General features: G+C 51.7%; 6 protein-coding genes across 21 annotated transcripts in view; 2 read left to right on the top strand and 4 right to left on the bottom strand.

Moving 5' to 3' along the window:
- tmem200ca (transmembrane protein 200C, genome duplicate a) overlaps positions 1–1,962 on the bottom strand; it is a 4,578-nt gene extending 2,616 nt beyond the window's left edge. The window contains exons 1-4 of the mRNA XM_086150630.1: positions 1,760–1,962; positions 843–1,036; positions 571–769; positions 1–345 (exon numbers count right to left, since the gene is read on the bottom strand). The exon at positions 1–345 is cut by the window's left edge and continues 332 nt beyond it. Coding sequence (XP_086006756.1) covers positions 1–345; positions 571–769; positions 843–949 — 651 coding nt within the window. The 5' untranslated portion in view covers positions 950–1,036; positions 1,760–1,962. The remainder of the gene's footprint in view (positions 346–570; positions 770–842; positions 1,037–1,759) is intronic.
- Positions 1,963–3,082: 1,120 nt separating this feature from the next.
- l3mbtl4 (L3MBTL histone methyl-lysine binding protein 4) lies at positions 3,083–9,614 on the bottom strand. 2 transcript variants are annotated; one of them, XM_086150626.1, is made up of 18 exons: positions 9,563–9,614; positions 8,659–8,710; positions 8,350–8,435; positions 8,162–8,266; positions 7,620–7,755; positions 7,385–7,476; positions 7,170–7,312; positions 7,012–7,088; positions 6,833–6,918; positions 6,633–6,743; positions 6,433–6,547; positions 6,149–6,248; positions 5,919–6,047; positions 5,760–5,831; positions 5,502–5,575; positions 4,774–4,940; positions 4,623–4,685; positions 3,083–4,544 (listed from the first exon to the last, which is right to left on the bottom strand). In XM_086150626.1, the coding sequence occupies exons 2-18, from the start codon at positions 8,684–8,686 to the stop codon at positions 4,161–4,163; spliced, it is 1,968 nt and encodes a 655-aa protein (XP_086006752.1). In that variant the 5' UTR covers positions 8,687–8,710; positions 9,563–9,614; the 3' UTR covers positions 3,083–4,160. The 2 variants fall into 2 exon arrangements, with proteins under 2 accessions (XP_086006752.1, XP_086006750.1); XM_086150624.1 differs by having other exon boundaries at positions 7,170–7,476.
- arhgap28 (Rho GTPase activating protein 28) lies at positions 7,298–16,108 on the top strand. Its single transcript, XM_086150627.1, has 18 exons — positions 7,298–7,441; positions 8,167–8,281; positions 10,162–10,356; positions 11,195–11,361; positions 11,437–11,669; positions 12,660–12,765; positions 12,896–13,158; positions 13,232–13,394; positions 13,504–13,595; positions 13,686–13,763; positions 14,230–14,383; positions 14,478–14,560; positions 14,714–14,929; positions 15,004–15,129; positions 15,212–15,339; positions 15,415–15,455; positions 15,540–15,724; positions 15,904–16,108. The coding sequence occupies exons 4-17, from the start codon at positions 11,196–11,198 to the stop codon at positions 15,620–15,622; spliced, it is 1,932 nt and encodes a 643-aa protein (XP_086006753.1). The 5' UTR covers positions 7,298–7,441; positions 8,167–8,281; positions 10,162–10,356; position 11,195; the 3' UTR covers positions 15,623–15,724; positions 15,904–16,108.
- A 113-nt stretch (positions 16,109–16,221) lies between these two features.
- zbtb14 (zinc finger and BTB domain containing 14) lies at positions 16,222–22,936 on the bottom strand. Its single transcript, XM_086150628.1, has 10 exons — positions 22,780–22,936; positions 20,934–21,220; positions 20,238–20,408; positions 19,994–20,089; positions 19,094–19,237; positions 18,744–18,988; positions 18,576–18,661; positions 18,359–18,498; positions 18,185–18,280; positions 16,222–17,114 (listed from the first exon to the last, which is right to left on the bottom strand). The coding sequence occupies exons 2-10, from the start codon at positions 21,120–21,122 to the stop codon at positions 16,974–16,976; spliced, it is 1,308 nt and encodes a 435-aa protein (XP_086006754.1). The 5' UTR covers positions 21,123–21,220; positions 22,780–22,936; the 3' UTR covers positions 16,222–16,973.
- Positions 22,937–25,873: 2,937 nt separating this feature from the next.
- On the top strand, positions 25,874–42,367 carry epb41l3a (erythrocyte membrane protein band 4.1-like 3a). Of its 15 annotated transcripts, XM_086150608.1 has the most exons (28): positions 25,874–26,273; positions 27,504–27,598; positions 27,665–27,844; positions 27,928–28,032; positions 28,114–28,156; positions 28,303–28,378; positions 28,460–28,581; positions 29,154–29,250; positions 29,373–29,460; positions 32,897–32,941; positions 33,151–33,303; positions 33,394–33,491; positions 34,682–34,857; positions 35,055–35,138; positions 36,177–36,281; positions 36,363–36,490; positions 36,565–36,618; positions 36,698–36,718; positions 36,811–36,993; positions 37,627–37,647; positions 37,883–38,203; positions 39,027–39,122; positions 39,482–39,559; positions 40,327–40,371; positions 40,568–40,666; positions 40,770–40,850; positions 40,995–41,117; positions 41,699–42,367. In XM_086150608.1, exons 2-27 carry the CDS (start codon positions 27,509–27,511, stop codon positions 41,103–41,105), a joined length of 2,700 nt encoding a protein of 899 aa, XP_086006734.1. In that variant the 5' UTR covers positions 25,874–26,273; positions 27,504–27,508; the 3' UTR covers positions 41,106–41,117; positions 41,699–42,367. The 15 variants fall into 15 exon arrangements, with proteins under 15 accessions (XP_086006734.1, XP_086006735.1, XP_086006740.1 ...); XM_086150609.1 differs by lacking the exon at positions 37,627–37,647; XM_086150614.1 differs by lacking the exon at positions 40,995–41,117.
- A 163-nt stretch (positions 42,368–42,530) lies between these two features.
- Positions 42,531–65,905, bottom strand: lama1 (laminin, alpha 1). The gene is made up of 63 exons (XM_086151616.1): positions 65,839–65,905; positions 63,264–63,434; positions 62,293–62,405; positions 60,799–60,850; positions 60,376–60,566; positions 58,785–58,964; positions 58,586–58,675; positions 58,372–58,489; positions 57,936–58,114; positions 57,755–57,848; positions 57,525–57,670; positions 57,286–57,426; positions 56,979–57,122; positions 55,935–56,036; positions 55,646–55,860; positions 55,456–55,567; positions 55,259–55,369; positions 54,959–55,086; positions 54,804–54,890; positions 54,526–54,737; positions 54,236–54,342; positions 53,972–54,152; positions 53,752–53,888; positions 53,441–53,674; positions 53,172–53,315; positions 52,909–53,088; positions 52,627–52,812; positions 52,413–52,540; positions 52,183–52,312; positions 51,968–52,108; positions 51,625–51,743; positions 51,232–51,321; positions 50,907–51,097; positions 50,683–50,825; positions 50,470–50,568; positions 50,283–50,394; positions 50,044–50,200; positions 49,744–49,954; positions 49,300–49,655; positions 49,091–49,229; positions 48,910–49,012; positions 48,711–48,827; positions 48,458–48,640; positions 48,235–48,389; positions 48,008–48,151; positions 47,802–47,935; positions 47,576–47,723; positions 46,120–46,244; positions 45,883–46,033; positions 45,658–45,802; positions 45,440–45,581; positions 45,251–45,365; positions 45,029–45,181; positions 44,802–44,953; positions 44,527–44,721; positions 44,278–44,449; positions 44,095–44,201; positions 43,784–43,973; positions 43,556–43,705; positions 43,293–43,446; positions 43,075–43,208; positions 42,760–42,973; positions 42,531–42,685 (listed from the first exon to the last, which is right to left on the bottom strand). Exons 1-63 carry the CDS (start codon positions 65,903–65,905, stop codon positions 42,531–42,533), a joined length of 9,276 nt encoding a protein of 3,091 aa, XP_086007742.1.
- Positions 65,906–67,050: the final 1,145 nt, after the last annotated feature.

The following is a 67,050-nucleotide window of genomic DNA, read 5'->3' as shown; positions in this document are numbered from 1 at the left end:
CTCTCCCTCACCTCTTCCTAGGTCACTTCGGTCATTTCCTGTGTCTCCTTCGCCTCCTCCCCTGTTGCTTTGGTCACTTCCTTTGCCTCCTTTGTCCCCTCCTCTGTCTCCTTGGTCACTTCCTGTGTCTTTTTCGTCTCCTCCCCTCTCACCTCGGTCACTTCCTGTGTCTCCTTCGCCTCCTCCCCCGTTGCTTTGGTCACTTCCTGTGTCTCCTTCGCCTCCTCCCCAGTTGCTTTGGTCACTTCCTTTCCCTCCTTTGTCCCCTCCTCTGTCTCCTTGGTTACTTCCTTTGTCTCCCTCCCTCTTTCCTCCTCCTCTCCCTCGGTCGTCTTCGTCTGGTCGCTGGGAAAAGTTAAAACGGAAATTCAAACTTTGTCCGTCATCAGGAACCATTCAATAGGCTTATAAGGATTATGCAGATTAGACGAGCAGTAATCCGCAATTTAACACGGGGATGAAGAACACGCCCTCACACACACACACACACACACACACACACACACACACACGGGGACATGGACAAAATTAAATCAAAAAAATGAGCCAAGAACGCAGAATAATCCGCACCTTAGCTCCGGCGGGCGAGGACACGGATGCCAGCGCGGCGCCCTCCTGTGGCCGGGAGCTCGGGAACAGACCGTCCCGGGGCCAGTAGCCCAGCGCTGCCATGACGACGCCCACCAAAAGGACCAGGACGCCGAGCGCCGCCACCAGTCCCGACAGCGAGCACAGCTTCAGCTTCCCCTTCACCACCACCGCCTCGTTCCTGGCGGATGGGGTCGGGAGGTCAGCGAGGTCGATGACATCATCAGGTGTCGTCGTGTGCGCACGTGCGTTACCTCTTCCTCTTGCTGCGCCTCTTGCGTGGGTGCGCTTTGTGCGGTTTGGCGTGCAGCGAGTCCTGGCGACGCGCGTTGAACCGCAGGAGGCCGCCTGTTGCGATCATCGCCGCCGCTGATCAGATGGCGGCCCGGCGGGCCAGACCCCGCTTCAGGCGCCGCCGCCGCCGCCACTTAACTCTGACAACGACTTCCTGTGTGAGACGGAAAAGCGGAAAAGACCATTTCTTGCCCTGAACTGCTTTTCGAACGGGATTATTTGAAATTCAGATGAAGCGCTCTGAAAATAAGACATGGTCATGTTACCTGCTCCTGAGATGGTCACATGACCTTCTCTCGAGAAGGTCATGTGACCATCTCAGGTGTATAATAGCCACGGCCCCAAACTTTGTTAAAACTGCATGTTTCCCCATGCTGCATGCTGATCAGAAGTGTGTGTGTGTGTGTGTGTGTGTGTGTGTGTGTGTGTGTGTGTGTGTGTGTCAGTGTGTCAGTGTGCTGCACTCTGCGCCTCCAAAGCGCAGCATCAGCAACTGGATCACAACAACAAGGCGTGAAAACCGATGGATCGATACCCACAGACACACAGATCAATACTCGGCTGCTCCGTAAATACCGTGTCAATCGGGATCAATGCCGAATCGATCATGATCAATTCAATCGAAAAACGATAACAACAGTGATCGGTGCTGATCAATTATGCAGATATATTGACAACAACGCGCTGATCAGTAGTGATCGATCCGGCGCAGTGGTGTTCATACTGCATCATTTCATAACACCTTCAGTCAAAGGATCGATACCGGCTGTCCTTCCGATCAGTCAAGATCTGCTGATCGTGACAGGGGATCGATCCATCGATAGATCGGTAAGACGCGCACACGCACATGCACACAGATACAAGAACGTGGTCTCACGTCGCTGCGGCTGCTTCATGTTGCTGCTCGCTTCTTCATCCCGATGCTTCACGCTACGATTTCGGCATCGTCGCTCCTCCTCCTCTTCATCTCCTCTTCATCCTCCTCTTCATCTCCTCTTCATCCTCCTCTTCATCCTCCTCTTCATCCTCCTCCTCTTCTCGCCCCTCCACTCCTCCCTCGATCCTCCTTTCCTCCCTCCTTCTAGCCCCCTCCCCGAACTTCAACCGGAGTCCTATCTTAAAAAAACAAACATCATTGCAATGCATTGAAAGTCATTCATGCAAAAAAGTTTTTACATGAATGACTTTTTTTAATGCAATTGCACGTTTGTTTTTTTTTCTCTTACAAACAATAATAAGGGTCTGGAGCCTTAAAGACCTCAAATACTATGTTTTAAACTTTTTCTGCCATAATGACAAATCAAGTGAAAACGTATTTTGAATAGGAAGTATAAATCTATTATATTTGATATCATATTTTTTTTCTTTTGATTTATTTTCAATGTACTCCAAAATGCTGAGTCATAGTTCGCTGGGCATCGGGTCACGTGACATTCGGAGGCGGCGAGGTAGTGACGTCACAGAGGGCTTCGTTTATTTTCTCTGGACTAAGGATTTTTCGATTCAGGCTGTCCAGTTTCCCCCATTATAATGCGAATATAAAATGTAATTCATTTGCCCATCCTAAAATTCATCCGATAGTGGTCTGACTGTCGCCACTCGGCCAACGTCGCCGACATCCTAGCTTTGGCTTTAGCTTAGCATTAGCACCTAGCGTTGGCAAACATGGCTTCAAATTCAGACGCCGGGGACTAAACCAGACCGGCATAGGAGAGTTTGGCTCAATAATACCAAAGCTTTCTGTTTAAAGAGAAGGAGGTTGTTTTAATTACCCATCCCACGGTAGTCTGAGTCATCACTCCATCAGTGTTGCTGACATGCCAGCTTTGGTTTATAGCTTAGCATTAGCACTCAGCGTTAGCAAACATAACTCAAAGTTCAGGCGTCAGGGAGCAAACCGGACCTCCATGGGAGAATTTGGCTCAATAATACCAAAGCTCTTTGTTTAAAGGGGGTTTCACCTTAAAGTTTTTCGTTTGTTGTACAGAGTTCTTTGATAGTTTAACTTGTCTGTTGCTAATTTACAAGTATAAAGTTTTCAAAGCATGGTAACAATGCTTTTACCGAACCAATTAGTGATTTAAGTGCTTCGGTATTCTTTTTAAAAATATACCTTTAAATGAAACAACCGCCCTTTAAGGTTGCTGTAAACATGCCTTGACAGGATCAGTTACATTTCTAAAAACACTGGCTGCTCAATAAGGTCAGAAACTTTATTGACAGAGTATAAATATAGGTACATTGTTTACAGTCATGAGTCGTTACCGTGGAGACCTGAGGGAACTCTTGTTTCTGTTGTTTTCTTTTTATAAACTCTTAGGTAAAGCCCCGTCCCACGTGACAACAGTTGCGGAGCAGATGGAGAAATACAAATATATATCTAATCGTAAAGAAATAGAATCTCGTAATAAAAGTTTTAAATAGAAACTGGGACGGGCCCCTCACGCACTGACTGATCACGTGCTAGCTGGCGATGGGAAGTTACGAACCCTGCCAGGATAAGTTAAAAGGAAAAAAAAAAGAAATAGTCTTTACAGCAGAGACAGCAGGTCAGGAGGATGTGATGTCACAGCGGTCTGTGAGAGCGAAGAGGGGGCGGAGCCACAGTGTGACATCATCACCCGGTAAGAGACGGGGTGTGTGTGTGTGTGTGTGTGTTTGTGAGCCCTTTATGTAACAACAAATGGCCAAGGGAACGGTGAAAGTAACTAAATATTGAAGGGAAACAGAAAAGTTGTCGGAGGTGGCTATGTAACACCGTTGAAATGAATGATTGTAGAACCTAACAACAAACAACAAAACAGGTGATGAAGACCTAACTTGTCAGCAGCCCCGGCTCCGTGTCAGTATGATCATTTTTTAGGGCTTACTTTTGGTTAGCATGTTTAGCAGATTAGCATGCTCATCAGAATGAAAGAAAGAGAGCAGCGATAAGAACATATTATTACCATGTGATGTTTTGCAGCTTGTAATGATTGGATGGATCGGCTTTTTGTGGCCGTTTCTCGTACTGGAATGTTACGCAAATATTCGTTTCTTTGGTTCTCTCATCTGATTGTTTATCAAACCTGAGTCTGTTTCAGAAAAGGGTTTTAGGGAAAAAAAAGCACCTGAGATAACTGTTGCAACATCTTTTCTCTTTTTTTTTTTTTTTTTTTGAAGTTTGGATCGACGGCTGGAGTGAAGGTGAAGATTCTGCCGTGAAGAACAGGGCGACGGACTTATTTTTTGTACAGAGTTGGGAGTCTATAAATAGGTTGTTGTGATTTGGTCAGAGGTCAGCGTGATTGACTGCCGTCCTCTGCTTGTGATTGGCTTCCGTCATCCGTCTTAGATTGGCACTCTTTGTCGGCCTGTGATTGGGTCTGGTCCTTTGCAGCCGTCTCTGGGCATTCCTCAGTGTGAGGCTGGCTTCCCTCCTCGCCGTTTGGCGATTGGCTCCCATCCTGAGTGCGCGTTTGGTCTTCCTCCTGAGTGTGCGACTGGCTCCCGTCCTCGCCGTGTGATTGGCTCCCTTCATTGGCGTGCGCCTGGGCTTTGTCATCGGCGTGTTTGAACATCAGAATGGAGTTGTAAATCTTGAGGGCGGGACCCAGCTTGATCGACATGATCCTGACAATGTCCCGTTGGGTGAGCAGCAAGAAAGCCCGCCCATCGATTTCCTGCAAAGAAAGCGGAAGTTATTCATACACGTCGGTTATGGAATTGGAGATGTCCAAAGCTGGTGAATGCGGTCTCACCTCATCCTTAAAGCGTTTGGCCTGCTGCTCGCAGCCAGGAAGAGACTCAATGAACTCTGACACCTGGAGAGACACGGACAGATGTGTGAGACAGGCAGGCAGATGGACAAGACAGGCAGATGAGGGCGGGAGAAGACGAAGACAGGCAGACCTGTTGCACGCTCCAGTGTTGCACGGTGTCTGCGTGAACTCCGGTGACCCCCGGCAGCAGCTTGCGGTGTTGCTCCCAGCAGAGCGTCAGGTCCCGGCCCGGCTGTGCAGACATGGCCGACAGGAAGATGGACTGGTGGAGAGCGGCCTGGAGGCTGGACTCGGCACCTGCGTGACGGGCAGAAAGGTGAGCTCCTCGCTCTCTCATACCGCCGCCCTGCTTCCCCACAATCGCGGGTTGTTGGGGGGGGGGGCGACACCTCAGCCGCTGCAATCGAAAGAGCCGATTCATCGGCCTGCTGTTTCCATGGGAACACAGCGAGGATGGTGAGGCAGCTGAGTGTGTCTGTGTCAACTTCAAACAAAAGGAACAGGTCAGGATGGTTGCTATGGTTACCCACGGATTAAGTTTATTGGTTTCAACCAACAGCTGAGTCCTCGGGTGAGTTCAAACGCAGTAGAAGAAAAAAAAAACCTGCATCATTCTCCATGGTTGCCATGGTTACACAACATCCATAATTTAACAACACATAACTGTTGAGCAGTGATATAACTGATTCAAAATACCAGGCAACTATTCTGGAATACTCGGATTATATTTTAGAGTATTTAGAAACTCTTCCATGATACCGAGTACCTGGATACTATATTATTATTTCAAGATACAAGGTCATTAATTGAGATACTTGGGCTTTACTTCAGCCCTTGCAGTGCTACTGCTTCTAGTACCTGGTGTGAGCTCCTGGAGGTTAACCTCCTCTTCTTCCTGTTTCAGACAGAGGAGTTTGGCTGGCTGGGACAGTCTGGGGGAAACAACAAGGAAATGAGTGACCATTCATATCAACCGATGCACTAGCCACGGTAGCTAACATGAGCTAGAAGTGTGCAGGTCCAGCATAATCTGAGATGTTTTGCCTGTGTGTGTGTGTGTGTGTGTGTGTGTGTGTGGGACAGGATGATCGAGTGATTGATTAACTGCCGGGTCACCTGTCTGTCAGTCTTCTCTTGCCCAGAGGAAGTAGCACGGCGTCGTCTTTGGATTCCGTCTTCACTTCTCTACTAATGGACACAAACACGCAACTCAGTTCGTGTGCTGTTGTTGCCGTTCCTCCATGACAAAGTGGCTCAGTAAACAAACCAGCTGACCTGTCGGGCGGCTTGACATCCTGATGCATGCTGATGGGCACCAGGGTGACGACCCGCTCTCCTCCCAGCCGGTCCGGGAGAACCACCTCTTTACGCACGTTGATATCCGAGTACGGGCAACCAAAGGCACTGGGGGACGGGAAAAACAAGATACATGACAGGGCGTTTAAAAGAAAAAACAACGACTCAGCGTTTGGATGATATTTCATAGTGAGTAGTAGGAGCAGTACCTGTGGTGTCCTGTGTATTTGGGTCCTTTGATATGTCCAACTCCTCTGCAGCCTGGAGTTGGACACACACCCTGAGAGGGGGAGGGCAGGGGGTTGAAATCTGCCACACACACACACAGACAGACAGACACACACGTCAACCCTGTTAATGTTGATTTTGTACATTCATCTTTGAATGACCTGTCTCTCTTCTCTTTCTCCGTCTCCCTCTCTTTCTCTGATTATCGGTCTCTCTGTCCCTACGACCTGTCTCCCTGTGTGTCTCTCTGACCTGTCTGTCTGACCTGGGGGGGGTTCCAGTGTGTGTCCTGTCCGCTGACACCAGCTGACCGGGTGAAGGTCGCAAAGGTCGCTGTCGCACCAGACATCAAACTGCTGTGACCAGCCGTCATAGTGGACCTGTGCACCAACACACACACAAACCTGGTGTCTTTAGCATGCACCCGCATCAGTCAGACAAGACAGACAGACAGACAGGAAGTACCTTTACTCTGTGGTCTTCTGTTGCTGTTACTGTGGCGACACGAATCAGCACCGGGTTCCTTCTGTCGACCGCCTCCAGTTTTTGGTTAACCCGGAAATTGTGCGGAGCTCTCTGATTGGACAGAATATCCTGGTTGGCCGAGCCGCCCGTCATTCTCTGACTCCCCCTCTTACTCATCTACCCCCCCCCCCACCCCTTACCAGCTTGAAGGCCGAGCTGGGAGCGGGAGTGGATCCAGTTTCCTCCAAATATTCAGTCCACACAAAATTCTCAGGGTTCGGATGACCTGGAGAAGAAAAGGCAGGAATGAAGTGATTCAGAGTAACGCAAAATTAAAACCATGATAAGACTGCATGTGTGTGCGTGTGGCAGTGTGCACCTTGAGGAGCCGTCAGAGGCCGCCCGTGTTCCTCGCACCATCCGACGGGGTGGATGTACGGACTGCTGCCGTTGCACCTGATCGATCAGCCGGTGGGTCAGTACATGGAGACACGAGGCGTCTACGTTTGTCTCATCTGTCTCTCTTGACTGTCTCACCAGTAGTCGTACGTGTCGTCCCAGTTGTCGAAGTGAACCAGGAAGCGGTCCTCGACCACATCGGCCACCGAGGCGACACACACCAGCCCCGGGTTCTTCCTGTCGACGGCCTCCAGCTTCATCCCCACACGGAACGCACAGACCTGAGAACCAGAGTCGGGACGGTGAGGGTCGGACCGACGGACAGACAGGGGGAACGACAGACTGGTACTGACAGCAGAGCGACAGGGGAACAGCGTCGGCGGCGCCGCCTGAGAGCCGGTGGACTGAAGGTACTTTGTCCAATCGAAATCGGTCTCACTGTTACCTGAGGGGACAAAGGAGATGGGCGGTGAGGCCTGCGGACATGTGGGGGGCAGTCAATTTAGATCTACGTCATCTATATCAGGGAGGTTGTGGCATCTGCCCCGTTATGTCTTAATGAGGTAACCACCGGGGGGCGGGGCTAACCTTTGGGTGGGTGGAGCTTGTGGTTGTTGTCGCTACACCAGCCGGCGGGTCGGAGGTCGGAGGAGTCGGCGTTCACCCAGAAGTCGTAGCTCTCCGAGTAGCCGTCAATGTGCAGACGCAGACGGAACCCAATCACCTGGCGGGGGGGGAGGGGGGGTGGACAGGGCTATCACCGTGGAGACAGACAAGACGGTTGACCCTTCACCTGTCAATCGCAAGCCATTCATCATCTCATTCACACCGGTAGACAATTTACAGTCTCCAATGAACCTTGTTTCTGGAGGAACTGGAGTGAACCCAGGCAAGAACAGGAGATCATGGAGACTTTATTCAGAGAGAACCAAGTCCATCACAGGAATCGAACCTTCTTCCTGAGAGGCTGACTGCTGCACTGACATGTTAATACTAGTCTAATATCTGGTTCAGCTCAACTGTAGGATTGTCCTGCAGTTTGGTCAGAGTGTGTAACCCCTAGTTCTGATCACCTCATCCATTCAAAGCACACTCAGGCACGGGGTTGTATGTGTGTGTGTGTGTGTTACCTCAGCAACAGTCAGCACACAGAACATGGAGGGATGCAGCGGGTCGACTCCCTCCAGCTTCATCCCTACTTTGAAGCCATTCCTCCGACTGGGAAAAGACTGGGACTGGAAGACAGACAAGTGAGAGAAAAGGGAGACCCGTCATCTTTCTGACTGTGTGTGTGTGTGTGTGTGTGTGTGTGTCTTACCTGTGTGAAAACTGAGGTTGGTGCAGCTTCTGCATTCTGCTGGTTAAGATAATGCTGCCATGACCAGGAGCGTCTCCTCACACTCACTGAACACACACACACGCTTATATTACTTTCCATGAAAACAGTTTGATGATCAGTTATTGATGAGCAATGAACCCTTGTCAGAGTGAGACACCATACTTTGTACAAAGAGGGACATGAAAGCAATTTTTACTTTCTATACAAGACACTGATTTAAACATGGATGACAAGTGTGTGTGTGTGTGTGTGTGTGTGTGTGTGTGTGTGTGTGTGTGTGTGTGCAACCTTGAGTGCTGCTGACTTTGCTCTTCATCTTCTGTCTTCTTTGGTTTATTCTCTGATGGAGGACAGTTGCATTGACAGTGAGTCAATGTGACAAAAGGCCATCATAACAACAGGTGCGGATCAATATCGTCACAACACAAAGTAACCCTAACAATAACCACACTGTGTGTGACTATTCAGACAGTGACATGGACTAGCTGGTTAAGATGGTCACCAATGCGTTATGTAATAAACAGGAAAATGGTGACATAAGAAGTGACACAAACCAGAACTGCAGCTTACATCTGTTTTCAAGAGTAGATGTATTTGTTGTTGTCTACAACAAAAAAAAACACTGATCGATTATTTTCGTTAACCCTCTTGTTATCGAGTATCAAATGTTTTTCAGTTGATCCAGAATCCCCCCAGTCACGTGTCTCCAGCCTCATCCTGATAGAGCACGTCCGTTTCCTGTTCACATCCCCGGATGTCCGATCGATCGTATCGATCGGCAAACCCGACAGATGCGGAACCGCTCTCCGACGCGAGCGCGGCCGAACCTTTCAAATCGCCAATCGATAGTTTGGGATCGATAACCGTCCGAGAGATAACTCCCGTCGCGAAGTTCGCCCCGCGCACGCGCCCGACGCACCGCTTTGCAGGCCTTGCTAACCGATGCTGGCTACCGGAAGTGCGGGCGCCGCTTCCGGTCGAATTTGACAGTTTCGCTCCCCGGATCCATGTTAAAATCAGGAAACACAAACACGACGGACAGCCGCGGGCCCGAGGCGCGTCCCGGGGTCCCCGCTGGGCCTCCCGGCGGCGGGCGCGGCTGCTGCTACGGCGGCGGCAGCAAGAGAGGGGGAGGGAGCCCGGGGACCGGCCGGCGCGGCCCGCCGGAACCGGGACTTAGGACGGGACTTACCGGGTTTGACGGTCCGAGACTCCTGACAGCAACACAACACGGAAACGCTGGGCTCTGACGTCAACGCGCATGCGCCGTGAGGATGGGGGCGCGCGCGCGCGGACGAGCCAGTGAGCGAGCGGCGAGATGCGCGTCCCAACAGTAATATTCATTTATGTTTTTTTTTTAATTTAATTCAAAATACTTACATTTCAACAGTAAAACCAGAAACACAAACCTCGAGTTTTATTTTTCTTTACTGAAGGTCCAGAAAAAAAATGTATCTGATAAATCGAAACCAATAAATCACTTTTAATCCCAATACCTGAAATGCCCCTCTATAATTCCTTTTTTTCGGCTGTATTTCAATGCCCAGTCATATTTTTATGTTTTTGATAATGTAATATGTATTACTGCTACTTTTAAAAGGCCTTGTATCCGATTCGTGTAAATTAACTGCAACCAGAAAAATGGGAACCGTTGATCATCTTCGCTCCGAATCATCAATGTGGTTTGTTCCCTGATTATTTTTAAAACTACTTACTACATTTACTACACCCTTTATCTAATCAGAAACACTGGAGTTTTTGTTGATGATGAAGATGAGATGCGTTAAACAGGGCAAAGCAAGATGGAAGATAATGATGAGGATGATGAAGGAGAAGGAGACGCAGAGATGAAAAGTTCCACTCCTCAGTCCAGCTGAGCTGAGCAGAATCTGGAGCTGTTTACCAGGAAGTCTGCGCTGTGGAGGTCCTCCCTCCCCTCCTCGTCCTCTTAGTCATTTGCAGGATCGGCAGTCGATGAAGCAGCAGGTCAGTTTATTTCGCTTGTCACTGTCTGTATTGCCATTTATAACCTGGTTATAGTGTAGTATAATATATAGATAAACATGAATATGTGTAATAAAAGTAATAATGTACATAACAACTTTTTGGGGGCAAATATTAAACTGAATCGCTCAACGTAATATTGAAATTATTTCTTTCAAATATTTTTCTTTTAAGATATTACCCAAACTTGCAGTTTGCTAACATCTCGGGAATGTTTATGCGAATGGCTTCGACTGACAGCTCAAAGATAATATATTATTGTTATAACATTATTGTCATATTCAGATGTGTTCGTTTCATGACTCGACGTGCCCTGTCCTTGGCATTATCATGATTAAATTGGAACCCAGACCAAGTCCTGGTCCAGAGCCGGACCGGCCAGTCAGATCAGGGTCTCCGATGTCTCCAGAACCGGATGGTTTCCTGCTCCTCATTGGACATCTCAGGTTTCCTTCTGAGGGGCTGGAGGGAAGCCGACCTGCTGCCGGGATCCATTTCCTCTTAATGGACTTGTAGCGGCAGCTAGCGTTAGCCTGCGGCCCCCACTTTGTCCTCCCCTGGGCACTAAAATCATTAAACACACACACACGCAGATCAATTCGGAAGACATCTGTCCATGCTTACCATCAAAATGTATCTAATCGGGCCACGTGACAGGAAGCGTTCCCCTTCGTCATCCTCGTCTCCTTTTAAATCACCTGGCGCCGGCGCCACGTTTAGCGGGTCTGAAGCGGGCGGAGTCAGGATGCCGTCGTCAACCCGCCCGCGGAAGTTTCGGCGGTAAAGTTTCAAAACACGTGAACTAATTTTCCCTCCACAGGATGTTGTCGCCAGGTGACACCCGCTATAGCTGTGCCTCCACTCAGACCGTGACCCCTAACCCCCGCCGCGTCGCCATGGAAACGTACTGGCGGGAGGTGCAGAGCATTCAGGAGGAAAAAGAAGGCGAGGAGGAGGAGGAGGAAGAGGAGAGGAAGAGCATGGACGGTAAGGTGGAGGTCCGCGGCGGAGGCGGGGAGGAGGTCTCATCTAGCTCTCTCTGACCTCCGTGCTGACCTGCAGAGGTGGAGGTGGAGGAGGCCTGGCTGACGGAGGCGGGGCTCTCCTCCCTGGTGACGGAACCCTCGTCGTCCGACGCCCCCCCGCCGGACGAGACGCCGCCGGCCGAGGCGCTGCTGTCCACGCTGACGCGACAGCAGGCCGCCACCGTGAGGAGGAGGCTGAACACCTACACTGAGACGCTGAGGAAGAGGAACAGGCAGCCAATCAGAGACGTTCGGGACATTTTTACTGCGGTGGGAAAAGGGCACGCACAATACGCGTACAAAAATAGACATGAACACGACCAAAAATAGACACGCACGCACAATACAAACATATAAAAAATAGAAGCACATTACGCTTTAAAATAGAAATATCCAATGCATTTACACACAAAACACACATGCAATATACTCACATTGCATGTGAATAAACATACAAAAATACACATCAAATGCACACTCTACACAAATACACTAAAATATACAGATGAAACACAATCACATTCACAATGTACATGAAATATGCTCACAATAAAAAATACACCAAAACGTATTGACACTACTTCGGAAATACATGCAAAAATATTCAAATGCAGTACAATCGCACAAAATACACCTGTAACACATGTGCGCACCCAATAAACACAAAAACATACAAACAAAAATAAGACGTACAATAAAAAGACACATAAAATGTACACATGTGATACATTCACATACACAAATATTCATTCAATTCCAACACACAAAATACACACACACTCAATACAAATACATATACAGTAGAAAGACTAAAATATACAGAAGCAATCCAATCACAGACCACACACACACAAAACACATATTAAATATGCACACAATACCAATACAAAAAATATGCAAATACCTACACACTCGCAACACATACTCACAATTCAAAAATGCATAAATTCATACACAAACACATGTATCCTTTACAGAGGCAGCCAATTAACTTCATTGATTACAAAGTGAGTCCCCCCCCACACACACGAAAGACATCCAAAACACAAACACAATACAGATAAAAATAGACACAAACACAATATGAATACACTCAAAATTACACTTACAATGAAGGTCTTGAGGTCTTTTCAACCAAAAGAAACCAGACCAACATCTTTGCAAATTCAAGGCTTTTATTGTGAAAGAGAAGTCAATCATGTGATGACTCAGTCTGTCTTTGTCTCTTAAACACACACACACACTGGGAACGCAACGCAGGGTGATGACTCTGAGGACAGGAGCCCAGCGAGTCCTCCTCCCAGCTCCGAGCCGCCGTGTCGATACCACACCACAACTAAAACCATCCGCCGCAACACACCCTCAGGTAATCATTAAATCATTTTATGGCAGTTTTTAAAAAATAATTTCTTTTAGCTAGTTTCATTTCCAAAGTAGTGAAACTATAGAGGACCGAGGTCAGAGCCCTGGGGAACCTCACTGACCGTGTTTTGCAGCCCGGCCGACGCTTCACACCTTCCAGCTGAACAACCAGCTGCCCCTCGACCCCTCCCGCCCCCCGACTCACACACACTCTCCGACACACACGCACCCCGTGGCGCGCGCACAACCGGAGACGCGCGTCGTCTCACCCGCGCAGAGGCCAGCGGATTGGCTGCTGCGCGACTGTCCGTATTCGGAGGGAGTGGCCGAACACAAGCAGGGCGGCGACTGCTGGGACTGTCTGCAGGCCTGTGGAGACGACGGCAACGACCTGCCAGTGGGTGCAGTAAAGTCTTAGCTATTTGTGTTTGATGCACATTAATCTGACATAAATACGTGTGTGTGTGTAGTTTGTCCCCGTCTCACCCTCTCAGGGTCTCTCTTCACCGGACGATCTGTCGTCCGATGACCTCAAACGTCTCGGTTTCATCTGTCACATCGAGCTCGCCACCTTCTTGTTGGCGTTCGGCGTCCAGACCAAGCGTACACATCCGCCGCGCCGTAGGAGCCCGGGTGAAATCCTATTATATTTCTAAATCTACCCAAGTTGGGGCTGGAATTTTACCTTAACAAATATGTGCATTTGTGTGTGTGTGTGTGTGTGTGTGTGTGTGCGTGCCAGACAGCGGTGTGTTTGGGGTCCCCCTCACCACACTGTTGGAGAATGACAGGAAGATGTATCCTGGGACCAGAGTTCCACTGGTCTTCCAGAAGGTAAAGCTATTAGAATATTTAGCTTTAGCCCACTGGCGTTTCTGTGAAAACCTTTAACATAGTTATGTGTGTGTGTGTGTGTATGTGTAGTTGTTGTGCTTCTTGAAGCAAGGTGGCCTCCAGACTGAAGGCATCCTCAGAGTTCCGGGGTCAGCTGCTAGGCTCAAGGTCAGCAAAGGTCACCATCGGGTTGATATCACCATGGCGATGCAACTGTCCGATGCTGGGCGCCAATGGCGAGGATAATTATCCTGCACAGGGGGGAGCCAATCACAACTGAGATTGACTTAGAGGCAGGGCTAAAACTGGACACGTCACCTGTCAATCACAGACAACCAACACTTCACCTCTCATTCACATCCTATGGAGAATTTAGTCTTAATTGAATAAGAACAACTTTATTTATCCCGAAGGAAATTGTTGACCGTGCTACATGCTAAAATGCTAAGATAGAACCTGGAGAGAATCCAAGCAGGAGAACACGTAGAACCCAGGGTGACCCAGAGGACTTACTTATTCAATGATCTGCAAACATCTAGGAAGTCTTGCAGAGCTGCAGTAGGCCTACCTGAGACATTGCCGTGCACCACAGCGCCCCCTGCTGGCCGCAGACTGAACTACAGCGTGTCCACAGGTTCTCCGCAAGGAGCTGGACAAGAACGCGTCGGGGTTCGACTGGACGACGCTGAGACAGGTGGACGCCGCCGGTCTGCTGAAGCTCTTCATCCGGGAGCTTCCAACGCCGCTGCTGACACACACGCACCTCACCACTTACCACGCTGTGCTGGGTACGTATACACACACACACACACACACACACACGCGCACGTACACTCGCTCTGCACGTCGGTGTGTTCGGAGCTGACGTCCGTTTACCTTCAGGCGTGTCGTCGACGGCCCATCAGGTCCAGGCTCTGCAGCTGCTCACCATGTTACTGCCCGAGTCCAACAGAGACACGCTGAGAGTAAATACACACACACACACACACTGCTAGACTTCATTGTATCATCACCGTGTGGCCCAGAACTCTGGAGAACCTGTTGTCGCCATGACAGATGCCATTCTGCGGTTGCAGATCTGCTCCCATGGTAACAGATAACTGTTTCCACGGCTACAGGCCCTGCTGGTTTTCCTGCGCGAGGTCGTCTCTCATCAGGACCAGAACAAGATGTCCCTCTGGAATGTCTCTATGGTGATGGCGCCCAACCTGTTTGCGTGTCACCGTGGCGGCGGCAGGCGCCCGGTCGCCGGGCAACATGAGGAGATGGCGGAGGCGGTGGGCGGGGCCCGGTTGGTGCGACTGATGATCGCGCACCAGGACCTGCTTTGGACGGTGAGGCCGTTAACCACGTGCATACGGCCATCGGGTGTGTTTCTGTGACGCCGCCTCGCCTCCTCCTTCGCCAGGTGCCCGTCTTCCTGCTCTCCCAGGTGAGACAAATGAACCAGGTGTCCAGGGGGAAGCAGCAGGGTCCCATCAGGCTGAGGAGGCGCCTGCTGTGGAGGAGGAACGACAGGAACGACAGGAACCAGGTGAGACCCTGCAGGGCGGCGCCACTGTCACCCTTGTGTGCCATGGGATATCCATGGTGTGTGTGTGTGTGTGTGTGTGCAGATCACAGAGCTGTGCGAGGGCTTGATCAGGGTGCACGCCCCCCGACACACCAAGGTTTCCATGGCGATACAGCTGGACGGACACACAACGGCCAGAGACGTCACGTCGCATTTTGAGTGCGACAACAGGTGCACATTTGCATTTTGCGTGGAACACACAAACACAAACACACACGCTGACTGAGTCATGTGATCTTCTCGCAGCCAACCAGTCGAGCACCTGTATGAAGTTGGAGGAAACATCTGTGAGTGAGACACCTCGGCGGCGTTCGCCCTTCTGTGTGACCCACTTCCTGTGTGACCGTCTGCCTGCCTGTACCGTCCCCCAGGTGAGCGCCGCCTCCACCCGGACTGCCTCCTGCTGGACGTGTACCGCGTCAACCCTCGCTGCGATTGGCTCATCAAACACTGATGGCCGCTCCCCGCCGCCGGCCCGGAGGACGACAACGGGGTGTTTCTCTGAGAGCCACCTCTGGTGCGGCGGCCGTGGGGAAAAAAGGGGCGGAGACTACAGGTACCTTCAGTACCTGGGGTTGTTTTACCGTTTCAGTATTCCCAGAACAGTTTTCTTCAATTTTTTTTCTTCAGGAATGCCATTTGTATTCTAGCCGTTTCAATGTCTACTGTCACCTAGCAACAGGCTGGTGTTGTCATGGTAACAGGGACAGTGTTTTTTTTTTCCTCCTCTCCCAGATCCATTGACTAAACTTTTGTGGCTTCACCGAGGTGAGAGGCAGAGAGAAAAATGGCCGCCTCTCGTGTTTAATCACTGTGGGGACGTCAGAAAAATCGATCAGGTATTGATGAGCGCGGTGGAGACGCGATTTACAGCCGCGGGAGATCCTGGGGAGAACTGAGAACATTGACGGCAGCAGGAAATAAACTGTTTCTCTCTTGACCTTCTCTCTTTCGATATGTGATGTCATCGCTTTAGCCCCGCCCCCTCACCTGCATGTTTTCTCTGCTTTTCTTTCAACAATATACACACTATATATTTATGCAAATTGCAAGTTCTTTCATGTAGATTTTAATAAGTATTTAATACATAAAATTAAAAATATGTGTATCTGCCTTAAAAAATATCAAGCTCTGCACAGTTTGGGGCAGCGTGCCGCCCGGAGCGGTCACCAGTTCATTCGCCTGTTTCCAGCGTCCCGTTTTCCCTCTCGGATTTGACGCGAATCCGAATGGAGTTCCGCGGCGTAGCGGGATAAAGAGGCTCAATCCCCCCCGCCGCGCTTGTTGTCCCGGTTCCTTCCTCCCGAGTCTTGGGGCTCGTCCGACACGGACGGAGAGGGTCGAGCCCGACACTGGGATTTTATGTACACGCCTTTTCCAACGGCGGCCTCGGTTCCTTTCGGACTGAGACATAAACGCTAAACCAACTCGGGTCGGTCTCGTGGTCGCTCGGATGACTGCCGAGTTCATTCGGAGCAGGTCCACAGATATGTAGGGTTCGGCTCCAGACCGCGACCCTGTAAACTTGATTGACAGTTCAAGGCGGCGAGGCGTCGGAGTCCTTCGGGTCGCGTCAGACGTTTGGATCGGCGTCTCACTTCACCACGGCACCGCCGGCGCTCATCCAGTCACAGTGAAAACACGTTCCAACACGGTGCGGTTTTGTGGATGCCGCCCGAGTGTTACGCCGCCGCCGGAGGAAGTCCGTAAGCCGCGCGGGCCGGACACTTCCCCGGCGGCCGCCGTGGGCCAGACGTGACGACGCAGGTCTGGGGTGTGTCGGGGCGGCCGCCGCTCCCCGGATGCTACGAGCAGCCGATGTCCTCCAGGTGTTGCTCCTCGGCAGCCATGGCCGCCGCCTGCAGGGTCTCCGTGTCGCTTTGCAAGGGATTCAGCTGCTTCCTCTCGCTGTGCATGTTGTTCTCGTGGCGCTTTAGGTCGGACGCCTGCACGCACGCACACACATACACACACACACATACCGTTGTCATCATACTGTAGTACCCACTGACAGGAAGTCCTTGGTTTTCAACATACTCGGCCGATGGTGTTTCATGGTTACGTCACCACCACCCCTAAATTTACTAAAAAGTTTCGTTCCATCATTCGGACATACGGCCTTTGCTACCTTAAAACAAATTTCACGTGGGAACTAGTTGACAAGCAAGTTGGACAAACACGTTGTCACGTGGCGCAAAACAAAGAAGGCGGCTTTGTTTACACTCGCCGCTTGTACTTTCGTTTTCATTTCACTTGCAATGAAAATTGCATTACGTCACGAATACCAACCAAAGTCCACAGCGATTAAGACCTGCAGTATCAGAAGTCGTGCTTAGCAGTGCAGCGGAGCCTTGACTTGTTAGTTTGAGTTCCGTGACCGAGCACATAATTCAATTTGCTCATTGAATTTCCCCAATAAAATGAACTGAATCGCTATGACTCAGCTCCAAAAAACAACTTTATGAATAACGAGAAAAAAACAAAACAAAACATAATAAAAGAGAAATTAAAAGAGAAGGTTTTATTATGTGTATTTCCCTCGAAAATCGGATAAAGATGCCAGCGGTGGAGGTTGGGGGAGTTTTTCTTTCGGTGCTCTATTGTGTAGCTTAACTTACCACCCACCTCACGCTAAAGGTAACCGGCACACTTTGCTACACTTTATGGCTAAACATTTAACAACGGAGTGAATGCCGGTCCTCTTTTTAAACCAATCAAACCGTCCCCGACCGGCTTTGAATGACTCTTCCGATGCCTCGAACATTGACTTTCCTCCCGTCTGCTGCACCAAATCCCTTTGAATATTCTCACAGAGGATGCTCACCATCACTGTATCTCACCGACAATAACTTCTCCGTCTCTTCACGGCCAAAATTGTCAAATCACTCATCCCGCTCGCTCCTAACTTAGATCTCAGCTTGTGCTACAAAGTGCGGCTTGTATCTCAGACACAAGTCAATGCTTGTAAGTCAAGATTCCACTGTACTACTATAAGTGGAGTGAGGCCTGCAAGTACCTTGGCGAAGGCCTTGGTGCAGGACGGACAGACGAAGGGCTTCTCTCCTCTGTGCCTCCTTTCGTGATCCTTCAGGTGGGACTTGTGTTTGAAGGCCTGGCAGACGGACAGACAGACAAATGAGATGTGAACAGGCGGCGGCGCTCAGTCGGACGGACAGGTGAGGGGCGTCACCTTGTCGCACATCTGGCAGGCGAAGGGCCTCTCGTTGCTGTGGACCCTCTCGTGTTTCTTCAGGTCGGGCGCCCGAATGAAGGACTTGCCGCAGGCGTCGCACCGGTAGGGCTTGAAGCCCGTGTGGATCTTCAAGTGTTCTGGAGGAGGAGGAGGAGGTCAGCGCTGCAGGCGGACGCAGGGAGGCGGGTAGGTTCTGGTGAGGGGGGGGGCTTACCTTTCAGGTGGGCGTGAGTGGTGAAGGCTTTGGTGCAGATCTCGCAGGCGAAGGGGCGCTCGGCCGAGTGGAGCTTCTCATGTTTCCTGAAGATGAGAGCGTCACGTCGGTGAGAAACACGTGGGTGACGCGGCGGGCGGCGTCCGGCGTGGCGCCCCGGCCCCTCACCTGAGCCGGCTCTCGTCCAGGAAGGTCTTCCCGCAGACGGGGCAGGCCAGCTGCTCCCGGTGTCCGTACAGCAGGTACTCGAATTTCATGTCGGCGGTGGCTGTGGTCCAGCCGGGCGGCTGCTCGTCTTTCACCTCGCCCATGCTGTCCGTGAACGCCAGCGTCTGCGTGGCGTGGTGCTCCGCCCCCAGCTCTTTTGGCTCCGTCTCCATGTCACCCACCACGTCCTGGTCGTAGCAGGTCACCTGGTGGTAGCGCCTTGCGTCAGCTAATTCGCTTGACACACACAACCCGTGTGTGTGTGTGTGTGTGTGTGTGTGTGTGTTATTACGTGTCTGCACGTCTCCTACCTTGTGCACATCGTCATTGGTCAGCTCCTTCAAAATGGCTTCCTGGACGCGCAGCGCCGCGCTGGGAGATTTATCTAGCTCCTGATTGGCGGTCGCATCGACAAGGTCCTCTGCGCTGGGCGTGTCATCGTGCTCCCCGAGAACCTACGCGCACACACACACACACACATACACATACACACACACACACACACAAGTAGAAACTCGTGTGTTACAAAGAAATAACATTAAGAAACTTTGTAAGAAGGCTTCATCTACAGAGAGGACGTGAGTTTGTTTGTCGAAAGCCGAAAACGAAAGTGAGCTTTGAGTTCTTCCGAGTATTTTCAGAGCGGCTCCACCCTGTATCTGAAACGATTATTCCCGGGGATTTTCAGCTGCAGCCGGCAGAGGCCCCTCCGACGAGAGCTCACCTCCGATCTCGGCGGATGATCAAAATTTGCCGACCGCGTCGAAATACGCTCCGAGTGCGCGCCGCGATCACAACGGCTTCCCTCAAAGACCAGACTCCTGCTGACTGGAGGAGGTCTGGAGTTTGCTCCATTGGTCAGGGATGCCTTCCATTTTCCACGTCGGGGAATGTTTCGAGCGGAGCTGCTGACCGACGTGCTCCCTGGCGTGAGCGCCCGTCACCCGACGCGGACCAAGTCCCGACCAATCGGCTTTTTGGAGCTGCTCGACAAGGCGGGGAAAAAGACGGGGGCTCGCGGGAATTCAGCTATTCCAAGTCAATCAACCTCCTGAGTCAAAATCAATCCTAGCTTACTCATCATATGCTAATGTGTGGCAAACACACGTTTCGTGTCACGGGGATCATCTCAAAGCGGACGATCGACCCACCGATCGATCGATCGATCGAACCGGATATTGACGGATCGGGTCACCCGTCGGCGGTCATACCTCGGCGTCGGCTGCCAGCTGAGCCTCGGGCGGCAGCGCCATCTTGACGATGTCGAAGGGGAACTTCTCTTTTTCTTCGGACGACACGTCTCGTTTCTGGGGGAGCGGACAGAGCGAGTCACACGCCGGGGGCGGAGCTTGACGGGGACGGGATCAGATGTTTATCAATATGTGCATTCGCCGTGTCATGCCGGGTCGCGGGCGAAGCCGCCGGTCGTCCGGGCGACGTCGTCACGCGGCTCACCTGGGAGCAGAGTTTGTCCAGGAAGCGGATGCCAAGGATCTGTCCGGATGACATCATCAGGTTGACGTCCCTCTTCTTGACAGAGATCTTGGCCGTGTACATGTAGTTCAGCACCTCCTCGAAGATGTCGGACCGGATGAAGTCGATCTCGATCACCGAGGAGTTGTCCACCTGCGGACAAACCTCCAGCTCAGCAGGACGTCTGCTGGGAACCACCCGCTTTGAGGCGCTAACCTCCGGATATGCGGCTAAAACGTAAGCTTGCAGATCTGCGGCCACGCGGATGCAGCAACTACAGGCTAACGCAAGCTAGCTGTATCTGTTGTCACGTTGGATCTCTCTCCTGATTGGTCACTACTGTCACCTGCTGAATTCAGCAGCCAATCACGAGATGCTTCAGCTATTACATTGACATTACAACTGACAGTACTGACCAATTTTGGCATGTTTAAATTCAAACATCCGCTAAACCTGAACTTCAACTGTGCCGGGGCTACTTTTTCAAGGAGTCGGACAGTACTGTGTGCTCCAAGTAATCGAACGGTACCACGCTTGTTGGAGTACAAGTCCTTATTTCGGGGGAATGCTTTTCACCTCTTCTCTTGGTACCTTTGTGAGTAGTTATTCACAGTACTCGGGCGGCACACCGAGTATTCAGTGGGATTCTAGCGACGATTCGTCTCGGCCAGGAAGTACCTCGTGCTTTTTGAAGAGTTTCTTGAAATAGTTGGAGCAGGCGGCGAGGACGCAGCGGTGCGCGCGGAACTTGACGTCCTCCACCACCACGGCGATGTCACAGTGCTCGCCCTCCAGTCGCTGCTCGTTCAGCAGCTTCAGGAAGATGCTCTTGTGTTCGTCGTCGACGTACTTCACTGTCTCCGCCATCGGGGGGGGGGGGAGTCCTCGAGAAGGTCCGGTGACCAGGGGAGACGCCGGGGAGGACGGTGACTTTTACGTTGGCGCTTCACGACTCCGAACGGCACCTGAACAGGAAGCAGCTCTGAGTCCGGAGATGTAAACTCAACCGCCTCGCCGCTTGCGTACAATCGCGACCGATTGCACACCGCCATCTTGATACAACCGTAACTATCACACCCTCAGCTGATGTTTTCACCATCTTGCGCTATCTCCTTTCTTGCAATCAATCTGACAATATTCTTAATTCTCCATCCAAGAGGCTTGAAGATATCTCTTGAGTGAGATGTCTTCAAGACAACACATTCAAATGCAGTTGCCACAAAAAAAAAATTTGATAAGAATTCACCTGGACCTGGGTGACTGAGAACCTCTGCAGAATGCTAATCTTGTGTCTTAACAGACCATTACATAGCACGTTAATGGGTAATGACAGACTCTGTATTGATCTTCACTCGGAAGTGATCCACAACCGGTTACTCCAAAATTCTGGGAAGTCAGGGCCCCGGTGCGAACCGAGTAGACAGTAGGGACTATAAGTAATCGATGAGTTAATCAATTCATCGACTAAGAAATGACTTTCTAAGTCTACCACTACAATGATGTGACTTTCATTCTTGAAATGTGAAAGTAATTTATAAAACAACCCATAATAACAACAGAAAAAAAAAATCGTAATAATTTTAGATTCTCAACATATTTTTAATGTAATTTTTACTTTTGCCTTTTAATTTATAAAAAGTATGTCCCTCTCTAATTTCCATGCCCCCCACGCCCCCACCCCCATACAACGTGAACACCGTCGGTCCCGGCCGTTCATGTCCCTTCGGCGGCGCGGACACGCGCCGAGGCGTGTGCACGGCCGACGATGCGTTCACGCCTCCTGACGACAGAGCACCGACGGGCTGGCGGCTCCTTCCCGGGGAGGTGCGGCGGCACCGGGGCACGCCGCGTTCGGGACCGCCGGGGAACCGGGAACTGGAACCGGACCGGACCCTGACGATGTTCGGTCCGCTTGAGGAGGTTCGGGCTCGGATAACCACCTGACGGAGCGCCGAGCGACGGGAACGGGACGTCGGAAGAGGATTGTTGACACCCGGACCGGGGGGACGCTGTTACCGGAACGGTGTTTTCGTGTTCGGGAGAACCGAAGCTGCGGTCCCTGCCAAGCTAGCATGCTAACATAGGGCTAGCACGGGGGGAGACGTTAAGTAGTCCCGGCGGTTACCGGGGCTCCGCCGGTGTTTACCCGGGGTCGTTTCGGCCCGGTTCGTGTGATGCGGGTCGGTGCTCGTTTCGGCGAGAGCGGAGGGAGAGCGGGGGTTGATTAAATGGCGGACACGCCGACCGCTCGCTTTCCACACAAAATGGCGTGTCCCTCCGCCGCCCGGACCATCTGCCTCCGCGTCCGCCGTCAAAACCGCGAGCGTTCCCGGCGGACGGTGCGCGCGGGGGCCACGTGCGGGCTCGCGGACCCCCCGCGCACCGGGACCCGCACGCAGGCACGCGGCCTCGGCCGCACGAACGAGGCCCCGCACTCGAGCGGCCATGAACGGGCTCGAGAGCGCGCAGCATCCTCGCGGAAGCGGGAAGGCGAAAAGCGCGGGTCCGCGACAGCGGGACTCACCGGGGCTGCGAGCCGGGGTACGAGCGGTCCTCGGGGGCGTCGGCGCCGCGGGCCCGGACGCTCTGCCCGGTTGTTATTGTTGTTGTTGTTGTTGTTGTTCCGAGGACGAGCGCGGAGCTGGAGGCCGCGCTTTGCGCTAGCGCGTCACTGCAGGGGCACTAACTTGCGCGCATGCGCGCTCGCCCTGTGAGCGGGCCCCGCGTGCCGGCCTGGTCACGTGGTGCTCGGTCCGCGCTGTCGGGACGTGCGCAGGTGTGCGTGATCGCGGGCCTGCGCGTTCACGCACGCAGCGCGCGGATCCGCCGCCGCGCTCCGTCCCACCGTCGCAAATACTCAGATTTCAACCTGCAGCAGACAAAAGTGCACTTTCTACTACTTTCTACTTACTTTGTGCACGTTTATCTCTCTACGGGTTTGCTTTTTTAATTAAATTCTTTACTCACTTCAATATCATCCGCATTTCGTTTTAGAATTAAAAATAAATGACAGTTCAGGTGCAAAATATGTGTCCGGAAAAATAACAGTGGTGGGTCGTCAATTACAGGAAGTTGACGTGTTCGTTTATTTTTATTTTGGAGCGAGTGCGTCACGTGCGAGCAATCGTTTACAACCAAACCGCACGGTTGTATTGACGACGTGTATCGAATTACAAACTAATTACAGATTTGATGACTGCGGTTGTGGGATGGATTTCATGTGTAAATGATATTTGGAGAAATAAAGTTACGTCTTTCAGAGAGCACTGCGGGATGCTATTTGTGTGTGTTTTGTGTTTGTGTTTATTCGCCTGGCCCAGGAGGTCGGCGTTGGCAGAAACCCCCCGGAGAAGACGGCGGACACCGATCCGGTCCTGGTCGCCGCGGACAACAGGGAAGTCGGTCTAATGACATTCATTCATTCACTCATTCATGTTCCGGAGCCGATCCGAGCAGATGCCGAGGGAGAGACGGGATTTGACCCGGAAAGGTCATCCGACAAATTCACCCTCTCATCCGAACCCGCATCGCCGATGCATCTCACTGTCACTGGACGGCGAGAGGATGACCCGCCGAGAACCCGATCGACCGGCTGTATGGACCCGGGAACCTTCCGGCCGAGGTGGGAACGCACATGTTGCTCTGAATCCCTGAATGCATCATGACTGACGGCGGGGTGGAGGCTGAGCCGTGGGAGGGACGAGGGGAGGGGTTAATCTGTAGCGGGGGGCGCTTCAGCTGTGCGAGGGACAAACAATAATCCGACCAGACGGCAGGGACGACGGATGCGGGAAGCACCGCTGGCTCTTCCTCCCGTCGTCTTCATCATCCTCGTCCATCCCTCGCACCTGGCCTACAGGTAAGCGGCCGATGACATCACCGCCGGTCAGCGACGACCTCGCCGCCGAAACTTTCGAGTTTTCACCCGCGCTCTGGGCTCTCGCGTCGAACTGGCGACAAGATGTCACCGCCACGGCGCTCTGAAATCCGGACGGCGATTGGCTCCCGGAGACACGGCGTCTGATTGGTCGGGCCGCCGACCGACGGGGGGAGAATCGGGTCGTTTTTGATTGAGCGGTTCATTGATCCTCCTCGGTCCGGTGACATGATGCCACCGGGCTGAGGAGAGTTCAGGATTCGTCCGTACAGCCTGGAGAATCTAGATACGGATCATTGAAACATCCCGAACGGAACCTTATAATACCAAACAATTTAATGTTTTACAATCTACAACATTAAATGTCATCTTTCAAGAAATCTGGACATAAAATGGTATCTTTCTATCACATTAAATCCACCCTCTCTAAGATCTAGAACATAGTGTCCCATCTTTCTAGAACTGGGAGCATCAAATTCCATCTTTCAAGAATCTGGATGATTAAATTCTCTTTCCAGAGCATCAGTTCTATCTAAAATCTAGAACATTAACACATCCCCCCCTTCTGGAATCTAGAACGTTGAACTCCAGCATCCTAGAATCGAGAACACTGCATTTTTATCGTTTTAGAATCTCTAACATTGAAGTCGAAATTGGAGTCTAGAAAGTAAATTTTTTGTCTCTTAAACACTGAATTCCAGCTTTCTGCTATCTAAAACAACTCATGTTATTGTTCCAGAATCCAGAACATTAATGCCGATCTTTCTAGAACATTAAGTCCTGCCTTTCTAGACTCTTGGACATTGAATTTTTTTGTCTTTCTAAAACATTAAATTCTAGCTTTCTATAATCTAGAACAACTAACTTTAGAGTTCCAGAATCCAGAACATTAACGCCCACCTTTCTAGAACATTGAATCCTGCCTTTCTAGACTCTTGGACATTCAGTTCTATCTTTCTGGAATCCAGATCATTAGATTCTATAATTCTAACACATTAAATCCCAACTTTCAACAATATAGAACATTAAATTCTATTATTTCCAAATGTAGAAAGTTTCAGAGCAGCCAACCAGAGGTGGTCAGACACTGTCTAGAAACTGATACTTACCTGCATGTGTGTGTGTGTGTATGTGTGTGTGTGTGTGTGTGATTATATGTCTGTGACATCGAAACAGACCCCTCTGATTAACGTGAAGTTTTTTTTCTTCTCCTTCTTAATCGACCCGGACGACCTACCTCAAACTTGGTGAGTGAAACGCGCGCACACACACACACACACACACACACACACACACACACACACACACACATCGCTCAACCTCGTCAACCCCGCGGTGTCAGGCTGTACTCTCCCCCCTCCCCTCCCGTCTGTGACGTCACAAAGCGCGCGTCCGTTAAGGCTCGCCACGGGCACCCGCAGTGTTCCGAGGGCTCGCGCGCGAGCGAATCCTACGGCACCTGCACGCACGAGCGGCACAGCGCACCTGAGGGATAGGAAACCGGATGTAACGGGCGCGCGGCGCGAAGACTCGCGCTCTCCGCGACGGCTGCCCGCGCGCTCGCATCACGCGGGCGCGCTCCCCTCCGGCGTGTTGTTTTTGAATCCCGCCGAAGACCGAAACCGGAAGCGGCAGTGTTAGGCCCCGCCCACCCGCGCCGCGCACCCCCGCTGTACCGCGCGCGCGCGCGCCTCCGGTATCGCGCGCGCGCTCACGCTGCCGTCGCGGGCGAGAGGCGCGCGACTCAGACGCGGGAAATAAGAGAAACACGAATAATCAATAAATAAAAAGCAAAGATCATTTTTATTTCTCAAATTCAAACCGGATATGCATGTTCCTCTTTACCGATGATGTTTATTAAAACAACAAACCGATTAAACTTCGGTTGTAAGGAACGGAACCTCAAACCGATCTATTATGACGTAAAAATAAAACGGTAAAACCGAACCCCCGTGACGCGTTTGACTCTCCGGCGGAAAAAGCAACTTATCGATCGGACGCGCCCCGGGCGTGATGGCGTCACCGCGCCGTGCGGTGCCGGAGGTCGACGTGACGTCAGCGAGGGGAAAAAAATAAAAAAAAAAACAAGGGCGGTGCGCCGTTACCGGGAGGAAGAGGGCGAGCGTCCCGCGCGAGGACAGGTAACGATGCTATTTGATTGACAGGACGTGGGGAGCCGATCGGGTGATAATCGATTAGGACGGATGATCGGAAAGTGATCCCGCGCAGAGGACGAAGAGGGGGAGAGCGTCAATGTGCTTCATCACACTGCAGCCCCGTGTGTGTGTGTGTGTGTGTGTGTGTGTGTGTGTGTGTGCGTGTGTGTGTGTGTGTGTTAGTGCGTGTTGCAGCGGGGTGTTTCCTGCTGCAGGATGATCAGAGCTGCTGCCATGAAGACTCTTCACACTCTGTAGTTTCAGGACATTTAGTAATAATAATACTAATAATAATAATAATAATGGGAGTCATAATAATAATAATAGCAAAAACAATTAGGGTAGTCTTAATAATAGTAATAATAGGTCAAGGAGTCTCGCGTTCAAAGTGATATGCTGTGATTTAAAATTCTAATGATTGTTTTAAATGTTGTAATATACTGACGGGACAGGGGTGTGTATTGATAAAAGTGATAATTGATTATTAAAAATGCACCGACGCCTCAACGACTTCAGATAACAAGATGTAAAACTTGAAATCCGAAAGGTTTATTGGGTTGTGTGTGCGGATGCTGGATCAAATATAGTATCTTAAGCACACACGCGCTCGTGTGTGTGTGTGTGTGTTAGTGACTATTCACTGTGGCTGCAGTGTTTCAGTGAAGGAGGGCGGCTGATGTGTCACACTAACAGAGAGAAAGTTAAATATACTGTATGACTGCCTCCTATGTCATAATGATAATAATAACATTATTATTACATAGATGTTACTATTGCAGGGCTTTAACTTGCAGCTTTAAGAAAATAGTATGAGTAAAATTAAAAGACATGCAACATAACAATCAATAATTGATTCGACTCCCTCTGTGCAGACCCCACCCCGCCACCCCGCCATCCCGCCACCCCGCCTCCCCCCTTCCCCCGCTGACCCACATCGTCCGTCTGATGTGAATCAAAAACCAGATTACAGTAATCCCGCATGCATGTTACCATGGCAACCTTCACCTGACAGCTGGAGGGGTCAGCAGATGGCGACCGCAGGGCTCGGCCTGATGATATCATGGCGCGCTGACCCCAGGCGCCGCGTGATGCGTTCAAGCGCCGCTCCTCAATCTGAACGCTTCGTCACAAATCTAATGTTTTGTGATTTGTGCCGATGCGTTACGAATAGAATCGTCTTCCCCGTAATCAATATCTGTGTTTCTCCCGTGTCAGTAACTATGACGACAGAGCCAGGCGAGCCACAGGAGGCCCCATCCAAAGAGTTGGAGTCCCTCCCCGACGCCGCCTCCCACTCCACGCCCAAACAGGTAGAACCCGCAAGACGTCAGGAGTGGCGGTCGGCAATGACGTGACATCACTTCCTGTGTCCTCAGGGAGGGGAGGGCGGGTCCTCTCCGTACCAGGCCCCGAGCTCATTGGCCGAGGACACGGCTAGCCACCTGTCGTCGAGCAGCCGCATCGCTCGCTCCCCGGCCAGGAACCCGCTGAACTTTAGGACGATGCAGACGAAGGTGACCCTGCTGGACGGTTCGCTGTTCACCTGCACCGTCGAGGTGAGACCTGGCGGCGCCGCGGGTTCGGGTAGCGGATCGGACGGTCGGGAAAACGCTGAACGCTTCGCCGCCGTCTCCCGCAGAAACGATCGCGCGGCATGTTGCTGTTCGAGAAGGTGTGCGAGCACATCAACCTCCTGGAGAGAGACTACTTCGCCCTGGCCTTCAGAGACGCCGATGGCAACAAGGTACCTGTCCGCTGGAACTCCTGTCTAAATCTCAGCTGCATGTTGAAGATACCCGTCTCTAGCTTTCGATCTGTCTTATAGAACTGGCTGGATCCAGGAAAGGAGATGAAGAAGCAGGTCAGAGGTCAGTAACCCCAGAATGTCCTCACGCAACAGATCAGCAAGTTAGCTGCTAATTTACTAGCTTGTTTTTAGCCGTAAGGCCATTTGCTCTGGTGTTAGCTGTTAGCATAACTAGCCAGTTAGTGGATGAGATTATTTTCTGCGCAGGTGTGCCCTGGAATTTCACCTTCAACGTAAAGTTTTACCCCCCCGACCCCGCCCAGCTCTCCGAGGACATCACCAGGTAGGCGCGCGCACGTGTGTGTGTGTTTGTGTTTATGTTGGGGTTTCATATGCATCTGATGGCATCTTCTCCGATGGGCAGGTACTTCCTGTGTCTCCAGCTCAGACAGGATGTCGTTTCCGGTCGGCTCCCGTGCTCCTTCGCGACCCACACCGTCCTCGGCTCCTACACCGTCCAATCAGAGCTGGGGGACTACGACCCAGGTAGACCTTTAGACCACATGGGTCAAACTCAAGGCCCGAGGGCCAAATGTGGCCCGCCGCATTATTTTATCTGGCCCACAAGAACGTCTTAAAGGGTCTGATTGTCTTAAAATAAATAAGCGCAGTAACCATTATCTATATTTTGTACAATTCATGAAGATCACCATTTACCGCCAAATGATATTTTACTTTATTCACTTGGATAGTTTGATTCTTGATTGATGGAGTCATGTTGGTTCTTAACCTGACAATATAAAAGGACTTATATAATAACGGAGCAACTAGTAAACATAATGTTTTTGACATCTATGCAAATGCATATGTAACATTTTGGATTTGATATGGGTAATAAATTCAGAGTTATTTAACATTAAAGAGTAGTTACATTTGTTTTACATAATATTTGGTTACATTTAGTTACATTTATACTGTTTCAAATGGCCCTTTGAGGACAACCATTATGCTGATGTGTCCGTTGGTGAAAATGAAAATGAGTTTGACGCCCCTGCTCTAGACGAACCCCAATCCCCGTCCTCCAGATCTAAACCGAGCCTCCTTGCACTTCCTTTCAGACGAGTGCGCGCCCGACTACATCAGCGAATTATCTTTCGCGCCAAACCAAACCAAGGAGATGGAGGAGAAGATCATTGAGCTTCATAAAACGTACAGGTTGGTTAAACCGACCACCCTATTTCTGGGTCAAGTTGCACCAACCTCCTTAATAGCGGAGACCACAGTTTGCGCCGTCTGTTGGTGTAAAAGGCGTGGTTCAAACGTGTCGTGTTGTTCAGGGGAATGACGCCGGCCGAAGCGGAGCTGCACTTCTTGGAGAACGTCAAGAAGCTCTCCATGTACGGCGTCGACCTTCATCACGCCAGGGTAAACCACACGAGCGCGCACGCATCCGCATGTTTTTCTGTGTGTCTGCCGTTTTTTGTTGTTGTTTTTTTTTTTTTGTTGCTCCAAAGCGGGCCGGGGTCAAGGGTCAAGGACGATTTCCTACCTCAGTGCCGCGACAGCCAACCCAAGGCGCTGATGGGGTTCTGCGATCGTTCCCTCCCGTTTTGCTAATTGCTAATTAGCAAAATACTTGAAGCTACCGCTAGGTCGAAGGGAATTGAACGGGCACAAACTCATTGCAATCGGTTCACGGACACAGAAACACAGAAACCGATGGTTTTCAAAGTCGGCAGCTTCTTATCTCCTAGTAGAAAGCCTCGGTTTTGATCCTAGCTAGCGGCGTCTGACATCTCTTAGGAGCTCTGTTTCTTACGGGGTCCCAGTGGTCCTCGCTACGTCAGTAACACGCATGTAGCTACCGGCCTCTTACGACTACTTGTAGATATCGACTGTCAAATGTTTACATTTTAACCATTCCGCTACATGGTTCTACAGTTGTACATTGACTTACAAGGGCGTCGGCTAGTGAATTTTCCAAGATTCGAGCCACCGCTCAGTTGATTCCTCGCTTTGCGATACTAGCCGAGATCTGAGTTAGGAGCGAGCGGGATGAGCGTTTCACGCGAAAAGAATGGAAAGACAGAGGTGTGCGTGTCGTTGACTCGTCCGTGAAGAGATGGAGAAGTTGTTGTTGGTGAGATACCGTGATGGAGAGCGTTTGTGAGAAGGCACCAAATATTTTCAGGGATTTGGTGCAGCAGATGGCGGGAACGTCAACGGACGATGCATCGGAAGAGTCATTCAAAACCGGTCGGGGACGTTTTGATTGTTTTAAAAAGAGGGCCAACTTTCACGCCGTCGCTAAATGAAGTTTAGCCATAAAGTGTGGGAAAGTGAAACTTACATTTAGCAACACGTTGTTGCATTAAGAGTGTAGCCAGTATGTTAAGTTAAGCAATAGAGCATGAAATGAAAACTCCCTCCAGCGAAACACTTCCTAAAATAAGTTTATATCTTTACGTCCTCTTTTATCACATACTATATTTTCACGACCAGAAGGCGCACCATACTAAAAGGCGCAGTCTCAGTTATGTGTGCCATCACTGTATTAACACACACATAAGGCGCACCTGATTATAAGGCGTGGGTTTAAAATACAATCCACGCCCACACTTCCCCCTTTAACGTTCTCATGGTGTCCTCTACTACGTCCGCCTTACAACAACAACACACACAAGCATACAAGTCTGCGTTTTTAAAAATAGAGCTGGAGCAAAACTGAGTTTGGTATTCACATTTTTTTACCGGTAATTGTCGTCAATCAAACCCATCGAGGTCCTCATCCTCTGTTTCTGATTTGAACAGCTGCGTTAAATCTCCATCAAACATGCCAGGTTCACTTACTTCACTGCCAGAGTCACTTTCCTCGAAAATGATGCCGGCTTTAGCGAAAGCTCCAACAACAGTGCCATTAGACACGTTAGCCCGAGCATCTACAATCCATTCGCAAATTGTGGCGTAACTCGCCCGGCGCTGCCTTCCACTCTTAGTGAAACTTTGGTCTCCAAGAAGACTTTTCGTACCCCGTTGTGCGAATCGCTACCGTGCCGGTCCCCTTCTTTTCCACAGTGTGATTCACTGGGATGCCGAAAGTGAGCGGCACCTCGTCCATGTTAGTGATGTGTCTGGGCTGGATGTGTTTGTCGGCGATGTTTTCAGGGTTGTTAAAACAACGATGCTCTGCATAACGTACATACCCATTCTTTTATATACAATCAACGCCCACACTTTCCCCTTTAACATTCCCATGGTGTTCTCTTCTACGTCCACCTTACAACAACAACACACACAGGGCGCCCTGCACCATAGGGCGCGCCGCACATTTTGAAGAAAATGTAAGACTTTAATGTGCGCCTTATAGCCGTGAAAATACGGTATTAAAATTTTTGAATACAGTATTTATTATTTATAAAGTATATTTTTCTTATTCAAACATGTAACAAAAGTAATAGCGTTTCATTTTAATGGGTAAAATATTATTTGATATACGAGCCGATCACACAGCCATTTAACCTCGTAAGTCAAAGTATAACTGTATTTAACGTCAATTTATTTGCTCTAGGCAGACAGGTGTCTGCCTGGTTTACATGTGTCCGAACCATCTGCGGTTAAAGCCACGTAAATCTGCACATCGTGGCGTGAACGTTCAGTGAACGTTCATTTGGAATGCGTGCAGATTCTGACCTGGTGGTTCCAGGCTGACTCCTTAAAGAAGCTGTTTCATCGATTGCGATCTGGCTCCTACTTCGTGTGCGCATAAGCACTGGCGCTAACAGCTAGCAGCATTAGCCTCCATAGCTGGAGCTTTTTCTGTTCGCATAAAACAACCGTTGACTGATCAGCCTTTCCGGTGGTTCGGCTCGGATGGGACTCGCAGGAGAGACGATGATGATGATGAACGGCAGCGGCGTGTTTGGACGACATGACCGATTGCAATTTGTGACACCAGGATCAATCACCTCGGCTTCGCAGTGATTTTTCCATCCTGTCACACGGTCTCGCTCTTCCGCTGTTTGCCTCCCACTACGCCGTCGTCTGGGTGTGTCATTGTGTGACATTTCTTTTCCGTTGTCTCACCGCCTCATATCCGGACTTAATTCCCGGGGCATCAGCTAAGTGTAGAAGCCCGGATCCCAAATTGATGCCTGCCTCGGTGTTTCCCCTCCTCTTAAATCTACCCGCTAAGCCGATAGTTGCATTCATGCTAGCCGAGGGTCGCTCTTGCATGGTTGCGTTCGCTGACCCGGAAAACGGGCCGATGCTGAAATGGAAGCGGGTCAATCGCCGGCAACCGTTTTGCAGTTTCAGAGAGACGAACGGCAACTATCGCTTTCCCGAAACATTTCAGCCGCCCGTGTCCTCGGCCAACCTCCGTCCTCCATCAATGTGCACAGATCGTCCAGCGAACGGCACGTTTGGATGGAAAACTCACGTTTCACCTTCTTCGGGATCCTTACTGCGATTTCCCGTGAATCCAAACACAAAGAAATCTGACATCACTGGTCTGACGTCAAATACCAAATTGTCGAAATTAGATAAATATATTCTGCAAGCATCTTAAAGCCCTGCTCTTGGAAATAGCTTAGCTAGAACGTCTGGTTGTATGTCCAAGTCGTGCCAGTGATGCTATAATCAGATTTGTTTGTATTTAAATGAAGGTCAAGCTACGATCGAAAAGAGACTTCCTGTTGAGTAAATGTGGGGTTCCTCCATGTTGAGAGTTGGTTCGGGGGTCCCGAGCGCTTCAGGAGCACATGATGTAGAAGGTCAAGAGGAGGAGGAGGAGGAGGAGGCAGGACGGCAATGATGCTAACTGTTAGCATTCTTTTGTTCTGTTTGTGTCTGAATTGACAAGATGGTAGGAAGCCGCTTTGACTGCTTGTCTTCAGCTCAGTCTGAGGTAAGCCATGTTTGTGTGTGTGTGTGTGTGTGTGTGTGTTTGTTTGTTTGTTTGGTTGGTTACATGTCGTCAGTAGCTTTATCCCTTTATTTATTTTATTGTTCTGCAAAATTTCTGTGGGCGTACCAGTAACTAATTTTCTCTGTTTGTGTGCATGTGTGCGTTCATGGGTGTGTGTGTGTGTGTGTGTGTGTGTGGTGCATGATCAGGATTCAGAAGGCGTGGCCATCATGCTAGGTGTGTGCAGCAGCGGCCTCCTGGTCTACAGAGACCGACTGAGGATCAACAGATTTTCATGGCCAAAGATCCTCAAGATTTCCTACAAAAGGAACAACTTCTACATCAAGATCCGGCCGGGAGAGGTGAGCTCTTTCTCACTCTCTCTCTCTCACACACACACACACACCCACACACACACACACCAAACTAACTTTTTTTTTGTGTGCTTGCAGTTTGACCAGTTTGAGTCGACGATTGGCTTCAAGCTTCTGAACCATCGTGCAGCGAAGCGGCTCTGGAAGGTCTGCGTGGAGCATCACTCCTTCTTCAGGTCAGTGTGTGCGTGTGTGTGTGTGTGTGAGTGTGTGTTTGTGTGTGTTTATGCACATGTGAGTTTCCTGTTGAAATCATACTTGTGTGTCTCCATCTTTAGCTCATGCTATCACTCGAGCTAAGGGACGTCCCTAGGTTTGGTTAGCTTACGATGTGTGATGTAAGTTCACCTCAGGTCCAGGTAATGTACTATATTGAGACATTTTAGATAATTAGAAATCAACCAGGCTGACATTTACTGCAGTCTTCCTTAAAAAGAGTCAATAGCCCCTTTCACACTGTAGGAACGTCTTGCAGTTCCCAGAACCCTTTCAGGGAAAAGACCGTTTCTGGGTACGTTCGGACCATCGGCTCAGAGAACCAGTCTAGCAACTTCTCCCCGGCAGGGTCTTTTTACGGTTCCATCAGAGCTCATGTGATGTAGGTGCTTGGTGATTGGTGGACCTCATAAGCCACGGCCATCACCAGATACTTCTTGCGGAGTGCCAACAATTGCGGTCACTGGTCAGCTGCTTTCTTGCAACAAAATGGACTGAACCAGCGAAAAATGGTCCGACAAAGAGGTCCAAGCTCTTCTGGACGTCTACGCCACAGAGGGGTTTCAACATTTTGGCCAAAATAAGTACGGCATTGGCCAACGACAGGTTTTCTTCACATAGCGAAGCGGCATAGTGTGAAGATATAACTCCTACAACCTATCTGATAGTCCATGTTTATTAGGGTTAGGGTTCCTCCCACCATGCAGGACATGTATGCTACGGCAACTTGGCTCTCCATGTTGTCTTTGTCCTCTTTGTCTTTATCATCGATGGTTTGTTATTGAGTGCGGCAATTGAAATGCATGCCGAAGACGCTTGTGCCCCACCTACCCTGCGGGAATACAAAACTAGAAGGTTCTTCTGGAGAAGGCTAGTTCCTGGAAGGGAATTGGATCCGGACAGGGGTTAGAACTTTTCTGTCCAAAGGCAGCCAAATGACCCAAGTCTCCTGACTGGTTCCCACGGCATCTCCATCCTGGTGTGTTCACTGGTAAGGGAATGTCTGATTGGCTCAAACACAAAGCATCGCTGTCGTGGGGAAAAATCAGGAAACATCCGAAACTGTTTTACATCATATCACATGATTTGAATCTTGAATAATATCTGTATCCCTCCCTGTGTGTCGGTCTCCAACCTGTCTGTCTCTCAGGCTGGTGTCTCCAGAGGAGCCCCCGAAGAAGTTCCTGACTCTGGGCTCCAAGTTCAGGTACAGCGGTCGGACTCAGATCCAGAGTCGCAGGGCGAGCGCTCAGATTTCCCGACCTGCACCGAACTTCCCGCGCTGCGTCAGCAAGAGGAACTTGCTCAGTCGCAGCCTTGATGGAGGTACTTGTCCTGATACAGTTTCTGGTTCTGGTTCTGGTTCTGATCTAGCCCAAGTCTTTTTGTCCAGTAGTCCATCCAACATGGCACCGGTACCTTAAGGGGATGCAAGGTTTAGCAGTTCAGGTTTGGAAGACCAGGATTTAAAAAAGAAATTTGTTCCATATTTGTAGTGACCAGCGTTTTTGATTGGTCCTCAGCTCCGGGGGGCACGCCCACCTCCTCTCTGATTGGCTCTCCAGCCATCACTGCATCTCCCAAATCCAATGGGGGCCCGCAATCAGGTAGAGTTTATCCCAGCGGGGCGTCGCTGCCCTCTGACCGTCCTGCAGCTTCTCAGCTTCCTGGGACGTCGTTCAGCCGCCCAGTCGTCTCCTCCGTGTCCGCTGATGTCATCTCATGTAGCCGCGCCCTCCCGTCAACGCTGAGAGAACTTTGTCCGTTCATCTCCAGCTGACGTCATCTTCTTATTGGCCATTTTATTTTGGTTTATTTATTTATTTTGTTAGTCTGCCGTATCCAGACCTCGGCCAATAGAAGGGGACCCTCGTGGGTCAGGGGTCTACAACGGCCGTTGACGGAAACAGCTGAAGTCCGGTCCCTGGACACCCTCTCATTACGTAACCCGGCGGGTGCCACGGCAACCGAGACTTCGAGGGCGCACGCAATCGTAAAACTGTAGCCGCCGCGGCGTCGCACCACAGTTTTAGGCTCAACGGGTCAGGGGTTGGGGCGGATGCGGCGGCCAGCTGAGGACCCGCCCACCGCGAGAGAGTTGGCAGCGGACTGGATTTTATGTGTGCACGTGAAAAGGGTCCAGCGCTTGTGGATTTGAGTGGGTTTTAAAGCAAATCCGACCCGTAGCCCCATGCAGGGCTGTGATCAACATGCATTAGATGAGGACAAAGAAAAGACGGGGCTAGAAAGACCTCAAGAAGCTCATGTGTTGCCACGGCAACTGAAACAGGAAGAAGTAGCTGGTTACACAAGACTTAACCTGGAACTGGAAGAAGACTCACGTGGTGCCGACAGAAGAGCCAGGGTGTCTTTACTCGTCTGTGATTGGTTTAGAATGTCGTTACAGTTGGCCACATGACATTAACAGACCGCTGTTAGCATCTCTGTGCTAACAAGTCGGGGTGTCCTGCAAGGCTTCCTGGTGGTGTTGAATGCTGATTGGCTGCCGGCCTGCCTGCGGTGCATGTGCCCTGAGCTGCGATTGGCTGATCTTGCCGTTGCCCCGGCAACGAGCGGCCACCGCGTACTTCGCAGGTGAACGCATAGCCGTGGACACCGATGGCGCGTACGTCTCTTGTGTTCAGATATGGGCTCGGGCCTCTATGCGGCGTCCAAAGGCATCGCCGTCAGTGACCTCATCGCCACGATAACGCCCGAGAAGAAGATGGATGAGGAGAGGGTTGAGCAAGGTGAGGAAGGGGAGGTGCCCAACTGTCATTCCCTCCCTGGTTTGCGTCCTTGACTCCTAATTTGGCCTCCCTCCGTCCTAGTCGAGGAGGTGCTGGTGATGGAGGAGATGGTGGAGGACCACGAGGAGGAGGAGACAGTACAGATGCAGCAGGAGGAGGAGGAAGAGGAGGACACCAGGATTTCTCCCAGTCAGAAGCACGACACTAAGGTGGCGACCTCTTACTCTGAGCCTCCTCTTCCTCCCCTCTGGTGCCGTCCAACCTGGTGATCCTGTGTTTGTAGGCGGAGCTCACGGAGACAGAGACGGCCCTGGACGAAGACCTGACGGCCTCGGAGGTGAGACCGAGTCTGTTCCCGACCCGTCTGTCTGTCTCTGTCTTTGTGTAACCCGTCTGCCTGTCTGTCCGTACGCCAGGACGAAGATGTGAAGACTCAGGTAACGTCCGTCGTCACCGTCCCTTCGGTGTCTGCAGGCACCTTCGATCCGTCCGTCCCTCTGCCCCTGACCCGTCTTGTCACCTTCTCCAGGATACCCTGGGGAGTCCGGAGGAGGACCAGAAGGCTCCGAGCTCCATCAGCGCTCTCCGGCGCTCCTTCTTGGAGGAAGGCGGAACGCTGGGCGGGCCGACGGAATGGGAGAGGCGGCTGGCGGCCTCCCCCCTGCGCCGCATCAACGACTCCCCCATGATCGAACCTCTGGAGCCCGAGGAGGTGAGACAGGAGGCTTGTGTTTCTGGAAAGATGGTAGAAGAAGTGTCTAGAAGTGGCTGATGAGTACCCCCAATCAACCAAACGCCTACATCCAATGAGTTCCAAAGGACCCAGAAAAAGACATTCCCTTGGAGTAGGAGCGAAAATTGGTCTACCGTCCCTGGTTCCTCTGCTGTCCAGATGCAACGAGAAACAGCCCGGTTCCTGAAAAGGTTCCAGGAACTCCAAAAAAGTTACGACAGTGCAAAAGGGGCAAACGTTTGGTGATGCTTCAGAGAACCCCAACAAGGACCAAAAAGTACAGTCATGGCCAAAAGTTTTGAGAATGACACTTTCACAAAGTCTGTTCCTTCAGGGTTTTTAGGTGTTTGCCAGATGTTTCTATGGTTGTGTCATTCTCAAAACTTTTGGCCATGACTGTGGATACAGCACCATAGGTACCATGTTCTGTGACAGTGAGGGGACTGTAGAGTCGGGGTTCTCCAGATATTCAACCGTCCTCCTTCTCTTTCCAAGGGAACAGTCTTGAACTGACTCGATGTGCTCGGTTCTCATGTGGGAACGTTATGTTGCTCTAAATATGTGTGTCTGTGTCTGTCTTTGTACCCGTCTGTCTCTCCGTCTGTCCCTCAGAACCTCAGCCCCCCTCCCGTGGTAGGTCACCTTCTCCTCAAAGTTCGACACAACTTGTCATTTTGACCCGAGTGACATCATACAACCCTGCCTCGTGATTGGCTCCCTGGTCCACTCGCTCCGCCCAATGTACAAAACATCTGCGGTGGGAGATGCGGTTTAGTTGCCGGGGATGTGGCGAGCGGTGTATGATGTCATCATGAGACCATGTGTGTGTGTGTGTGTGTGTATTGCCCCCCTCCCCCCCCCCCCTCAGGAGGGCGGGGTCACAACAAGTGCAGATCATCCTCAGCCAGTAAGGGAGAGGAACTTCACTCTGGGGCGGAGTTACGACACTACTTCCGGCAGGGTCGTCACCATGACAACAAGGGGCGTCATCGTAGCGAAGGCAGATAGCTTGTCCGACGCCGATGATATCGCCACTGGGGGACAGCTAGTAACCATTCGCGAGGTGAAGACGCCAAACTCGCCGTCTGAGCCGCCACCCGTCGCAGCCAGGGGAGGCGACCCGTCCGTAACCCTAAGTCCCGGCCCCACGCCGTATCACCTGACCAGCAGGACGCCAACCGCCGACGTGGTACGCTGGCTGGCGACGCCGAAGTGAGGCAGTGACTGATGTAGCCTGGTCCACAGGAGGAAGCTGGAGTCTTCGGTTTTGAACCCCTCCCACCAGCTTACGCCGTTTAAACCCCGCCTTTGGCTTCTTTAATTTGAACCCCTCCCACTAACCTACCCACTTCAAATCCCGCCCAATGGCTGCTTCAGTTCAAGCCCCACCCGCTTGCACCTAATCTTTCGCCCGCTAGCTTCTTCAACTTACGAGACTCAGTTACAGAGAGTTCATCACTGGGTCCTTGTTGGCTGCCGGAGGCAGAGCCGTCCTGTGATTGGTTACTTTATTTGGCGCTGCAGGGGTCAGCAAGTAAGCTGGTGTCCCTCACCGATGGCCTAGCAACAGTGACAACTAGTCTTCAAATGGGGAAACAGGCAGCCAGAATTCATCACCGCGGCTTCTTCGGGTCGACCAGCAGCAAATACTCTGCGTACTTTATTAGCTCGGTACCTTGTTTTTCTGCGCAGTAGCGCCCGCCTGTGGCTCCTCTCGGTACACCGCGCAGTAAAACCACACACTCACAGGTCAGACTGAGGGCTGGACCACAACCTTCGCCGCTAAATCCTGCCGGTTTGTGTCGTAGAACCACAAAAACAAGTAGTCTAACCCGGGATTATAACTGTCCATAGAAGGTAAACAGGAAGTGATCAAATAAACTGACTGATCGCAGTGGACCATACCCTCCCTTGACCACGCCCACCGACCCCGCCCCTGCATGGCTTCATCTGTCAATTAGCACCATTTGTTTTCCCAACGTTTATGTGTGTGTGTGTGTGTGTGCACGTAGATGAAGCCAGCGCTAGACGAAATGTCCCCTCAACTGACGTCTCTGTTGAAGTCGGCCAGAGATCAGGAAGCCCTCAGAGAACTCAACCTCCTGAAGGTGCCCGTCTCTCCATTTTGAACCGAAAACAGAGGCGGCGCCGCCGAAACAAAGCGGTAGCGGTACCAAGCCCCAGTTTTGTTGAATTCGAGATATTGCGCCCTCGGAGCTAACCAAGTTAGCGCCATATCTCGCACGTCATTACCATTTGAAGACCAATCTGGAGCAAACGACCAATCAGATGGGCATGCGATATCATGCGGAGAAATTCTGTCACTGTTGAAAGTATGACAAAAACACCATCGATTAGCTCTTTTCAAAGTATGACTAACTCACGTGTCGTCCGCAAAGAATAATTAGCAATGGATTCAAGTCATGGGTTTTGATTGACAAGTGACGCCCCGGTCTTCTGGTTTCAGACGTCGGAGACGGTGGAGACGGTTCTGCTGAGGGCCGAGTCAAACGACCAGGAGGACCCGACGGCGGAGCAGCCTCAGGTAGCGATGGCGAGCCTGGCCGGACCCCCCAGTAACCCCCCGCCCCCTCCGCCAGGTGCTGGAGTGATGCACCCTGAAGAGTGGGCGTGCGATGACAGTGACGGTACTCATGATGCTAACCGGGTTAATAGTCAGGACAGACGCGATCTCTCCGACGATGACGATAACGACGCGAGCGACGACGACGCTAGCGACGACGACGAAAGCATGACCAGTGAAGATGCTATCAGTGTGTTAGCGCAGTCGACGGTGGACGATGTAATCGAGTCGGCCGTCAGGCGCACTAATGACACTAATCGGGGGAGCGTGGAGGCTAGCCTTGATGAGCAGGTGCCGGCTAGCAGGGAAGCTAACAGTGATCCGGAAAACAGACCTCGATCTGTCTTGGCATCCCCCGGTTACTGCGATGACGACGAGGACGCCTCGGGCAGTTCGGAGGATGAAGGAAGCTGGAGGTTCGGGGAAAACTCCTCCCCTCCGTCTTTAGCTCGCCCTGCCAGTCGGACGTCTTCTTCCCGGCATGGCGACGAAGACAATGAGTCTGGACCTCCGGGAGAGGTAACACTCCGGGCGTGGAGAGAAACACGCCGAAGAGCCGTCAAGCCCCTCCTTCCCCGAATCCTGAAACCTTCCCCGACGACAAACGACAACAACCCCTTCCCAGTGAAACTCGCCCCGATGTCTGGTCCTAAATACTTCCTTTTGTTATGGAGTCGGTGGTTCTGCGACCTTACCCCAGACTGAAGTTGTGTTTTTTGTGTCCTCAGGACATCCCGGTGATGAGGAAGACGCTGACGTACGAAGCGGCAGGGGTGAGGAAGAGTTTACTTTTCCGTCATGTTCCTTTCTCCTTCGGTAGAATAAGTTCTCTCCAGGGTTGTCCAATCAAATTGTTCCTCCCGGTGACCTCCCTCGCACCGTCGGGGACCCTTCGGACCTCATCTTAAGTTCCTCAGGCCTTCCAGGGTAGCCTGTGCGTTCTCCGATATCACGTTTTGTTTGCGGCAGGGCCGGATGGACTCGGGTCGACCGTCAGGGCTCCTGCTGAGCTCCCAGACCTTCACTTCGGAGACGTCCAGCACAAGCACCACCACGCACGTCACCAAGGTAACACCGCCCATATCGAGGGGTTTAAAGTGTGCTTCTGCAATTCTTCAAGGGCTGGACTTGTTGTGTTGGTATACATGGAGTTTGCAATCCGTCCCCTCAGACTGTCAAAGGAGGAATTTCCGAAACCAGGATCGAGAAGAGGATCGTCATTTCAGGAGACACCGACATCGACCACGACCAGGTAGGTAAAGAGCGACGCGGATAAACCTCCCAAAGAAACAAACTTGGACGTTAACGTGCAGGGAAGTAGCTTCTGGACCCGGTCGCACCTGGACCTCGTCAGACCTGGATCCGGTGAGCCCTGACCTGTGGTTCTCTCTTCAAGGCGCTGGCCGACGCGCTCAGCGAGGCGCGGAGACAGCACCCCGAGCTGTCCGTCACTCGCGTTGTCATCCATAAGGAAACCGAGGTTTCCCCCGATCGTGCGATCGATTAGCGACGTGGCAAGGTAACTGGCGGGGGTCGGATCGAGCTGCGATCGTCTGGCTGGCTGTTACACGGCATGGCAACGTTCCTTACGATCTGCTGGCATGGTCACGTCCAATCAGAACACCGCAGGCGGCCTCCGATTGGCTGCAAGGGCACCGCGATGTGTCGCCATCGCCTCGGACTGTCCTCTCAAGCAGGGAGCTGGCGGTTGCGGCGTCTCCTGCCTGTAGGAGGCGCTGTGGACGAACCGGATCGGAAACCCTCTCCGGGTGCGCAACGGGAACGGTCGGGGGAGGAATTCCGATTCCCTAACCAGGAAGAAACACGCGCTCCATTTCGGTCGCGACGTTCAACATTAAAATAAAGGGTTAATCGAATAAATTCAGCAAATTGACAGACAGCGTCAAAACAGGAACCCCCTGAGAGGACAGTGACCTTGAACATGCTTCCAACATTCTGCCTGAGTTTGCGTTATGCTAATATGCTATTTGGCACGAGCATGCAGTTTCCCCGGATGTCGAGGTCACGGGGGAGCGGAAAGCGTCGACCTTCTCCTCCCTGGTGGTCAGACAATAAAACCGCTACCTCCGTGTCTTTCAGGAATAGCGCCGGAAGCTGCTGCTGCCTCCTGGGAGTTGTAGTCCGGAGCGACGAGAACCGGCAGCGTCCGGCGGACTCGAAACGGAAACGAGCATTTACGGCGCACTCACACGCACACTGTGACAATGTAAGAAAATGCTTCCTGTTTAGGCGCTGACATGTTCCCATAGCAACAAGATGAACGTAAATTAGCATGACGGCTAGCACGGTAACTTCTCTCCGCTAAAGCTCTCTATTTACCCGAAATGCAATAGTAATGTGCCATTTTCTCTCATCTTTATATAAAAAAAAAACAAAAAAACGGATTGATTTATCTTTTGCTGCCTGTCAATCACTGGTGGGGGGGGGCGGGATCTTACCTGACCGACCTCACCACGCCCCTTTCGACAGTTAACACTCTGGCCGCGCCCCTTCGGCATCTTATTACACTCTAAACACACCCCTTGCCACACACACCACGCCCAACCGATGTATTACCTCACATAATTGCACCCCTCAGTGTCCAATTTCAACCTGGACTACAGAACATTCGCACCCCGCAGGTGTGGCACTTCAGAACCGATCCCCCCCCCTTTGTCAGGTTTCGCACCGACCGCTGCTTCTGTCGTTTTTCTGTTTCAAACTCCATGTTTTATCACCCAGCAAAAGCCAATAAACGACGATAAACCATCTCCGTCTAAAGGCTGAGGTTTGTAGACGTGTTGCGTTTTAGACGTTGCGGTCGAAAAAGAAACGAGCCCTCTGACGGTGTTTGTCCTTTCAGTTTAATCGACGCAAAAAAAAAAAAAAAAAAAAAAAAATCCTGGACTAATCACAACGGGAGCTGCCGTTGCTAGGCAACAGGACAGGAGTGGGGGGTGACGCCGGACAGGCTGTGGGCGGAGCTGACGTCCAGGACGTTGATGAGGTGAGATTTGATGATCTGGACGTCCCGCAGGCAGCCTCTGAAGCCGGCGCTGGTCGACAGGCAGTTCTGCTTGACGCCGACTGAAACGTAAACGCCGACAGGTGAAACCCCGGCCGTCCGGCCGTCGATCACGCGCGCCCGTCGGCGAACTTACCCGGGTACCCGCCCAGGTAGACGGGGTTGTTGGTCTCTGCCGAGGTGGAGTGCGGGTAAGGGTTGGCGGTGGTGTAGCTCCGTCTGTCCACCCTCAGGCTCAGCGAGTTCTTGGTTTTGCGGGCCAGCAGGCGGTGCCAGCGCCCGTCACACAGCGTCTGAGCCGAGGAGCGCGCCGTGACTCGCCCCGCACCGTTGTTGACGTGAAACACCACCTGGAGGGGGCGGACCAGACGGTCAAAACACGCTAAAAACAAGAACAAGCCTGGGATGGGTCAGTTAAGAAAGTTAGCCTGTTAGCCTAGCACACACACACCTGTCCTTTCACCATCTCCAGCCCGATGGCGTCCACCTTGGCGCTGCTGATACCCAAGAACACCCCCTCTGATTGGGTCGTGCGGAACTCCAGAGACACGGTCACGTCCGATCCCACCTTGTAACCGTTGCGCACTAAACACACGGGCAGATTGAACAAGCGATTAACGTCGTTTTTCTTGAAACCCCCGGGAAAAAAAAACGGACGCCGTCGCTCACTCAGCTCGGCGAAGCCGCTGCCGTTGAAGTGGCTCCCGGCCTGGTCCTTGGCGAAGCACGAGGTGACGGCGTGCTGCGTGGCGGGGCGGGACAGATCCAGGGCGGCGCCGTTTAGGCTGACGGAGTGAATGCAAGCGGGGAGGCTGCTGCTGACCTGCGAGCGTGTGGGAACCAACATGGCGGCGAAGAAAACACCGATGCGAAATTAACTCAGTCATAGAGAGGTTGCTGTAACGACTGGACACATGATGTGCGTGTCTTACGTTGATCCTCCTCGTGCTGTGTGTGTGCGGCAGTCCTCCCAGATACAGACGAGCTCCCACGTCCAGCTGGTTCCCTCTGATCGCCACCGATTCGGGAGCGGCGCCGTCCACCGCTACCGATATCGAGTGGCGGCCGATGTCGGCCTTCACCTGATAGGCGGGGAGAAGCTTCCTCAACATCGAGTGCAAAGTAATAGCAAATGTGTGTGTGTGTGTTTGTGGACTCACTGTGTGCCATCCTCCGTCGTTAATGGCGATGGACGACCCCGCAGTGGCGATCCCTTTGCCCAGGTCCGCCGACATCAGCGGCCGTCCCGCCGCCAGCCGCAGGACGGCGAAGTCCATCAGGTTGGCGTCGGCGAGGAGCAGCAGCAGGCCGTCCTGCGCTCGGCTGCGCAGCCGCAGCTGGACCGAGAGGCTGAAACGTCCGTGTTGTTAGACCCGCCCCTTTTTTGAACCAAGCCCCGCCCCTTTTCTGAGCCAAGCCCCACCCCTTTTCTGAATAAACATCCCGCCCCTTTCGGCGATCAGCAGCGTACCTCCTGCGGACGGCGGCGGGTTTGATGACGAAGGTCATGTGACTGTGCCTGGACGAGCCGAACTGGACCGCCGACGGCAGGAAGCTCGGCTCCGCCTCCGGCGCGCACTGCGTATCAATAACCGATAACCAATGAAGTGACTATCGATCGCTTACGATGATTTGATCGGGTCAGGCTTATTACCGATGCGGGTGTCTTGGCGCCCAGTTTGGTGGGAGGAGCTACAGACAGGTGGGCGGGGTCAGACGTGGGATCCGCGACTTCGGGAAGCCCCGCCTCCCTTACTCTCTCCTCCAATAGACAGCTGTCGAGCTCAGCGCCCTCGTACCTCACGGCTCCCGATAGGTCGACGAGTCTGCCAATCCCACCGATCAAAACGATCAGACGAAAATGAAGCAACCAAGCGTCGCCGCTGTGATGGCGGTGAAGTACCTGCCGGCCAACACCAGGTTCTGGATGCAGCCCCTGAAGGACCTGGAGGTGTTGCGTAATCTGATTGGTAGATGAGCGTCCAGCCCGGCGGGCACGCCACCTACGAAGAAGGTCACCAGCGAAGGGCTCGGCGGTCCGCTTGGCGTGAGGGGTACGGACTTCACCACGTCCTCGTCCAGCCGGACAGAGAGCGACCTGGAAAAGGAGGCGGGGCCAGAGAGAAGCGTTGAGACCGGCGAACACCCAAGAGAGGGAGTGAGTGAGACTCCGCCTACTTTGCGCCGAGGGTGACGATCAGCGAGTGTTTGCGCCCGTCGGCGTACGATCCCCCGTCGGGTTTCACCAAAGACACCCGACGGGAGGCTCCGCCCACCCGGTCAAGCTCCGCCTCCAGCGAACCAGACAGCAAGTGGACCAAGAGGACAGGCTACACACACACACACGCCGTTATAACCTGCTTAATTTGTGACCTTTGACCTCACAAGCCATCCGGCGTCCTCACCTGTCTGTGAGCGCGGTCGTCTCTGAAGGCCCCCAGGACGACGCCCGACCGGTTGCGGGTGGCGAAAGAGAGCATTAGCTCCGCCTCCGGCCCGACGGCGAGGGGAGCCAGCTGGACGAAACCGCCGCTCAGCAGCGAGACGCTCCGCATCGCCTGGCGACATCACCGATACGTCAATATTGACAAAGATAAGATCGGCAATCAGTGATCGATCGGTCTCACCTCCAGCACGCAGCCCTTGCTGACGCCGTACGCGTCTCTTAAGAGGTCAAAGTTCGACCGCGCGATCTCCACGTTCCTGATGCAGCCGACGTACGACCTGGATACGACTTGTCGCCTGGCAACGGGACAGGCGCCGCGGTCAGAACAAGCCGACGCGGGAACCCCAACACGTGACGCAACCCGACCCACCTGATTGGCCAAGTCGTGGGGATTCCCCCGATGTAGATGGGGTCTTGATCGGAGCGGTTGAGGTCGGACGCCGTGCCGGGAGACTCCGCCTCCAGAACCTCCTTCTCCGACGATTGGTCGGCCGGCATGATCGACAGGTAACCTGGAACGCAAACCAGCCCCGTCAATCGCACGTATTCCCGCTTATTTACACGCGTTGTCACCGGAATTGCCGCCACCTTTGCGTTTGCTCCTCCGCAGCATGACCTTGAACCAGACGCCGCTGTTGTACTTCCTGCTGGAGGTCAGAACCAAAGGCCCCGAGCCCAGGTCAAAGGTCAAACGGACGGAGCCCTCCACCAGCTCGATGGACAGGAAGTCCTTCTGGAAAGGGGACAGGAAGAGAGGCGTCGTGACGGGGTTCTTCTCGATAACACGGCGTACAGCGGCGGCGGCGGCGGTACCGTGTTGTTGGACGCCATGTAGAGCAGCAGCCCGCCGGGCGACAGCGTCTTGAAGAGGAACACCACCGAGGTGGACGTGGTCTGCAGAGACTTCTGCACCTGCGAGTATCCAGAGCCGTCGAAGTGGAAGGACGTCTCCTCCACCTGCGGGCTGAGACGCCAAGGAGGCGGGGCTTGAGTACTCGGATGAGGTCAGAGGTCACACACACACACATATGCAAGCACACACACACACACCTGCTGAAGCAGCCCGCACACTCCCCCTCTCTGCTGTTGTAGTTCCACAGTCCCATGTTCTTCTCGTTGACCGACACTTCGCCCAAGCAGCCCTGGAAGGTCGACCAGCGGAGGGACGCAGGCTTCTGCACACACACACACACACACACTGTTACCATCTATACCGGTCGTCACTCCATGACACACATCAGCTAGCACTTGAAAAAAAAATGAGCTAAAAGTAGCTGGAGAGCTTCTTCGGGAGGAAACCAGCAAACGACCAGACCAGCAGCAGCGTCGCAGCCAAAAGAAAGTGGCGTTTGAAAGAAAATATAATGATTCCATCGCAGCAGGTAAGGCACAAGCTCCGTGCACGCTATGCATTATTTGCGGTGAACGGTTCGCTAATGACGCTATCAAACCTGGGATTTTCTGCCGTGACAGCAACCAAAAACAAGACTGTAGAGTAGACTGGATATACTGGGTGTACAGTTAAAATGTCAAAAAAAAAAAGAAAGAAATGTAAATATCAATTGCGTATAAATAGAAAGGCAGAAGACAGGATATAGCAAGACAAAAAAAAAAAATCCACGAATAAGTAGACAGCAGATGAGTAGATAACAACAACAAAAACAACATAAGGAAGGCAATGGGCAACATCATTGAACAGTGAGGGTGAAAAATACAATATTTATACAATAACTAAACAACAATATAAATAGAGTGACACAATGGGAGTGTCAATGTCTCAATTTACATTTATTGTCTATCCATATTTATATTCATATTTATTTTATTTATTATTTATGTATTTATTCTTATTTATTTATTTTTATTTCTGAGAGAAAAGTGGACATGGAATGTAGGGTTTTCCAAGAAAGATGGACCACATCTTATTTATTCGTTGAGGTTAATAAGAAACCCGTATGCTCGGTGTAGATGCAGCAAATTTCGGTGCCACTCTTAGACTTGCCATGGCGAAAAATACAACAAAATGCACGGAAAACTGAGAAGACGGAACTGCGGAACATAGTGTCGTTGAAATGGCACTTTTCTTCATGAATCTCATGTATTTTGTATGTCCTGTATGTCTGTTTGTCATGTATTTTTTTAAAGGAACAGTTAATTACATATCAAGATTTTTATAATTCACTTGTTCTCCTTTACACTAAAAACTGTGCTGGTGTCTGGTGCTGAAGCTAAGATGCTAATGCTAACTTGTTGAAAAACCTCTCGACGAGGGAGAAACTTCTCTGCTGGCGGCCGTCATTTCAGCATCAGTGAATCTTAAGAAAAGTTATTAAGAATGTTGGGATGTTTATAAAGATTTTAAATCTATTTAAATATAAAAATAGAAAAAAAATAGGTGCTACTATTTATGATGTTTTTTGCTGATCCTGGAATGTAACCTCACCATCAACTAGGGATCACTGTTCATCCATTTGTGTGTGTGTGTGTGTGTGTGTGTGTGTGTTACCTGCGTGCGCGCTCCAAGCCCGCCGATGTGAATCACCGTGTTGTTGTCGACGTCCAGGACGCGTGCGGGGCCGACCGACGTGGCCGTCACCGCCGGCGACGGAGGCGACCCCAGCTGATGGACGGACAGGAAGGCTCGGGCGCCGAACCTGCAGACGCCACAGCGAGTTGAAGGTGAAGAGCGCGGGGGTGACGCGGCGTGCGTGCGTGCGTGCATGCGTGCTAACCGTGTGGCGTTAATCCTAGTCCAGCGGTTGTTGGTCACGTCCAGCCCAGGATACTCCAGCCTGGAGGCCCCCGAACCCACGTCCCACAGCAGGGACACCCTCCCTTCGTGCATCTCCAACGCCAGGAAGTCCGGCTGAACACGAGCAGCAAGTCAGAGTGTGTGTCCTCTACCCGTGTGTGTGTGTGTGTGTGTGTGTGTGCGTACCACAGTGTTGCTCCCCAGGTAGAACAGCAGGTTGTCCCTGCTGCTCGTCTTCATCGTCAGGGTGACGGCGTTGAAGTTGCTGGACTCGATCTGAGGTCTGTAGGAGCGGACGCAGTCACGGTCCGCCTGCACCGCCACCTTGATCTGATGACATCACAACATTCGTGACATCATCACCTCTCCTTAAATCAGTGCGTGTGTGTGTGTGTGTGTGTGTGTGTGTGTACCGAGGCCGCCTGTCTCCTCGCTTGGTCAATCAGCTCCCGGATGTCGGACAGGTTCCTGCCGAGCGTCTCCTCCAGCGCGCTCAGAGGTTTGATCCTGTCAATCAGGCGATCGGTGCGATGCTCCGCCTCCTCCAGCTTCTGCCGCACCTCCTCGGCTGGAGAAACAGGAAGTGAGTGGGCGGGGACGTGAAGGGGGAGGCCCGGCGTTGGCGGCGGGATGCACCTGTGGCGTGCGTGCGCGTCATTAGCCGGTTGGTCTCGGCCACGGTGCTGTTGGTGCTCTCCACCACGGAAGAGGAGTCCTCCAGCTGCCGGGAGATGGCGTGCAGCCGCCGCATCGCCTCCTGCAGGTCGTTGCGAGCGGCGGCGGTCCGGCTCTCCACCTGCTGCAGCAGCGTCATGGAATCTGCGGACGGAGTCATCAATATCCCCATTGATCGGGACGACCGATCGATCACGGAACCGTCGACCCTCACCGTTGGCGAGGCTCCGGAGCTCTCCGATTGGCCTGCGGAGCATCAGGCTTGTGTTCCGGACGCTCTCCCTGATGAGCCTGAGTCTGGTGGTTACCATGGAGACGTTTACCTTCAGGTCTGGAGAGGGAGGTGGAAGGTCAGTCAGACGCACACAGACACACACACACACACACACACACACACACAGAGCACGAGGCACCTTCAGCTGTCTGGTTAACCCGCCAACCTTCTTCCAACACATCTAAGCTGGCGTTCAGTAGGACCGCCCCCTCCTCTGACAGCGGCTGTCCTGATTGGACGGTCTGAAAAGACACGAAAAGCGCTAGCAAAGCTGTGCCGTCAAGGCGGCGCCCGCACTTAACGGTGTCAGTCACGCCTACCGTGTTCAGAGCGGCGGTGGCGTGGAGGAGGGCCTGCGAGGCCAGCTGGTGGGCGGAGTCAACCCGCTCCGCCACGCCGCTGTCGAGCTCAGCCAATCGGCTGCCGTTGCAGGAAGCGTTGCACACCGAGGACAGAGAGCTGGAGGGAAACACACACAGTAAATACACACACAGACACACACACACACACACACACAACGGGGATTTACCTGTGCATGGCGTCGGCGTCTCCCCGCAGCTCGTAGGAGCGGTTCTCCGCGCGGTAAACCATCTCCAGGGCGTCGGCCATCTTCAGCCCCACGACCAGGCCGTCCACCTTCTTCCTCAGCAGGGGGCGCCACTGCTCCAGCTGCCCTCCGACCGCGTCCACCTCCTGCAGGCAAACCAGAATGTGTGTGTGTGTGTGTGTGATGGTTGTTTTGGACGGTGAGCGTGTGTGTTGTCTTACCGCGGTGGCGTTCGTCAGCTCCTCCATCAGGTCGACGGCGTCGGCTAGAAGGTGCTGGCTCTCCTCCGTCACCGCCTCTGCCGAGGCGCAGGCGGCTGAGATGTTCTGATGGTCCAGCTGAGAAGAAGAAATGAGTAACGCATGACAGAAGTGCATCACCCTCCTCCTGTGTGTGTGTGTGTGTGTGTGTTTGTGTGCCTTTCACCTGGTAGCGCTGCAGAAGTGTGTTGGTGCCGTCTAGCAGCGCGTGTGTTTGCGCGTTCAGTTGCGCGGCGTTGCTCAGCCGCGTCTCCGCCCGCCACAGCGTCTCCACATGGGCGTCCAGGGAAGCGGCGAGGGGGCGGAGCTTGTTGCCGAGCGCCTCTGCGCCGGACAGGAAGTCCCGGTCGAGCAGCTGGAGAAGAGACGTGGCGAGGCTGCGGCGGCGAGGGGGCAGATGTCATTTTCAACCCCTTCCGGACATTTTTTTTCGGTGACATTTTCCCCGCATGGACACGTCACGCACCTCAGCTCCTGATTGGCTGCGCCGCGGGCGCTCGTCAGGTTGACGGCCCTGGCGAGCTCCAGCGTGGATTCCATCTCGCTCAGCAGCTCCGTCTCATTGGCCGCGTCCAGCTCGTCCTCGGAGGTCCGGTTCAGATGCTCCGCCTCTCTCTTCAGCTCTGCACCAATCAGACGGGGGTTCGTAATAACATGTGTAATAACACAGTTATTACCAATATCTGATTATTTCCTGTAATTTACCCTGAATGTCATCCTGGAGGCCGCTGAGTCGTTCCAGCAGCGAGGAACCCTGGGAGAGGCTGGTGTCAGCGGACGCGGCAACTTCCTCGAGGCGGTTAGAAATCCGCGTGACCTGGCCAATCAGCAGTCGGGATACAATGTCACGGGTGTCAGTGATACGCTGTGCGTGTTTTAGGGCAAAGGTTACCTGCTGCGCCAGGGCATTGAGGTCAGAGGTCAAGTGCACAGACTCGTCCTCCAGCCTGGAGAAGTCCATGGATGCTGCGGTGCGCCTGGATAGCATCTCCTACGCCGACGCACATAGACAAAGGTGGACGTTTTTATCGGTTCTGTTCAAGAAAGATAATAATAAGGCGGCGGCGGCGGCGGCGTTGGCGGCGAGGGTTCCTCTTCCTCGTACCTGGAAGTCCCTGGTCCGGTTCTCCAGCACCACCAGCTGGCTGTAGGGCGCCATGGCGAGGCGGCTGAGATTGACAGACATGAAGTCGGCGTGCAGTTTGTCCAGGTCGTCCAGGAGGAGGCCGGTGCACTCGTCAGCGCACGCTGAAACGCAAAGTCAGCTCAGGGCCACAAAGGGACGTATGAGTGTGTGTGTATGTGTGTGTGTGTTTTGTTGGTACTCACACACGCACTCCCCTCCCTCCAGCACGTGGCGACTCGCACAGCGGTCGCAGAGCTGACCCGTGACCCCGGCCTTGCACGGGCACTGCCCGCTCAGCGGCTCGCACAGCTGGTGCAGCGAGCCCCAGGCGCTGCAGTTGCACAGCGAGCAGCCCCCGGGCAGCGTGGGGTTGCCATAGTAACCCATAGAGCACCTGTACGTTCGGAAAGTTGAGTCACGAAAATATGGGAGCGGTTCCGGATGAACAGCTAGCGAGATAGCATAAGAGCAACGCCTGCTAGCATAGCAACGCTACGTCAAGGTGACGTCGTCGCCGCGGTGACCCACCTCTCGCAGTATCGGCCCTCGTACCCGGCCTGGCAGGCATCGCAGCGGAAGTCTCCGAGCGCTCCCTCCGAGACGCAGGTGGGGCTGAAGCTGCGGTCAAAAGGTCAGGTTAAAAAGGCTCGAGGAAATTAGGTGGACGGGAGAATCAGTGAATTGGTGAATCATGAATCAGTGATTCGGTGGATCATGAATCAGTGATTCAGTGAATTGTGAATCAGTGACTCAGTGAATCGTGAATCACTGATTCAGTGATTCATTAATCAGTGATTCAATGAATCGTGAATCAATGATTCAGTGAATCATGAATCAGTGACTCAGTGAATCATGAGTCACTGTGATTCTGTGAATTGTGAGCCAGTGAATGGGTGAATCATTCGATAAGTTACAGCTTACCCTCGGTCCCGCAGGGGGCAGGCGCACAGTGAGCAGTCGCCGATGGAACCCGTCACGTTCCCGTAATATCCTGGGGCGCACAGCTGGCAGCTCGGCCCGCTGCTGTGATGCTGACAGTTCTGCATTTAAAGAAATTTTTATCATGTGCTTGTCATAAATTTTTGCTTTTAATGTCATTTGAAAGGCAATTTTTGTCAATCACATTGTTTTTATTCATGCATTTTAAAAACACTGGATACCATTGTTGTGCATAACATAGTTATTACATGGTAATAAGCAAAACATCAATATAAACTAGTCATAAACTAGTCATAAACAAATCTAGAGACATCTTTCATATCACCTGACACTCCCCCGTCTCTGCGTCACACGTCTCGCTGTGGTTGTTGCAGCGACACGGCACACACGGCGCCATGAACAGTGACCTCTGGTCCTGGGACGTCAGCTCGGAACGCGGCAGTCTGAAATGACCGGGCGCGCATTCCTGCGGGCGTGCACAATACGGCGTGACTCGACGGCGGCGGAAACCACGGCAACGGGCGCGGAGGACGTCCTTACCTGGCAGGACAGCCCGGCGTAACCTGGCGGGCAGACGCACGACTCGATCCGTCTGGCCACCACCCTCCCGACCTCTGACCCCTTCGTCTCCTCATCCTTTGCTGCCGTCTCCATGGTGATGTTTGAGATCCTTCCAGAAAAAGCACACAAAAATGACATAAGCCTGCAAAAAGTGTGTGTGAGTGTGTGTGTGTGTGTGTGTGTGTGTGTGTGTGTGTGTGCACACGCACCTGCTCTGCTGCAGTCTCGTCCCATACGACGCCTTGATGATGACGTAGTGCACGTTGCTAAGGATGGACATGAAGTCGGCGTGGCTCACCGCCTTCTCCAACACTGAGTTGAAATACTTCCACTTGTGCTGTGACACACACACACACACACACGCTTTAATTTCCCGCAGGTCCCCCCCTCCGCTCAAACAGCTACGATTCCGACTTGCTGTACCTCCATCAGCCGAATATCATGCCTTGTCCTGACACCGTTGCCCGGGGCGACCATGTCGGTGTAGATGACCAGCTTCCTCAGCGTCCCTCCCCTCATCAGCACCTGAGGCTCCTGATTGGTCAGCCCCGAGCCGTCCTCGGCGTAGAAGGCGACGACATAGGACAGCAGGCCGCCATAAGACATCAGCTAAGAAACACGCAGCGCGGCATTTACAGAATGACAGATTACAACCGATCCGTGACTTGCATGGCACCGGGAGCGGTATCCCATGGGTTGCCGTACCTGGTTGCCCTCGAACTGCTCAGGTAGCCTCCAGTAGAGCGGCCCGCTCAGGCTGCTGGCGTTCAGCTGACGGGTGTCCAGCAGCGTGTCGCCGCCCTGCTGGTGGACGCCCGACATGACGCCCTGCAGGCGGGACTGCGTGACCAGCGACAGCGAAGCGGGCGAGTCCTCCAAGGAGATCTGCCGGGGTAAATATGACCTCATGTGTGATGCACCAAGTGTGTGTGTGTGAGTGTGTGTGTGTGTGTGTGTGTGTGTGTTACCAGGACTCGGCTGAGGCCCCCCTGCTCCTCGCAGTCGCCGCTGAGACCCGAGCAGAAACACTGGGAACACCCGTCTGGGTTCTCTGCTGAGAGGCCGAAGAACCCCAGGACACACTCCTCGCAGCGCTTCCCGGCCACGCCAGGCTACACACACACACACACACACACACACACACACACACACACACACGCACGCACACACACATAGTTACATCACCTGGTGGTTAGTAGCAAGTTGCCGAGGCGTGGGAAAGCACGCTTCACGTTACCTTGCACACACACTCCCCGTTGGTCAGACAGTCACACACCCCCTGCGTCGTGTTGCAGAATGCCTCCTCCGTGCCCGCCGCGTCGCAGCCACAGGGCGCGCACGCCGGGTAACCATAGTAACCTGGGGAACACTTGTCGCACGACCTGCCGGAGAAGCCGTCCCTGCAGGAGCACTGCCCATTGGTCAGGTTACACTGGGGGGCGGAGCTTCCTGCTCGGCTGCAGGCGCACGGCTGCAAGAAACAACACGACCGTGAGTACGTGCGTGTGCGCTTCTTGTCGTGCGCATGTCCTGCGCCCGTGCACGCACCTGGCAACCCTTCACAGGGTCGTGACCCCAGTGACCTTCCTCGCAGTGTTGGCAGGTGGGTCCCACCGTGTGGGCGGGGCAAATACACTCGCCGCTCTCGGGGTCGCAGTTGCCTCCGGTGTGATTGCATTTGCACGCTGGGAAGGAGGGGGCGGGGCCAATTAGAGAAGAGCAACCGACCAATCACACGCCAGATTATCTCTTTCCCGTCTTTCTTCACCTGTGCAGCCGTTGTCTCGGAAACCGTAGAAGCCGTGCCCGCATCGGTCGCATTTGTCTCCGGCCACGCCCTCCACACACAGGCACCGTCCGTCTTCGTCACATGACCGGGACAAGGATCCGGATTGGTTGCAGCCGCAGGCCCGACAGCCATCGCCACTCCGCAGCCCGAAGAACCCCGGCTGTCAGCGGCACGCCGAGAAGGGCGAAGGGAATGAGGAAGCGGTTTTGGGAAGGAGCGGCGGTCGGTTTGAGGGGATCTCACCAGGCAGCGGTCGCAGGTTCGTCCCGAGGCGTTCTCTTTGCACGGGCACTGACCCGTCGTGACGTCACACTCGCCGGACGCGGCGCCGCTTGAGTTGCAGCCGCACTCTAGGGAGGAGAAAAAAGAACTGCAATACTCGGTGTGACCAGCAGGGGGCAGCGGCGAGCGGGCGCAGTCATGTGGGAGCGGAAGAAGGTCAAAGGTCGATTCTAATCTGGATTTGAAAAGATCAACATTCCTGCCGCGACACGACGGCGGAGTCGGCGTGCGCGCGCAAGTGTGCGTCTCACCCTGACAGCTCTTAGCGTGCACGGCGTCTCCGTAGTAACCGGGCGCGCAGACCTCGCAGCGTCTCCCGGCCGTGTTGCCCAGGCAACGCAGGCATTCCCCGGTGACGGCGTCGCAGTGACCCGCCTCGTTCACGTCGACGTTGCCGTTGCAGTCGCAGCGGACGCAGGAGCCGCCCAGCACCTGGGGGTTGCCATAGAAACCGCTGGCACACCTGAGGGACAGGCACGGGAGAAGGTGAATCGGGGCGACTCGAGGACAAACTTTACGGCGTCCTCACCTCTCGCAGCGTCCTCCCGCGTATCCTTCCAGGCACTGGTCACATGACACCTGTCCCGACGCCTCCAGCACGCAGGTGGGGCTGAAACTGGGACCAGATTCGGGTCAAGGTCGAGGTCAAGGTCGAGCACGAGGGTCGCCGGCGAGGACGCGTACCTGTTGGACGGCTCCGTCAGCGGGCACGGACAGCGGCGGCAGTCCCCGGTCGTCCCTTCGGTGGCGTCGCCATAGTAACCGGGGAGGCACGTCTCGCAGTGGAGGCCGGTGGTGTTGTGGGCGCAACCCTGAGGAGCAAACAGGTTGATCGCACCGCCGTGCCACGACCTCACAGGAAGGAGGCGGGGCTACTCAGGCCGCATATTTGGCACTCTGCGCGTTTAACGGCTATTCCTGTGTAATAACATAGTACTTACTAGATAATACTGTTGTTATTACATGTTTTCGTGAAATACTCACCACACACACTCCGTTGATGTCACACTCGCCGGCGTGGTCATTACACTCACACTGCATGCAGTTCCCGCCGAACAGAACGCCGCCGAGCCTGTAGAAACCCGGGAGGCAAGACTGGAACGCAGGACAGGTAAATGGCGGTGAGCGGCGACAGTGTGGGGGGAAAAAACAAAAAAACAAACGCCGGATGAACCTCTGACCTCGCAGGACGTGCCGCTGTAACCCCAGGGACATTCGCACGTCTCCACGGCAACTGCCTGGCGGCTCCCGTCCGCGCCGTGGTCGGCCACGTCCAGGGACACCGAGCCGAGGCTGGAGGAGAAACACGAGGCGGGAGGTGACCGGACTTCTGGCGTTTCGGACCTTTGACATTTTGAATCCCCCTCTCACCGTATCGGCGCATCGACGGAGGCGTTCAGGTAAATCCTGACCCTGAGCGACGTCACGCCGGCTAACGCTGACAGCAGGTCGTCGCGGGTGACCCGGGCGCCGTCGCTGTCGTCCACGAATTGGCGAGGGAGCATCGCCGCCGCGGCCACTTGCTCGGCCAGCGGCGACAGTAAAAACACAAAGGGGGGCGAGACGCGCAGGGTTCGGCCGTTACCCTGCGGACACAGACAGGAAGTTGACGACCGGACGGACGGCGGTTGTCGATTTAAACGTCCCAAGTTGAGGTCACCTCGATGAGGATGTCGCCGTGGGCGGGGAGGGCGCGGTCTGCGTTGTCCGGCGGGACGTCGTAAAGCAGGGAAAGGTTGAGGAAGCCGCCGTAGGACAGCAGCTGGAGACGGAGACAAACACCAGACGGGTCAGACCTTTAACCGGCAGCTTTTCCACCAGTGAAGAAAACATCGGGATCCACGCGGCACTTTTGAAATTTAAAACGCCATATAACGGTATTTTTTACCTTTATGCTAGGTATAAGCAAAATGTGAGTCGCTTTTTTTTTACTTTTAAAAAGTTACTTTTTAAAAATGAAAAAATAAAATAAAAAAGCTAAACTTAAATTATCCTTTTACTTGTGTGTGCATTTGATTATTAAGAGCGACAAACATTTTTTAATACACTTTATTTAGATGTTAAAAGATTGCAATAATCTTTGAATTTAAAATTACGTTTTAAAAATGAAAAAAACTAAAATAAAATAAAAAAGCTAAACTTAAATTATGCTTTTACTGGCGCGTGCAGTCACTTATTGAGAGCAACAAAAATAATTTAACACGTTTATTTAGATGTTACAAGATCGCCATAATCTTCAAATTTAAAATTACATTTTAAAAAGGAAAAAAACTAAAATAAATAAACTTAAATTACTCTTTAACTGGGGTGTGCAGTTGCTTATTAAGAGCAACAAAAATATTTAACACCTTTTATTTACATGTTACAAGATCGCCATAATCTTCAAATTTAAAATCACATTTTAAAAATGAAGAAACTAAAATAAAATAAAAAACCTCAAGTTAAATTATCCTTTTACTGGCGCGTGCATTTGCTTTTTAAAAGCGACAAAAGTATTTTAATATCTTTTATTTAGATGTTACAAGCTCGCCATAATCTTCAAATTTAACATAAAATTTTAAAAATAAACAAAATAAAATAAAATAAATAAATAGAACCCACAGGAAGCCGCCTCAGAGGGGTCAAATAGCCACTGACCCTTTACCGACCCTTGGGTTCGCCACTTGTAAGAGTCCTGTCCAATCAGGAGCCGGCCGACGCTCACCTTGTTGCCCAGGAAGCCGGGCGGCGCCGACCACGAGAGCGTGACGCCGTGCCCGTGGCCTGAGGATGTGTTGCCGGGGACGGGGAGCTCGTTGCTATGGATGACGGGGTGAGACGGCCGGAGCGACGCGTCTCTGTGGACGACCTGAGAAAAACACATTCGGACTCAACAGGAAGTGGGCGTATCTTGTATCAGTCACTTTAACCTCTTTTATGTGTAATAACACTGTTATACCGCTAGGTTTTCACATAGTGGCACCTGTTGATATAGAGTGTGTGTGTGTGTGTGTGTGTGTGTGTGTTGGTACCTGCACGGTGGACAAGCTGGAACTCTCGCAGACGTCGGACACCCCGAAGCAGAAGCAGTCGCTGCAGCCGAGCGGGTTCCCCCCCTGCAGGTTGTAGAACCCGGGCTTGCACAGGTCGCAGTGAGCACCCATCACGTTGTCCTGCAGTGTGGAGTGTCACGTACACACACACACAGGGGGTGAGCGGCGTATCACACACACACACACACACACACACGTGTGGGGTTGGTGTGTCCTACCTTGCACACGCAGTCGCTGCAAGGGTCGGTGTTGGTGCTGCCGTCCAGGTTGCACTCGCAGCGCACACACCGGGGGAAGTCCCTGTAGCCGAACGCACAGCGGTCACAGCGTCGGCCCCCGAAGCCTTGCTTGCACACACACTGACCTGCGCACACACACACACACACACACACACACACCATAAACAACGACACAATCACCATCGTCTTCATTTCACGATCGTCACCACCTGGCTGCGCTTCGTCTCTGCTGCAGACCGAAGACTCCGACCCCCTCGGATGGCAGTCACACTCCACGCAGGGGAAGTCCGAATACGGCGACACCTACACACACACACACACACACACACATACGTGGTTGCAGTACATGGTATCACAGTCAGTACCTGTGAGCGGTATCGCTGCGTTCACCTGCGCGGGTCTGTAGTAGGTCTCTTCGCAGGTCTCGCAGTTGACGCCGGCCGTGTGCTGCTGACAGTTGACGCAGACTCCGCCCCCTCGGCGAACGCCGTGGACGTTCAGGCTCAGCCCGAGGTCGGCGACGGTCTGGTTGTAGAAGCAGTCGTCGGCCTTGTTGTGGCAGTTACACTCTGCGGGGGGGGGGAGACAGAGTGTCAGCGGGACCCGGGAGCACCGGAAAGTCCGACGGCGGCCTTGGAGGCGGGGCTTAACCTGCGGAGGGTCACCTGTCAATCACAGGGCCACATGCAGAGACATTTACTGGGTAGGAAACCATGGAGAGAACCAAGATTTGGGAACATGTGGAGAACCCAGGCAGGAGGACGTAAAAAAAGAATCCAGGAAGGAAAACAAAAGAACCTCCTCTCCCTTGCTAACAGGTTCTTACTCTCGCAGGTGTTTCCCACTGAGATGGTTCCTGGTTGCCATGGCTGCTGGTGGTAACCGGGGCAACACTCGTTGCAGCTCTCCCCGCAGGTGTTGTGCTCGCAGACACACTGCAGCTTCTGCACAAACACACACACACACACACACATTCACAGGAATTGGCAACGGTGGTTTGAAAGAAGTGTGTGTTGGTGTCAGTGATGCCGTGGTGTCACCTTGGTAACGGGGTCCAGCGGGCAGCTCTGGGCGTGTCCATAGCAGATGCACATCCCGCCCACCGAGATGTCCTTGATGGAGTAGAAGTACTGGATGGAGAGGACAGATGTTAGCATCAGGGTCACCTGACCCTGTCTGATGCCAAATGAACCCATCTGGTGCCCGCCGCCGCCGCCGCCGCCGCCGCCGCCGCCTTACCCTGCGTGTCACTATAGGGTCGATGTCCCGAGGGTCGCGGAAGCTCAGGGTCATCAGGTCGGCGTTCAGCGTTCTGATTCGCTGCAGGCGCAGCCTGATGTAGCGGGCGGAGGTGAAGTCCAGGAGGTCGGAGGTCAGGTCGTCCGCCCCGGGGCGGCCGTTGATCAGGGACGTGTGGATCTGAGGGGTGGCAGCATACCGCAGGGACAACGGCCTATTCAGTGGCGTGTATTGAGGTTCCTTCAGAACCATATTTAAAATTGTATGACTCTCATGTTCCAGAAAGGCTCGTCTAATTTTTTACATAAACTTGAAAACAATTTGTGGTCTGTTTCTTTATGTCTGTATTAATTCCACACGCATATACCACTCCTCCTCGTTTACTTGAATCTAGCTTATTTATTTCATCCTACAGAGAAGCCTATAGAAGGACTTGCTAACTCACATACGCCCCCTTCAGGTGAGGCACAGTATTGTCTGCCTCACCTCATGACATTTCTCTACGTTTTACTTTATGATCTGTGAGAATAATTGTAACACACACTTACGCTGGAGACATTGTTGAAGGTTGATGGACAGGCTTGATAAAGGTTGTGGTCTTTCTAATAATATAATAAATCTTTCTACATGTATTCTATAGGCGACATGCTGAGAAACAGAAACGAGCATGCACCACCTAGCCCGGTTTGTGAGGCCCTGCATGTGCCTCGACTGCAGCACCTTTGCTTATATTAGATCAGGAAATGTGCAAATTCTCTAACTATTTAAGGATACGATTTGTTTCTGAGAACATTTAGAAACGTTATCGCTGTTTTTTCCTTTTTTCATTAAGGTAGAGCCTCCCCATGTCACTGGGCCTGTTCTGTCTGACGCCAACTACGCTGTCAATTTTATTCACAGATTTATGACTAGACATAGACATTTATGACATAGATTTGTCACTTTATTAATTTGTTTGTTTGTGTATGTGCATACGTCTTTGCGATGTTGAGCAATGCTGGGCTGGGAGGCAGGTGTTTCCAGAAGGCTGGACTTCCCTGTTAAACCTTCTTTGGTGTTTTGTACGCTAACTCAACGAAACATCGGAAAGGGAAGGTGCCCACTTAAAAACCCCGATGACATGCTTCACACTGCTACTGGCTCGGGTAGGGAGTTGGCGATTGTATATCGTTTGTTAGGATGGTAGCTTGCTGGTAGCTTGCCTGTTGCTTTAGTGCTTGTCAGCTTATTTACAATCTGAATTAAGCTTCAGATTATATTGCCTTGGATTTTGGACCAAGGGCCAGTAACATCTTGTCCTGGGTACTGGGTACGACGGGCCTGGATACTGTAAATACATTTAGACTACTAGACCGCGAGGCATTATGAGACTAGTTTGAATAAATTGCCATGGTAACGTGGCTAGGTCTATCTAGTACTTTCCTCCGTATTCGCCTGTTTTACTGCAGTACTTTTTACCCCCCGGTTTCTGTTTGGTCTGGACGCTCTCCTTCCTGTCCGTCCTCGGGGTGAAATTAGCTGCCACTCGTTGCCGAGGAGATTTACGGCGCGCAGCTGAAGTCAAATGGTCGGATGCGTCCGTCCGTCTCACCTCGCCATGTTCCAGCGGGTTCAGCCGGGAGTAGTAGGACGTGCAGATGACCTCCGTGTCGCTCTTGTAGGTCGGAGCGCCGAGTCTCGGCGTGATGTTGTAACGCGTCAGGCACTCCGAGTCACTGATGGCGTAAAACTGCCAGGGGTTGTAGGTCACGCCGTCCAAAGAGCGCTCCAGAATCCAGTTACCTGAACGGACGCGGTTTTAACATTCATTCAGTGCTGATGGGGGAGTGGGCGGGGCTTAACCTGGATGGGTCAGCTGTCAATCAGAGGGGTCACACACAGAGACTTCCAACCATTGGCTGTCAATCATGAACATCTTGGTAGTTTTGTGACGATTGGACGAGTTTCTCTGACTAACGCGTCACTCATTCTCAGTTTGAACATTTTCGATTCACAGACGGACGGACGGACTCACCCGGTCGAGGAGAGTTTGCAGCTTTTATGATGATGTAAGCGACCTGAAACACCTGGAAAACATGGAGGTCAGAGGTCATATATATATATATATACAGTATACATATGTATGTATATACAGTGATCCCTCGCTATAACGCGGTTTACTTTTCACGGTTTCGCTACTTCACGGATTTGCATCGTGCATTGTGTTCTGCATTCTGATTGGCTAAAAAGTCACTCCGCTTCTTCTCTACCTGTGCGTCAATAACGTCGCAGTTTAATACGTACACGTACGTAAAACAGCTTGACAAATTTACATTACGTACGTGCAAATTCTCTTGCAATTTCGAGTTTCTCTAAAACCCATCATGTTGACAAAACCCTCTGGACCGACAAAAGCACCTGCGGCAGGAAGATGCTATCTATCACAGATGAAGTTAAAGTTCTGGACATGCTAAGGGAAGGTAAAAGCTATGCGGCTGTAGGTCGGCATTACGGAATTAATGAATCTTCCGTTCGTTCCATAAAGAAGGAAGAAAAAAAACATAAGGACATACATAAGGACGACAGCAGCAATAAGTTTCGCAGCAGCAATAAGGTCGCGGTGGTCACTTTCTGTTCACATTGATGATTAAAATTATTATTTGACAGTAGAGTACAGAAGTTATATGTTGAAAAAAACTTTTCTAAAGTACAGTACTTTTAGTTGTGAAACAAATGATTGAGCCTGTAAAATGGTTTGTTCTTTCTTTTCAATGTATAATAATTAATTGTCTAATAATTGTAAAAAAAAAAAAAGGTTTCTACTTCACGGATTTTGCCCATCACGGGTTCTTTTTGGAACGTAACCCCCGCGAAAAACAAGGGTATACTGTACACATAAACTTAAACCTTGACTTACAAGTTTTATTGGTTGCATGACTGAATTTCAAATTGAATTTCCCGATCAAAATTAATTATAATGCTATTAACCCATTCTGTGTTTTTAAATAACAAAATTTCACTTTATAATAATGAACAAGACAGAATAAGAGAGAATGTAAAAAAAATTCAGTGTTTTTACCCTTGAATTTAGTCGCTACACACTTAATCCTACAATGTAACGCTAAATGTTACTTGCATACTTTGCTGCACTTTATCGCTAAACTTAATTTAGCGACAGAGTGATCAAACCGTCGCCGACCAGCTTTGAAAGACTCTTCCGATGCCTCGACTGTCGACGATTCCGCCGTCTGCCGCACCAAATCCCCATAAACGTCTCCACAGATGATGCTCTCCACCACGGTATCTCACTAACAACAACTTCTCGACAACACGCGCAATTTGCTCGTGTTTATCCATGATTTTCGCCGGGCTGCCTGGTGGCAGGCGACGCATCAGACCGGTTTTAAACGCTACTTTGCAACAGCTGGTAACTCAGAAATCTCATAAGTGGATGCACGCGTATGTCAAGGCTCCACTGTGAATATATTCTCTTGCTAAGAGAATATATTCTTGCTATATTCTCTCACACCTGTTTGAGGTCCAGGGTGACGGTGACCCAGTGGAACTGACGTCCGTTCTTGATGCTCGGACTCTGCCACCACTGGTTGGTCCCATCGATGGCGTTGGTGATAGGGTGGCGCTCTGAAGAACAACAACAACAAGTACTGTAATTCCGTAATTTCTGGACCATTAGCCGCTACTTTTTTCTCACGCTTTGAACACTGCGGCTTAAACAATGATGCGGCTAATGTATGTTTTTTTTTGGGAAGCTAAAAAGATTTATGCCGCCGAAACGTTTAGCCTCGTCACATCAGTTTATAGTTTCACTGAGACACTTTGAAGTTTATAGTTTATTTCTATTTCTAATTCTGCCTTTTCTTTTTATTATTTATTACTGTTATATTTTTCTGTAACTCTGGCACAACAATTTCCTTCGGGATTAATAAAGTTGTTCTTATCTTATTTTATCTTATCTTATCTTATCTTATCTTATCTTATCTTATCTTATCTTATCTTATCTTATCTTATCTTATCAGACCAATGAGAGTCTGAGGCCGTTCGAATCTGACACCGACAAAGACAACTTTAACGTTTTTTATTGCGCAGGTGTAAGACGAAGATAGCGATCAGCTAGAGTAGGAGACAAAGCGGTGATAGAAAATGGATTATTGGATAGACTTTTCCTTGTGTTATTTATTATTCATGTTTTTCATTACAGGCACTGTTCAGAAAAAAAGCATTTCCAGTACGTATGTATTTAATTAAAAGTAAAAAAAAAAAATGTTTCTGAAGAAATGTTACAACGAGGACACCTGCAGCTTATAGAAAAGTGCGCGTATATATGTATATATACACTTATTCCGTTGTTTTTAGCCGATGCGGCTTATATTCAGGTGCGCTCAATATTCCAGAAATTACGGTACTAAGGTATCTCTATCACACATTGGTACTGCAGTTCTGCGTAGAAGTAGTAGTAGTAATAGTAGTACAACTGTGTACCTTTGGCGAGCAGCGAGCTGGCGTCGCACCTGGGGCAGTGCGGGTTCTTGATGGTGCGTCCGGGGACGTGCTCCACCAGCTTGCAGTAAACCTCGGGCCTGGGGTCGCCACAGGTGGCGTTACTGGTGATCACCGCGTTGCTGGCCAAGTTCAAAATGGCGGGGAAGAGACCTGAAACATGTTGGCGACCCCGTCGTCACGGCGACATACAAGGGGGGGATAAAAAAAATGGCGTCAAAAACCTTGTCCTGGTATGGGATAGAGTTGCAGGTGGAACTGAAGTCACCCATTCGTTCATTGTCGGGACAGCTCATCCTGCGTTCCGGGTCACAGCCAATCGCGGATGATATTGGGGCGAGAGGCGGGGCTTAACTAGGACTGGTCACCTGTCAATCACAGGGTCGCATCCCATGATTCACCCTCTCACACACACCCGTGGGGAAATTCAGGCTTGAATGACAAGCGTGAGGGAAATGGAAAATGATGTCATTTTTCAAGAGACCCGATGACATCATTACTGATCGGATCTAGAGGATGAAGGTGGGAAAAAAATCACACACAAACACACACACACACCCACACACACACACACACACACACACTGAGGCTTTCTGTAGTTTTTACTTTTATAGAACCAGGTAGTTAAAGAGTTAAAGGTCAAAGGCCGGATTGTAAAACCCCCTGAGGCAAAATGGGACTTTTGAGTTCCACAAAGAAGAAGCTATTCCACTTGATAAAGTGACCCTGCACACACACACACACACACACACACACTGCCCCCCGCCATGCACTGACAATGTAGTAAAAGGTGGTTTGTTTGCATGAGTGTGTGTATATGTGTGTGTGTGTGTGTCAGACCACCCAGATGATGCTATCACACCTCTGCAGCTGCACACACAAAACAGTAATTACATGTGTATGTGTGTGTTTGTGTGTGTGTGTGTGTGTGTGTGTGTCTGTGTGTGTATGTGTGTGTGTGTGTGTGTGTGTGTGAGAGAGAGAGCGGATCTATGGCTTCATGCACCGACCCTCCCCACCATTGATAACTGAAACTTTAAGGGGACATCAGGCTGATGTCCACCATCTTTTCCTCCTCGTGTGTGTGTGTGTGTGTGTCTGTGTGTGTGTGTGTGTGTGTGTTGTAGTGTTAAATCACCCAGTCCATGGTCAGATTGACCTGTGACCCCTCCCCCCTCCCCCATAAAGATGTGATGATTAGTCTGGTGGGGGAGGATAACTGGAGGGCGGTTGTGTGTGTGTGTGTGTTTTTGTGTGAGTGTGCGTGCATGTATGTGTGTGTGCTTATGTTTGTGTGTGAGTGTGTGTAGGGATAGTGTGTGTGTGGGGGGGGCAGGATGGGAGGAAGAGGTGGGGCGTGATTGTTAACACTAATTATCACACACACAGACATGGTGTGTTTCCCAGCATGCCACAGTCTGACTGTCTGCAGGTTGTCGCTCTTTCACACACACACACACACACACACACACACACACACACACACACACACACACACACACACACAGGCCTGTAGCCTGGGGGGGTCTAAGAGAGGACCCCTTCCCCAAACACACACACACACACACACACACACACACAGACACACACTACCTGAAAGACACGATGCTTTTATCTGCTTCTGAAGCCTCTTTGTTTTCGGGGATATTTCAGCCGTTACCGCTCAGTGCTTTTGACCCCTTTTTATTTTCAAGATGTCACGTTCAACCTTCTATTTCTCTTTAGGAAAGCCCAGATGTTGATTTTCAAAAGAAATCCCCTCCGAACACAAAACAAATGATGATAAATAATCCAAATTGCGAACATCTGGGTGATACTCAACATCCCACAACAAGACATTCAACTCGTGATGGAGACCTTGGGAGAGTTTATTGGAAACATCTTCAACAAAAACAAAGACTTAATCTGCTGCCGACCGTAACTCTCCCCCTCCCGGCGGTCACAGCCGAGCTCGGGAGTATTTTGGCCTTTTTCAAGAGACGAAACAGCGATACGCGGCAGGAACGTGGCGTCCGCCGCCTCCAAGGACGGGCTCTGTTTTCTCAAAATCCAAATCAGCTCAGATCCCACGACACATCGGGGTAATTTTTAAAATATCTAACTCGCAGTAACCCCCATGAGAGCGAAAAGTATATTCATAACTAGTCAATAACACAGGAACCTGTGTAATGAAGTAGTTATAGATATTACTAGTTAGGTAATTACACAGGAGCCTGTGTAATTAACTAGTTATAGACGGGAAAAATCAATTCAGATTATTTTTCCCCCAAGCTGGGATATTAATAAGTATAAAACTTGTACTTCATCATTTTTATATATATTCTTTTAAACATGGGATCACTTTAATAGGCTAGTATTAACTTTTAGGAAGAGAGGGGAGGCGAAAAAAAAAAAAACGTGACATGCAACTACTTATCAGGTCGATAGGGTGATCGAAGGGCTGATCGGAGGCTCCGAGGGGCACGAAAACACGTCGGGAGAGAAAGCTGATCGATAGATCGATTGATCAAAAGTATCGATGGGGGTGATCGGGAGGAGAAAGGCTGCAGCATCTCACCTCTCTGCTGAGCGGAGGCCCCCCCCATCAGCAGCAGCGGGAGGAAGAGGAGGAGAAGCGACCGCATGTCGGTGCGGGACGACGCGGGTTCCGGTCCGAGGCTCCTGTCGGGTCCCGGGGTTCTGCGGGGTTCTGCGGGGTTTTGCGGGGTTCTGCGGGGTTCTGCGGGCCTGGAGCTGAGGAATGCACTGCTGGCATGCCACCGTGACTGTGCCTCATTCATTCATTTCAATGAGGTGGGGGGGGCGCCGGGGGGGGGGGGGGGGGGTTGGACCCTACCATCTGTCCCGGGGCGGGGGGGGTGGTCTCCGCTTCTATCTGCACTGTTTTCCGTCGGAAGTAGAAAAATCGATTGAAGATTGACTAAAAAAATATAACCCAAAACGGAAGTTTAATTTTTCAACGTGATCGAAGCAAAAGTTTAAATCATTTTTAAATCATCCTTTAAAAAAACCAAAACTTCCGCCTCTTCATCCGGGGACTCTTCCTGCCTCCAGTCGAACCCCCTGTTTTCTTTGCAGACCCGCTGTATTTGTCCGCGGCCGGGGGACCCCCGGGGGTCCTTCACCCCCCATTTACTTCTACTTCACTCTCTTTTTTTTATCTTGCGATGGTCTTTCAACATCGACCCCGCCTTCTAAAAATTAAAATAAAAATAAATCCAAACGTCGCTGTCGTTTCCCCAAAAAGTGATGCAGTGGCGTGCAGAGGTCTGGTGATGCCCGGGGGTAAATCTTGATTGTAACCCCCCCCCCCCAAAAAAAAAAACTGATGTTTAAGGTGTGATATATTGAGAAATATTATTAGAAAGGAAACATTTTGAATATTTGACCACATATAAATCAATCCAAATTTATTTTCCCCAAATGATGACCCCAACAGCTGTGTGGAATTGTTTTTGGATGCTTGTTAGAGAACGGGTTGGTCGGTCGTTCCTGTGACGTGGAAGACCTCAGATATGTTTTTCTTCATTACAGTTTTGAAAAATAACTTCCCAGCTTGCAACAGAAAATGGGATTGTAAGCAGTAATCCGTGCGGAACGCACAGCGGTGGAAACATACCATGTAAATATTTTGTTAAATAGTACTAAAAAATGTAGTTGTACCCGTTCTGGATCTAGTCACGGACCTGTGTAGGTGAAAGAACTTATCTAGATGCGCAAAAAAGCTGAAGAAAACACAAGTTATGAGTTTTGAGGAAGGGCAGGACCA

Source organism: Fistularia commersonii, chromosome 8, assembly GCF_037954325.1.
Source record: "Fistularia commersonii isolate RoL2024-O1a breed Wild chromosome 8, RoL_Fcom_v1.0, whole genome shotgun sequence".
NCBI classification, from domain to species: domain Eukaryota; kingdom Metazoa; phylum Chordata; class Actinopteri; order Syngnathiformes; family Fistulariidae; genus Fistularia; species Fistularia commersonii.
The sequence above is the reverse complement of the archived record's forward strand: the minus strand, read 5'-3'. Positions and strand labels throughout refer to the sequence as shown.

Bases quoted from the DNA above. Each gene is read 5' to 3' on its own strand.
- l3mbtl4 (XM_086150624.1), bottom strand. From the start codon at position 8,686: ATGAAGAGCAAAGTCAGCAGCACTCAAG. The intron at 8,267-8,349 runs GTAAGACACACA...TCTGTCTTCCAG, and splicing joins CAACCTCAGTTTTCACACAG to TCCCAGTCTTTTCCCAGTCG. The intron at 6,249-6,432 runs GTCAGACAGACA...TGTGTGTGGCAG, and splicing joins CACACTGGAACCCCCCCCAG to ATTTCAACCCCCTGCCCTCC.
- epb41l3a (XM_086150608.1), top strand. From the start codon at position 27,509: ATGACGACAGAGCCAGGCGAGCCACAGGAGGCCCCATCCAAAGAGTTG. The intron at 27,845-27,927 runs GTGAGACCTGGC...CGTCTCCCGCAG, and splicing joins TGTTCACCTGCACCGTCGAG to AAACGATCGCGCGGCATGTT. The intron at 33,304-33,393 runs GTGAGCTCTTTC...GTGTGCTTGCAG, and splicing joins TCAAGATCCGGCCGGGAGAG to TTTGACCAGTTTGAGTCGAC.
- arhgap28 (XM_086150627.1), top strand. From the start codon at position 11,196: ATGTTGTCGCCAGGTGACACCCGCTATAGCTGTGCCTCCACTCAGACC. The intron at 14,384-14,477 runs GTACGTATACAC...GTTTACCTTCAG, and splicing joins CACTTACCACGCTGTGCTGG to GCGTGTCGTCGACGGCCCAT. The intron at 15,130-15,211 runs GTGAGACCCTGC...GTGTGTGTGCAG, and splicing joins ACAGGAACGACAGGAACCAG to ATCACAGAGCTGTGCGAGGG.
- zbtb14 (XM_086150628.1), bottom strand. From the start codon at position 21,122: ATGGCGGAGACAGTGAAGTACGTCGACGACGAACACAAGAGCATCTTC. The intron at 18,499-18,575 runs GTAAGCCCCCCC...CTCCTCCTCCAG, and splicing joins CACTCACGCCCACCTGAAAG to AACACTTGAAGATCCACACG. The intron at 17,115-18,184 runs GTACTTGCAGGC...GCGTGCGTGCAG, and splicing joins GCACCAAGGCCTTCGCCAAG to GCGTCCGACCTAAAGCGCCA.
- lama1 (XM_086151616.1), bottom strand. From the start codon at position 65,905: ATGCGGTCGCTTCTCCTCCTCTTCCTCCCGCTGCTGCTGATGGGGGGG. The intron at 51,322-51,624 runs GTAAGCTGTAAC...TTTTGACCGCAG, and splicing joins TGCCCCCTGCGGGACCGAGG to CTTCAGCCCCACCTGCGTCT. The intron at 47,936-48,007 runs GTACGCACACAC...GCTCGTGTTCAG, and splicing joins ACCTGGGGAGCAACACTGTG to CCGGACTTCCTGGCGTTGGA.